Below are 72,089 nucleotides of genomic sequence, written 5' to 3' on the forward strand. Positions count from 1 at the left end.
AAATAGAGCAACTATAACATAGGATTTTGTCTTTATCATTCATTAGAGAATGTAAAGGATGTTATTTTCATCATTGGGCCATTATTAACATACATCAAAAAATCGCACAATCATCACTAGTCACAAGTGCAACTATGAAGATATGAATATGATTTATATCAGATTGGAATGTGGAAAGATTCTAACATAAGCATCAAATACATGAAAGTCAAGATGACTTCAATGTTAGCTTACCCAATTTAATGTAGCAAATAAAACATATGCCTCATGCCCCAAGTCCTCTAGCTATGCATCCCAAAGACTTAGGAATAATGACACTCAACGAAAATCAATAACAATCAGCAAACAAAGAAAAGATCATGACATAGCTCAAGCATTAAGTATTTATGTTTAAAAATTTAAGTGTGTTAACTAATATCGAGTTCCAAGGATAAGGATCGAATACTTGCAAACAAGTAAGATTACATGACAAAACTGGGTAAGACCAAACCAATAAAAGGACATTTTCCAATTTTTTGAATTTTCACAATATATCATTTTTTTGGTTTTTTGAAATATATGATTTTTTTGAATTTTTTTAGGATCAATAAATACATACCAAGATATACAATGCCCTCAGACAAAAACAAGGAACAAACTCTCAAGCAAGATTACATCGTGCAGTCCAAATGTCTAGCAAGATGGATGACAAGAGTGATTAGCAAGCTGGTGGAAGAAATGAAAGACAAGAGAATGAGGGAGAATAAAGGGAAGAAATCTTCAAGGGAAAACTCCTCAGTAGTACTCAAGCTGGGGAAAAATTGTCATGTAAAGCACATTTGGACAAGAAATGAAAGGCCAACATAAGATAATTCACTAAAACATAATGTAAAAGTGGGAAAGATGTAATCCAAAAAAGTAGACATGTCAAGAGGCTTCATAGCATTGTATTTTACTCTTAATATGCAACCTAAAATGATCGCCTAGACTATGGGCCCCTATTATTCAATTTATCAATGGTTTGCAATATTTTATTAAATCAATTCAAATCAATTTCCTTGATCAAATTCGATTATTTCAATATTTTCTAAGGTTGATCATTTTATCCTAAGTCTTCCATCACCATGATCTATTTGTCTTGTTCTCTCATGCATTGATGGCTTCCATCGCCATGATCCATCCTTGCATTTTCATATTTAGCTTAGATCTTGCTTTCATAGATTAGATCTTGCATTGATAGATTGGATCTTGCATTGATAGATTACATCTTGCATCATTTTGAATTTTTATCATTTAGATTATTTTTCATCTCTATTTGCATGCATATTGGATCTTTGAATCTCTCATTTTATGGTGTACTTGCATGGGCACAAACTAGGTCAAATTGAGGGCCTTCGTTACAAACCCTTGCATTCCATGAATAGAGAACTATGAGCGACCATTCGAGACCTCATTCTTGAGCAATCTTGGATATAATGACTCATAGAAGTGTGCTAACATTTTAGGCATATATTTTTGGTGCCCACCATGGGGCAACCCACCTTTACTTGCTAGTTTTAGACATTTTTAGATCTAACCCTTTTGTAGGGATTTGTTTGGAGACAAAAACCCTAAATCTAAAAGATTTGATCATATCTCCCAAATGGCTTGGTGTTTTTGTCTAAATTTTTATTGTAGGTTGGCGACACATCAGAGAAGCTTTAGTCCAATTTTCATATTTTTTCGAGATATTTTCAATTTTTTATAATTGTTTCTTTATTTTTAATAAAAATTTATTTTAGGGCAAAAATTAGCACATTTTTCAATTGAAAGGTCTCCGAATTCTAAATAGGGTTGGTTCTTTATGTTTTGATTTTAAAGATCATATTAGGGCTCAATAATTTGATTTTCAAAAACTGATATGTTTTGACAAAATGGCTCTCTAGGGCACAAATGAAAACATCTTTTCAAAATTCTAACATTTTTGGAAAGCTCTTTGATTTTTCATAGGGGTTTCTTTTCTTCATTTAGGGTTTTGGATCCAAATTCATATCATATAGGTTCAATCTTATTGACTAGGTTAGAAAACATGATTAAATTGCACTTTATTTGTAAAAATTCCAATGCATGATATGAGTTGTCATTTATTATGGAATCAAATAGATCAATATATTTTCATGTGAATTTTCATATTTCTTCATAATTTCATGCACTTGATTGAAGTTTGTGAAGGTAATTTGGAGGTCTAAAGAGCCAAAAATGGAAAAAATTGGAAAACGTGAAATCAAAGTGCACACATTCCAAACCCTCTCATTTGAATTATAAAAAGTGATCATTGTGTTCCTTTTCATTGTGCAATAATTTTCTTTCTTTTGTCAAATTGTTTGGTGTGTCTTTCCAACATTGAAAAAAAGGGCTTAAAATGAATCATTCACATTTGGATTTGAGCTTAAAATAAGAAACCCCTTTTGTCTTTTAATCCCCAAGATTTTCTTATTGATGTTTTCTTCTTGCATCTTGTTAAGGAGTTTGATGCGCTTGAATGTTTAGAACCTTCCCCACTTTGAACAAAAGGGGACACATCCATCAAATTGAGCCTTAAGGATTCTTTCCTTTTATATGCATTCAAAACCACTATGGACTTCAAACCTTGTGCTACCAAACCTCAATCAAGTTTAGATGATTATGAGTTCTCCTCTACCATTAAAAAATATCTAGACTTACCTGTTAGTTTATCTTTTTCAAGGTCTACATCTTCTACTCCAAGACATCAATTGTCTTCATCTTATAGATCCAAAGACCTCTTGAGAGAGAAAGTGAGTAATAATACCTTTGAAAATATGCCAATATTTCATGATGGGCCTATCTTTGATCGAGATGAGAATGACAAAAATGGTCCTGGACATACTTTTGAGAGAAATTTCACTCCTTTGGAATTTTCATATGACATGGTGCTTGAGAACTTAGTTGCAAAAAAGATCATTACTTTACCATACAAATGTTCTACACCTTATGAACCTGAGGTAAAACCTTATTGGTGGAGATATGATCATTATTGTGGCTACCATACATGCAAAGGTCATAAAACTAAATATCATACTACATTTAAACGTGTAATTCAAGATCTTATTGATGACAAAATCATTGATGTTGAAATTCCTAAAGACCTATGTAATAAAGATGCTTCTCTTGAGCAAGATCATGTTGATGAACCTATGTCTAGTGATGGTTTCCTTGATACCTCCATTTCCTCCAATACTTATGCATCTCCCAAAGCTTCAAAGCTATCCAACATTATTCCATCAAATAAAGGTCCTAATACTTTTCATGTAATTCCCTATAGTTATCCTTAAGGGCTACCTCTTAAAGAAACCCAAGCTAATCTACACTTGGCTGATAACCCTTTTCATGCTTCTAAGACTAAACATCCTCAACTTTCATGCGACGCTATGTCTATTATGCCCAATTTAGCTAGTCCTTCATTACCCCTTCAAGATCCTATCATTTAAACCTCATATACTCCCTTGTCCTTAGAAGTAGCTCCATGTCAAGAGGACTCGAAAAAAAGATAAAAATAAATATGTAAAGAAAGATCAAGATCAAGCACCCCTTCATCTCCTTCAAGATGTCATCCCTCCATGTCCTATGTCTTATCCACCTCGTAAGTATGATGAAGAAACTACTTCCACTATTTCCCTTGAGCTTACTAAAAATTGTGAACAAAGTTCTATGCCTATTTTATCCAAAGAAACTTATCAAGATCAAAGACACTCATCCTTGATGAATTCTCATTCATCTATCCATATGAACTAGTCATATAATCCTTATTCATCCACAAATCCCAAGTCTTTTGGAAGCAATTTGGATGATCAATTATAAAACAAACATAACAATCCATTGAAAAATGAATATCACTATGTCCCATCTAATCAACATGTGAATAAAAAGAAAGAAAATTTATTCAAGAGACCACAAAGGTCTACTACCCAAAGAGCTAAATCAAAGCAAATATGGGTTCCAAATCTATCATTGAAGAAATGTGTTCTAAATCATCCAAAGGACAAAAAAAAGCTAAAGCTATATGGATTCTCAAGTCTCTTTTGAAAGACTTGAATATTGAAAATACTTCAAAGTTGGCATTCAAGCTTCCAAAGGCTTCCACTCCATCTTCTTTCAAGAATCTTCCTAAGAAGCTTCCAAAGATTTCCACTCCATCTCCTTCCAAAATTCTCTTACTTCTTCATACATCTAAACCTCAATCTATTTCCTCCATGATTACTCCATTTCGCAACCCTTCAAGTTGTGTGTCGATGTTGATCTTGCCTACTTTCTCACATACCCTTATACAATATTTTCAAGCCTACACTTACTTGCTATCCATATTCCTTCTATCTTTCCAAAGCATAAAATCTTGTCCTCCATATACATTATCTACCATCTCCTTCCATCACCCTATTAGCATCTTTGAGTATACTCATGTATGGTGTTGGCTTATCATGACTCATCTTTCCTATAGGAGAAGTATTTAAATTGAAAAAAGCTTGACTTCTACCAAAAAATTCAAAAAAAAAAAAATTTAAAAAGAGAGAGAGGGAAAAAAAGGGGGAAAAAAATTACCTTGGTGAAAACTAGGTAATTAGGCACCTTGGTAGCAAAAGAAAAGAGAAATAAATTTGTCCTATGGTGAAAACCACTTCTTGTGGCACCTTGGATAAGTACCATGATGAAAACTTGGCAAATAGGTGTCATGTGTAGGCATTCCCTAATCTATCCATCCCATATTTCCTCTTTGATCTTGACAATGTTGAGCTATCCTTGTGTATTGGCTATATTATTTGTCAGCTTCCATATTATGTTTTTTTAGTTCACTCATAAGCTACATATTTACCTTTATTCTTATTACTTTATCCTACCACTATCCTATCCTTTTGACCCCTTGATCTTGATCATACAAGGAGAAACATGGTTCTTAGGCCTCTTGACATGCCTACTTTTATTGGACTACATGCTTTCGTGCTATCTTAGTTATTAGTTTCCACTGCTTATCCCATATGTTATCTCCTTTCATGGCTTTCTTTTCTTGTCCAACACATGCTTTATATGGTTATCTTTCCATAGGTTGGGTACTCTTGAGGAGTCAGTCCTTGAAGACCACTTTCACTTGTTTCATACACTCCTTGCGTATCCATCATATCCACCAGCTTATTGCTCCATCATGTCCTCTACCTTGCTAGACATTGGGATTGCACGATGTGATCTTGCTTGAGAGTTTGGTCTTTCTATTTGTCTGAGGGCATTGTATATCTTGGTACATATTTATTGATCCTTAAAAATACAAAAAAATGATATATTTCAAAATTCCAAAAAAATGATATATTGTGAAATTTCTAAAAATTGAAAAATGTCCTGAAAAAAAATGATCATCCTAGTGATAAGTACTTTGATGTATCTCCAAAAAAATTATATATTCGAAAAAAAAAAAATCCAATTGGTGAAAACCTAGAAACGGTGTTGCTTGAGGCCTTTGCACCCCTATTTCTTAGCGTGCATCCTCGACACTTAGCCTTTCTCCTTCATGCCTTGTCCTTGTTGCCTTGGTTTAGAATTGGTCTTTGTCTACGGGGAATAATTTTGTTAGCTTTGGTCTCTTGGATGGGTTAGTCTTTAGGACACCTTGCAAACAATGTTTTCCAACACCACCCCAATTGTATTTTTCAATACAACCCCTGACATCAAGTGTTTTTCAACACTTATTGGTTTGGTTTTACCCATTTTTGTCATGTAATCTTACCTATTTGCAAGCATTTGATCCTTATCCTCAAAACTTGATATCAATTAACACACTTAAATTTCTAGACATAAACACTTAATGTTTGAACTATGTCATGATCTTTTCTTTGTGTGCTGACTGTTGTTGATTTTTGTTGAGTGTCATTGTTCCTAAGTCTCTCTAGGATGAATAGCTAGAGGACTTGGGGCATGAGGCATATGTTTCATTTGCTACATTAAATTGGGTAAGCTAACATCAAAATCATCTTGACCTTTATGTCTTTGATGCTTATGTTAGAATCTTTCCACATTCCAATCCGATATAAATCACATTCATATCTTCATAGTTGCACTTGTGAAAAGTGATTATTGTGTGATTTTTTTATGTCTATTAATAATGGCCCAATGATGAAAATAAGTTCCTTTATAATCTCTAATGAATGATGAACACAAAATCCTATGTTACAGTTTTTCTATTGCAAGTACAACTTTACATTTTCATGTAGCTTGCATTGTTAGGCTTTATGTTAGTTACCATTTTTAAGCTACATTATGAGTTTGAGAGGGTTTTCCCTTCATCTTTCTTGTGGACTTTTAATCAACTCTGGTCATGTTTTGATCTTCATTTCCTTATTTTCTTTTATGATCTCAGTTGAAATTTCTATCTTAAACAGTTGATTGATTTTGGAGCATTCTCTTTCTTAGGCATATTCTCTTTCTTCTTTCCATTTCTTTCCATATCTTCCATTTTCTTTTACCCCACTTCTTTTCTTCTAATTCACCTTTGGGGCATAATATTTCATGATTTTTGATCTACCTTGGTTTTGTGATTCTTATATCTTTCATATTACATCAAGAACATTATCTTTAGTTTTATTTGATCAATTTTATCAATTTGTTGTTTCTCCTCTATCTCATTTGGATTTCGATCACGAGGGGGAAATACTTATCAAACTTCAATCCTTGATTCAGTTTTATCAATTTTATCCTCAACTTTTTCAAGTCAAAATTTATTTGTATTCTTTGTCCTGATGTGTTCCTGAATTGACCACACATTTGGGTTGTTTTGTGATCCCAAATTGATCTCACACTTCAATTTCTTTCTTTGACTACATGTGTTCTCAAGTCGACCACACATTAGTCAAAGAGGGGAAAATGTATGCACCAAGCAAGAGTACATTATTTAGTCCCAATGTCTAGCAAGGTAGAGGACATGATGGAGCAACAAGCTAGTGGATATAACGGATAAGCAAGGAATGTATGAAGCAAGTGAAAGTGATCTTCAAGGACTAACTCCTCAAGAGTATCTAAGCCAGGGAAAAATTGTCATGTAAAGCACATTGGGACAAAACATGAAACGCTAGCATAGGATAATTCACAAAAGCATAATGTAAAAGTGGGAAAGATGTGTATTTTACTCTCTTTTTTATTAGATCAAGACCAAAGGGGTGAATGGGAAAAGGATAAAGAAAGACTAGAATGAATGGAGCAAAATAGATATGAAGGCTAAACATGAAAGGAATGAAAACAAGATCATCATAAGATAGCTCAAAAGATAGCCAAATGTTTGTGTATAGGTCAATATTATCAAGATCAAAGAGAGAAGAAAGAATGGATGAAAGATGTAGAAGAACTACGCATGATGCTTTATTGTTAGGTTTTCATCATGATACTTATCCAAGGTGCCACAAGGGAGTGGTTTTCACCATAGGACAAATTTATTTCTCTTTATTTTTGCTACCAAGGTGCCTGATTACCAGGTTTTCACCAAGGTATATTTTTCTTTTTTTTCAATTTTTTTCTTTTTCAATTTTTAGAAAGAGCTCAAGTTATTCCAGTTTAAATAGTGCTCCTATAAGAAAGATGAGTCATGATAAGCCAACACCATAGAAAGATATGCTCAAAGATACTAATAGGGTGATGGAAAGGAGATGGTAGATAATTCATATGGAGGATAAGGTTTTATACTTTGGAAAGATAGAAGGAATATGCATAGTAGGTAAGTATAGGCTTGAAAATATTGCATAAGGGTAGGTGAGAAAGTAGGCAAGATGAACATCAACACACAACTTTAAGGGTTGTGAAATGATGGAGTAATCATGGAGGAAATAGTTTGAAGTTTATATGTATGAGGAAGTAAGAGAATTTTGGAAGCTTATGGAATGGAAGCCTTTTGAGGCTTCTTAGGAAGATTTTTGGAAGAAGATGGAGTGGAAGTCTTTGGAAGCTTCATAGGAAGATTTTTGGAAGAAGATGGAGTGGAAGCCTTTGGAAGCTTGAATGCCAACTTTGAAGTATTTTCAATATTCAAGTCTTTCAAAAGAAATTTGGGAATCCATATAGCTTTAGCTTTTTCCTTTCTTTTGGATGCTTTAGAATGCATTTCTTCAATGATGGATTTGGGAACCCATATTTGCTTTGATTTAGCTCTTTGGGTAGTAGATCTTTATGGTCTCTTGAATAAATGTTCTTTCTTTTCATTCACATGTCGATTAGATGGGACATAGTGATATTCATTTTTAAATGGATTCTTATGTTTGTTATTAAATTGATCATCCAAATTGCTTCCAAAAGACTTGGGATTTTTGGATGAATAAGAATTATATGACTGGTTCATATGGATAGATGAATGAGAATTAATCAAGAATGAGTGTCTTTGTTGATCTTTGGGTATGATAGGAGAGCTAGGAAATGAGATAGGAGTCAAAGTAGGATATGGAGGAACATAAGGTCCCAATATAGATGGAAGGTTTGAAGGCTTTATCTTTGATAGATAAGGACCAAGGATAGATTTAGGAGATGCAAAGGGATAGTGAATTTAGCATCTTTAGAGTGAGAAATGTGACCAAGGACATCAATAGGCTCATGAGTATCTTTAATAGAAGCATTTGAAGCTTGAGCATAGTTTTGATGTGAATATGGAGAAGTAGAACAAGAAGGGATTCTTTGATCTTAACAAGTTTCTTTGGATAAAATAGGCATAAAACTTTGTTCTCAATTTTCAGTAAGCTCAAGGAAAATAGTGGAAGTAGTTTCTTCATAACACTTACAAGGTTAATAAGACATATCTTGAAGGAGATGAAGGGGTGCTTGATCTTGATCTTTCTTGACTTTTTTTTAAATCTTTTTGAGAGTCCTCTTGATATGGATCTACTTCTAAGGACAAGGGAGTATGTGAGGTTTGCATGATACGATCTTGAAGGGGTAATGAAGGACTAACTGAAGTGGCCATAGTAGACATAGCATCACATAAAGGTTGAGGATGTTTAGTCTTAGAAGCATGAAAAGGGTTTTCAACCAAGTGTAGATTAGCTTAAGTTTCTTCAAGAAGTAGCTCTTGAGGATAACTATAGGGCACTGCATGAAAAGAATTAGGACCTTTGTTTAATGGAAGAATATTAGATAGCTTTGACATTTTGGGAAATGCATAAGTATTGGAAGAAATGGAGGTATCAAGGAAACCATCACTAGACATAGGTTCATCAACATGATCTTGCTCAAGAGAAGCATCTTTATTACATAGGTCTTTTGAAATTTCAACATCAATGATTTTGTCATCAATAAGATCTTGAATATCATGTTTAAATGCAATGCAATCTTCAATTTTATGACCTTTGCATGTATGGTAGCCACAATAATGATCATCTCTCCACCAAGAAGGTTTTACCTCAGGTTCAGAAGGTGTAGAAAAATTTTATGATAAAGTAACGATCTTTTTTTCAACTAAGGTCTCAAGCACCATGTCATATGAAAATCCTAAAGGAGTAAAAGTTCTCTCAAAAGTATATCTAGGACCATTTTTGTCATTCTCGTCTTGATCAAAGATAGGCCCATCATTAAATAATGGCATATTCTCAAAGGAGTTATTCTCTCTCAAGAGGTCTTTGGATCTATAATATGAAGACAATTGATGTCTTGGAGTAGAAGATGTAGACCTTGAAAAAGAGAAACTAATAGGTAAGTCTAGATATTTTTTAATGGTAGAGAAGAATTCATAATCATCTAAACTTGATTGAGGTTTGGTAGCATAGGGTTTGAAGCCCATAATGGTTTTGAAAGCATATAAAAGGAAAGAATCCTTAAAGCTCAATTTTATGGATGTTTCCCTTTTTGTTCAAAGTGGGGAAAGTTCTAAACATTCAAGCACATCAAACACACCAACAACCTATTCAAGTTTCTATAAGGATGCACAAGCTCAGCTAGGGGATGTCCTCGATATACGCAAGGTACATGAGGCCCAAATATGTAGATGAACGAGAATATTGCGAAACAACTAGGAGGAAATGGTAACCAATCTCCACCTTCACTTCCCAAAGGTATAAAGTTTTTTGGGGCTTACCCAAGATTGACAATATTGCTACTTCCAAGAGACCTGTCTTTAGATTCAATTCATGCTATTTATACTCCACCCGAACACGACAATTGATGTCATCCCCTAGAGTGATCACTTCTCTAGGTAGGCCCCTAAAGAAAATAAAAATCAAGATAGGTTATTTAGGTTCGTCTCAAACTCCTTAACAAGGATGTAGGAAGAAAACATCAATAAGAAAATCTTGGGGATTAAAAGACAAAAGGGATTTCTTATTTTAAGCTCAAATCCAAATGTGAATGATTCATTTTAAGCCTTGTTTTCAATATTGGGAAGACACACCAAACAATTTGACAAAAGAAAAATATATATTTTACAATGAAAAAGAACACAATGATCACTTTTTATAATTCAAATGAGAGGGTTTGGAATGTGTGCACCTTGATTTCACGCTTTCCAATTATTTCCAATTTTTGCTCTTTAGACCTCCAAATCACCTTCACAATCTTCAATCAAGTGCATGAAATCATGAAGAAATAGGAAAATTCACATGAAAATATATTGAACTATTTGATTCCATGAAAAATGACAACTCATATCATGCATTGAAATTTGTACAAATAAAGTGCACTTTAATCATGATTTTTAACCTAGTCAAAAAGATTGAACCTATATGATATGAATTCAAATCCAAATCCATAAATTTAGGAAAGAGACCCCTATCAAAAATTAGAGAGATTTTCAAAAATATCATAATTGTGAAAAGATCTTTTCATTTGTGCCCTAGGGAGCCATTTTGTCAAAACAGACCAATTTTTGCAAATCAAATTATTGAGCCCTAATATAATCTCTAAAATAAAAATACAAAGAATCAACCCTTTTTAGAATTTAAAGACCTTTCCAAAAATGTAATTTTAAAAAAAAAATGTGTTAATTTGAAACCTAAAACAAATTTTCATGAAAAATCAAGAAAAAATTATTAAAAATTGAAAATACTTTGAAAAACCCTAAAAATTGGACTAATGCTTCTTTGATGTGTCACCATGCTAAAAAAAACAATTCATACCAAAAAACTAAGCCATTTTGGAGATATATTTAGATATTTAAGATCTAGGATATTTTTGTCTCCAAACAAATCTGTACAAGGGGGTTAGATCTAAAAATGTCCAAAACCAACAAGTAAAGGTGGGTTGCCCCATAGTGGATGCCAAAAATGTGTGCTCAAAATTTTGACACACTTCTATAAGTCATTATATCCAAAATTTCTCAAGAATGAAGTCTTGAATGGCAACTCATAACTCTCTATTCATAGAGTGCAAGGGTTTGTAATGGGGAACCTTAGTTTGACCTAGTTTGTGCCCATGCAAGTACACCATAAAATGAGAGATTCAAAGGTCAAAATATGAATGCAAATGGAGATGAAAGCTAATATATATGATAATAATGAAAAATAATGTAATATCTAATCTATCAATGCAAGATCTAATCTATTAATTCAAGATCTAATCTATGAAAGCAATATCTAAGCTAATATGAAAATGCATAGATGAGATATGATAATGAAAGCTATGGATGCATGAGAGAAGAAGACAAGAAGATAGAAGTTCTCCACAAAAAGTTTTAGTATTCAAAATCCTTCTTAAAAAATTGCTCTCCAAACCTACAGCATAACAATAGCATAGAGTGTGTGTATGTAAAGAAGATTGGATGATCAAGATTAATAGGAAAAAATATTTAATCAAGGGTGGAGAAAGAATGATCTGTGTGAAATAAAGATCCACCAATGAGAAAAATAGGAAAAGAATTAAATGGAATCCCACTTAGAAATATGTGCAGTTAAGTGTAAAGGAATTTTTAATTTTAATTTATTTTATTTCCTCTTTAAGTGGGGATTTATTTTATTAAAAGGGAGAAAGTTCTTTTAATTAAATAGGAAATATTTAATTAAATTAAAAGAGGGGTTTTTCTCTTAATTAATGAATGTGGATGAATTATTTAATTAAAATAGAGGTTTTCTTTTAATTAAATGAGGACTTGTTATGTTTAATTAAAAGGGAGATTTTCTATTAATTAAATAAGACTTAGGATAAAATGAACAACCCTAGAAAATATTGAAATAATCAAATTTGATCAAGAAAATTGATTTGAATTAATTTAATAAAATATTGCAAACCATTGATTCAAAAAATTGACAAATTGAATAATGGGGACCCATAGTCTAGATGACCATTTTAGGGTGCATACATTTTAAAAAGAGAAATTAGCAGGTAAGTCTAGATATTTTTTAATGGAAAAGGAGAACTCATAATCATCTAAACTTGATTGAGGTTTGGTAGCATAGGGTTTGAAGCCCATAATGGTTTTGAAAGTATATAAAAGGAAAGAATCCTTAATGTTCAATTTGATGGATGTGTCCTCTTTTGTTCAAAGTTGGGAAGGTTCTAAATATTCAAGCACATCAAACACACCAACAAGCTATTCAGGTTTTTATAAGGATGCACAAGCTCAACTAGGGGATGTCTTCGATATACGCAAGGTACATCAGGCCCAAATCCATAAATGAAAGAGAATATTGCCAAACAGCTAGAAGAAAACAGTAATCCAATCTCCACCTTCACTTCCCAAAGGTATAAAGTTATTTGGGGCTTAGCCAAGATTGATAATATTGCTACTTTCAAGAGACCTTTCTTTAGATTCAAGTCACGCTATTTATACTCCACCGGAACACAGGAGTTGAGGTCATCACCTAGAGTGATCACTTCTCTAGGTAGGACCCCTTAAAAAAAAAAAAATCATCCCTTATTTAGGTTCGTCTCAAACTCCTTAACAAGGATGCAAGAAGAAAACGTCAATAAGAAAATCTTGGGGATTAAAAGACAAAGGGGTTTCTTATTTTAAGCTCAAATCCAAATGTGAATGATTCATTTTAAGCCTTTTTTTTTCAATGTTGAGAAGACACACCAAACAATTTGACAAAAGAAAAAAATTATTTTACACTGAAAAAGAACACAATGATCACTTTTTAAAATTTAAATGAGAGGGTTTGGATTGTGTGCACCTTGATTTTATGCTTTCCAAATTTTTCCATTTTTGGCTCTTTAGACCTCCAAGTTACCTTCACAAACTTCAATCAAGTGCATGAAATCATGAAGAAATAGGAAAATTTATATAAAAATATATTGAACTATTTGATTCCATGAAAAATGACAACTCATATCATGCATTGAAATTTGTACAAATAAAGTGCAATTTAATCATGATTTTTAACCTAATCAACAAGATTAGACCTATATGTTATGAATTTGGATCCAAAACTCTAAATGAAAAATAGAGACCCCTGTCAAAAATCAAAGATCTTGGAAAATTTTGAAAATTGGACTAAAGCTTCTCAGATGTCTTGCCAACTTGCAAAAAAAATTCAGACCAAAACACCAAGCTGTTTGGGAGATATGATCAAATCTTTAAGATCTAGGATTTTTTGTTTCCAAAAAAATTTGTACAATGGGGCTAGATCTAAAAATGTCCAAAACTAGAAAGTAACAGTGAGTTGCCCCATAGTGGGTACCAAAAATGTATGCTTAAAATGTGAGCACACTTCTATGAGTCATTATATCCAAGATTTTTCAAGAATGAGGTCTCGAATGGTGGCTCATAATTCTCTATTCATGGAGTGCAAGGGTTTGTTATGAAGGCCCTCAATTTGACCAATTTTGTGCCCATATAAGTACAACATAAAATGAGAGCTTCAAAGATCAAATATGCATGCAAATGGAGATGAAAACTAATCTATATGATAACAATGCAAAACAATGCAAGATCTAATCTATGAAAGCAAGATCTAAGCTAATATGAAAATGCAAAGATGGATCATGATGATGGAAGTTATGAATGCACGAGAGAAGAAGAAAAGAAGATAGAAGTTCTCCACAAAAAGCTTTAGTATTCAAATTCCTTCAAAAATTGCTCTCCAAACCTGCAGCATAACAATAACCTAGAGTGTGTGTATGTAAAATCAGGAGAGGGCTCTCCCTTATAAAGAAGATTGGACGATCAAAATTAAGAGGCAAAAAAATTTAATCAAGGGTGGAGAAAGAATGATCCGTGTGAAATAGAGATCCACCAATGAGAAAATAGAAAAAGAATTTTAAATGGAATCCCACTTAGAAATATGTGCATTTAAGTGTAGAAGAATTTTTAATTTTTATTTATTTTATTTCCTCTTTAAATGGGGATTTATTTAATTAAAAGGAAGCAAGTTCTTTTATTAAATATGAAATATTTAATTAAATTAAAAGAGGGGTTTTTTTCTTAATTAATTAAATGTGGATGAATTATTTAATTAAAAGAGAGGTTTTCTTTTACTTAAATGGGGACTTATTTTATTTAATTAAAAGGGAGATTTTCTTTTAATTAAATAAGACTTAGGATAAAATAATCAACCTTGAAAAATATTGAAATAATTGAATTTGATCAAGGAAATTGGTTTGAATTGATTTAATAAAATATTGCAAACCATTGATTTAAAAAATTGATAAATTGATAAATGGGGCCCCATAGTCTAGGCAACCATTTTAGGGTGCATACAAGTATAAACAATCTTAATGATACATATTTCACCTTTTATATACTATAATGATGTATATCACAAACCTTAGTATACATGGTAGTGTTATGTTGGATAAACCATTCATAACCTTCAAATTCACCAACAACAATACAACAAAGAGAAGAGTTGATTGGGAACCTTTGTAAAGGGTCATGTTTGCCTTCTAAAGTAGAGGTATATCATGGATGGCCCCAATGTCATCCTCATCATCATCAGCATCACCACCACCACCACCAGTACCAAATGTGTCATGGATCAATGCATTCATACGATCATCTTCAAATGTGTTTTTTGGTGCATGATCATCATCTTCCATGGGATCATGATCTTCTCCTTCAATACTCACACCTCCATGTTCCTCTATATTCACACCTTCATGTTCCTCCAACATGTGTTGGTCCATATCACGTACTACCCTAGGGAGCTCAACCTATATAAAAATGATCATAGTCAAACCCCCATTATGTGGTTCATATGTATATTAATTGTGAAAACAATATAACATACAACTTACCAAGGGATAACAATCAAACCCCCCTTCAGTGTGACCATTCTTCATACAATATCTCTTAGTTGTTTTCATTTTGATTCTTCTTGTGTTTAAGTCATTACAACTTTTGCAAGGACAAAACATTTGTCATCACCTTCTCTTTGAAAGTTAGACAACAATCTAATGATTGTCTCCCTATTTTGATCAAATTCCCTTGTACTATCTGACATGATCCTTCTTCACGAGAATAACTTATTCTTGTACCCTTATTGATTTGGTTGTGTATATCTACAAAAATATTGGACACATTGTACTTAATGTTTATATCTGCACATATGGTTTTGAAAGAAAAATTTAGTGTAATTAATGTGTATATCTGCAAAAATATTGGACGTGTACTTAATGTTTATATCTACACATATGGTTTTGAAAGAAAAAATTGATATAATTAATGTGTATATCTATAAAAATATCGGACATGTTGTACTTAATTTTTATATCTACACATAGTTTTGAAAGAAAAATTTTGTGTAATTAATGTGTATATCTACAAAAATATTGGATATGTTGTACTTAATATTTATATCTGCACATATGGTTTTGAAAAAAAAAATTGGTATAATTAATGTTTATATTTGCAAAAATATTGAACATGTACTTAATGTTTATATCTGCATATATGGTTTTGAAAGAAAAATTTGGCATAATTAATGTGTATATCTACAAACATATTGGACATGTTGTACTTAATGTTTACATCTGCACATACAGTTTTGAAAGAAAAATTTGGTGTAATTAATTTATATATCTACAAAAATATTAGACATGTTGTACTTAATGTTTATATTTGCACATATGGTGTTGAAAGAAAAAATTGGTGTAATTAATGTGTATATCAGCAAAAATATTGGACATGTTGTACTTAATGTTTATATCTACAGATATGGTTTTGAAATAAAATATTGGTGTATTTATGCCTCTTCATTTTGATTTTATTTGAGGGAAACCCATCAATGGTAATAGAAAACAAGAGTGCATTTTCTAAGATTTTACAATTGTTCAAAAAAATTAATGTTTTACAAGAAAATGAGCCTTGTGGTTTGTGTCATAACTTCTTCTTGGATTACATTTTTTTTCTTTATTCAAAATTATTTTTAGGTGTTTTTCACTTTTATTATCTTATGATGGATTATCAAATATGATTAAGAATTCTTTATTGTCTTTTTAGCTCTATATTGTCATGATAATTGATAATGAAGTGTAATGATAGATTCCCATCATCATTATTGTTTTTCTTTTCTGATTAAGTGTGAATCAAAACCTTTTTTCTTTCCTTCAACTCTTTATTATTCTATTTAGTATGATCTAAATCTTTTTTCATTTCTTATAGCACTTTACTATTCTAACGATAGATCGCTCAAGGTCAAAAAAAGAAAAAAAGAAAAATAACTATCACACTAGTAGTTTGTCAATTACCCAATATAATGATATCAAATATTTACAATCTATAATATTTATCTTTCCTATTTCCTATTTATTTAAATCAACATTTTTCATTTCTAGATTATTTTGATAGTAAAACACCCAATACAAAAAAAAAAAAAAAAAAAAATTATTGATCATAAATATTTACAGATCAATGTAGAAAGTAGGGACAAAAATAAAGATATTAGTCCTTGGTCAAGAATAATGATTTCACTATTTCACAACATTCATTGCTAATGTATTTAAATTAGATGCAAACTTTTCTTCCACTAGTCATTTTTCAATTGTCCTATCAAATATTGATAGTATATGATATTTATCCCTAAAGTAGATTAAGCAATTTTGTAATCTAATTTTCTCTTATTTCTCCTTTTAACTCTCTACTATTTGATGAAGTTTCATCTATTTGAAAAACTCCATAAGATCTCCCCATTTTTCTTATATACAAATTTGTGTTGTAGCTTGTGTTGTAGCTTCTACAAAGGAATGAGCCTCGTGATTATGGCATTTACACAAGAAGTAGAACTTGCTTCTTCAACTCTTTTCCTCAACTCTTCACTGAAGTTATTCTTCCAGCAGTGTGAATAGTTGCTACAAATTCTTGGGAGCCAAGGGACCCTAAACCTATGCTACATTTTTTGGAGACATGCGAGAAGTTACTACCGGATTCAGTACTTCATAACATTATAGATCATATAGGATTCTCAAATTAATAGCAACAATAGATACTTGGGATCCTCATAGGGAGAGTGCAGCAATACATGCATGGTTACATCCTTGGCTTTCATTGTTGGGCTAGTGTATGGAGCCTTTATATCCAACCATTCATTATAAGTTGGGGAATGCACTTCATGCCTAGCATGAAAGTGATGCATTTGCATATGCAATTTTATCACCTTGAAAAATTGTATTTGATCATGCTAGCTGGGAATAGTTGATTGTTCATTTTATCGTACCTAATCTAATGAAAATTCTATAGGAATTTGTAATCAACCCAACTAATCAACAACTAGACCAATTTAACTAGTTTATGGATTTTTTGTTTCTAAAAATATCTACTATGATATGTTTTTGTAAAATTTCTTGCAAACACTACCCGTTTTTCATGGTCTACATTATTTTTGTACTGTATCTTGAGCTAAGTCACTTAGCACGGGTTGAGTGAGTTTTATTATTTTATTATTTGGATTATGGAATATGTATGAAGTTGGATCAATTTTTCTATTGTGTTAATATGTAATAATCACCTTCAAAAAGATCACTCTATATATATAAAGACTACAAGTTGTGCAATTTGTCATGTATTGCATCTATGCAATTTGTCATGTATTGCATCTACATTTTCTTTGTTATTGCTTATAATAGTGTTTCAAGGTTGGAAACCACTTCAACATCCTTTTCATGGCTTAGAGGTAATGTCATTGTGGCAGAGGCTTCTAAAAGGGAATGAGCCTTGTGATTATGGCATTTACACAGAAACAGAACTTGCTTCTTCAACTCCTTTCACTCAACTCTTCACTGAAGCTATTCTTCCAACGGCAAGAATTACTACTACAAACTCTTGGGAGCCAAGGGACACTAAACCTATGCTACATTTTCTAGAGACATGGGAGAAGTTACTATGGAATTTTGTACTTCATAACATTCTGGATCATATAGGATGCTCAAATTAACAATAGCAATAGATACTTGGGATCCTCGTAGGGAGAGTGTGCCAATACATGCATGGTTACATCCTTGGCTTCCATTGTTGGGCCAACTTATTGAGACTTTATATCTAGCCATTTATTATAAGTTGGGGAATGTACTTCATGCCTAGCATGCAAGTTATACATCTACATATGCAATTTTATCACCTTGAAAAACTGTATTTGATCCTATTATCTGGGAACATCTGATTGTTTATTTTATTGTACCTAATCTAATGATAGTTCTACAGGAATTTGTAATCAACCCATCTAATCAGAAACTAGACCAATTTAACTAAGTCATGGCATGTTTATTTTTAAAAATATCTTCTATGATATTTTTTGTAAAAAAAATTTCAAACTCTACCCATTTTTCATGGTTTGCATTATTTTTGTGCAAGATCTTGAGCTAAGTCACTTAGCATAGGTTGAGTGAGTTTTATTGTTTTATTATTTGGATTCTAGAATATGTATGCAATCGGATCAATTTTTCTATTATGCTAATATGTAAAAAGCACCTTCAAAAGATCTCTATAGATAAAGACTAGGTTATGACTTGTTTCTTTCTAAAAATATTTGTTATGATATATTTTTGTAAAATTTCTTGCGAACTCTGCTCATTTTTCGTGGTCTGCATTATTTTTTTGCAAGATCTTGAGGTAAGTCATTTAGCACTGGTTGAGTGAGTTTTATTGTTTTATTAATTGTACTATGGAATTTGTATGCATCTGGATCAATTTTTCTATTGTGAGCTAATATGTAATAAGCACCTTAAAAAGATCTCTCTAAATATATAAAGAGATACATGTTTAGAATGAAATATAAAGACATACATGTTTAGAAGGAAAAGAAAAGAACATTTTCATAGGTACATCTCCTCACCCTTGAAGAAAATCATAGAGAAAGGGCACATAGATCAAAGGGCATGACACAGCAATGAAATTGTAGAGTTGTAAGGGCACGTCAATGAAATGCAGAGATCACAAGGGCACATCAATGAAATGCACTGATCACAAGGGCACAACAATGTTCACAACTCTCCACCTCTTTCACATGCAACTCTCCACCTCTTTCGCATGCAAATGTTGGAATGTTCAAAAATGGGAAGTGTACTTCTAAGAGGGCGGGGGGGGTGAATCAAAAGCATCCTACTTTTAACCTTTTTCAACCCTTAAAATCAAATAATTGAAATATAAAGTCCATGCATGTAAACATATAAATGAACATAAAATAAACACTTGCACATGAAACACGACACCAAATTTGGTAATCAAGAAACCCTCCAGGAATAAGAAGGTAAAACTGGGGTGGGGATGATACCCAAAAAAATTATTGCAACCATAATTATTTGACCACTTATGATGGTCTTCCCTGTGAAAGGCCTACCCTATTAAAGGCTATACACTGTATCAATAGTGACCTGATTAGAGGATTTACAAACACTTTACATGAAGTGTCACCATGTTAAAGGATTTACAATAGGTTGTTAAACCCACCTAATACATAGAATTTTCATTCACCTTCTCCAAAGGTCTTCCTATCTAGCTGTTAAGCTAACCTATCAATATAGGATTTTCAACTTCTAATACAATAGCAAGAAAGTATTAGATCAATAAAACTTGGTAGTATGCAATCTCTAATTGTTGAATTTAGGCACTTCATTTGCTCTCTCTGATCTTGATCCTCTGAGATATAATATCTAATCGTGTTCCTTTTCCCTTGTGCTATTTTTGATCTATTAGATATGGAATAACTACTATGTTCCTCTAAGTCTTTCCTTCTTCACATTGAATTTCACTATAGTCTCCTGATACACTATTCTCTACCACATATGCAATGGAGTTTTTGACCTCCTTTTAAAAATTATGAAGACTTAGGGTTAGGTATGGATCTACGATCCATATTGAATCTCAAGTTTCTTGCTCATTCTTTGCATTTTTCTCATTGGTTGCATGCCTTCTCCATTTTTCTAATTGGATGCATGTTGATCGCATAGGAAACATAAAAGATTCATCCTTATCCTTTTTCTCTTTTGAAATCTCTCTATGTCAGCTTCAAAAATGGTTTACATCTGAGTATGTGAGGGCACAAACTCATATGTTGATTCTGTGATACTCGGCACATATTGAACTACTCGTGCTCAACACATATTCTAGCCTAGATTGCTCAGCACATATATGATTCTAGCTCACTCAGTATATGAAGCATTCTGACTTGTTCGACATCAACTATGGATCGACACCTATATACTACTTAGCTCTTGAAGTCACTCAACACCTGTTGGAATTTTGACTCAGCACACACTATGGCTCGGCATACATAGCATACTTGGCTTCAATACAAAAAGAGATTAAGTGTGTTGACACTCAAATGTCAAAACTATGTAAGACCTATAATCTCCCCCTTTGACATGAGTGTCAAAAACACTTAACTAGACATTCATTCATCTGTCCTTATGAGTACCTTATTCAAAAAAATTCAAAATTTATTCAAAAAAAAATTCAAAGTACCTTAACTCCCCCTGAGCTATTTGTGTCTTGACATTTTTGCAACCAAAATTTTGTGCTAAATGTGCCTAATACTCTTTGTCATCTCCCTTGTACCTATATATTTGTATCTATTTTACTAGAGCTTTTGGGATTTCTATTTTTTGCATCAAAGCTATTTTCCATATGATTGCCAAAATTTTGTATCTCCCCCCTTTTTTTCCTTATTGCTTATCTCTCCTTTTGGCTTCCTACAAACTTTCCTGTATAGTATTCTCCCCCTTTACCTTATTATTTCCCCCTTTATTATTTCTCCCCCTTTTTGACACTTATGTCAAAGGGTTCTAAGGAGTAATACCATACTTAGCCAAAAAATTACTATTTACCTCCATTATTGTTTTCAGAGTTGCATTCCAATTCTCCAAAGCTATGTTAAGTGACTTATGCTGGATGGCAGTCTCAGGACCAAGGTGTACAAGTCTGTCAAGTATAGAAAGATTTGGATCTTTCTTTAAGACTATTTCAGCATACACTTGTTCCTTGTGGAGGACTTCTAAATGAGGGGTTATGGAGGACTGGATCTACATCAATTTGCCTTTAATATTTGCTTCCTCTACTTTTAGGACAGCTAACCCCCTTTGAGTGTAAAGCGTTTGAGCAAAATGCTTCTCACTTTGAGCTGGATCTCTAGGTAGTTGCATGCTAGAGATTTTCAAGTTTCTTTCCAAGCTCATTATTCTTTGATTAGATTCTTGTGTGAAATTTGAAAAATCACACAACTTCCTATATAATGAAAAAATGTTTTCAAGGACAATTTTGACCTTTTCTATTTTCTTGGCCATTTCTTCATGTTCAAGTGCAATGCCACTTGATATCTTTTCATTCACTTTTCCTTGAAATTTTCTTTCTAACCATTCCATGAGTTTAACATTAGCTTCCTGGTCTTCGTTTGTCACTTGGTCAACTATGTCTGATAGTTGCTCAATTATTGGCTTGGCTTCATTTGGTGACTAAAAGCTAAAGGCATCTATGAAGATTTCCTTGATATCATGAAGTGCTTGCTTATGTTTAAACTCTTTCCTTAGGATTTCCTGCCTCATCCTTCTATCTAATGTAGTTTGCATTTCAATCATTTGTGCCATTGTTATAGTCTTGGAATCATAGGAAGGAATCACAATATCTTCATCTAATTCAAGGTCTTCATAGTGAAGTACCCTAGCCACTCTTGTTGAACTCAAGCCTGGATTTGAAAATTGCAATGGGATGGCTTCAATGCTCAGCTTCTAAATGGTCTTAGTAGGAGTGCTAGTCTTAGGCAATTCTACCAATGTCTGAATTGCAGCCTGCTCCTTTTCTTTTGTTGTATCCTCTTTCTCATCTAATTTCCTCTCCTCTACACTCGGCATCTAATCTATATCATTTATTTCTCTTGGTGGAGGTGGTGGTGGAAGCATCAAAACTTTAGTCTTAGTAGCTATGTATGTGAAAGGTGGATCCTTTGGCTTCACCTTTTCTCTTTGCGGTTCTGCTACTGCTCTTTGTAGTTCATCTACACTCACCAATATATGGCTTGTACACAACTATGCCTGTAGAGTAGATTGGTGAAGGATCTTTAATAGATCCTCTACAGTAAGTGGATTGATGTCCTAAGCTATCTTGTTAGTAACATCCTTTATGATTTTTTTTCTACAGGTATAGTGATTACATGAGGTGGACTGGGAGGTGGCAATTGTGTGCCATGCACACTGTGTTCTTCTTCTTGCTACTGGTTAGCTATTGCCATATTTTCTTCTCCCTTAGTTGATTCCTCCTCTTCTTTCTCCTTATTCTCTTCTTCTCCTTTCTCTTCCTCATCTTTCTTTTCTTCTTCTCCTTTCTTTTCTTCGACTACTTCCTTTGCCTCTACCTCTCCTTTTTGTTCTTCTATTTTCTTTTCCTCCTCTTTCTCTTTGGCACTAATTTTTGCCTTATTGGTTTCTTCTACTTTATCATCAGTAATTTTATAAATAGTTTTCCACAATTGTGTGGATTTATTTACAACATCCTCAATCTTGTTTTGAAGGATGTTGAAGACTCTATACTTTGGTGCAAATTTTCCACCATGTTTCTTATTTTCCTTAGTTATTTGAGCCTTTGTCATATCAAGCTTCATTTGAGCTAGGGTAGATTCTCTAATCTCCCTTTCCATCTTTAGACAATAGTGCCATTTATTCTTAGTTATTTCATACAATTCCTTTGGCATAGTATTGTCAAGCTCTAAAGGTGTGTTCTTAAATTCTGCCACCATAGCATACATAGATTCCTCTATTTTATTTTGCTCTTCCCTACTAAGCTTATTGAAATTAAGAGATTTTAAATCATTTAAATCTACATTTTTGATCTTATCACAAAGTTTGTCAATTTTAGATTTAGGAGGATGGCTTACCACTTTAAATTGGCTAATGTTCTCAGATTATGTTCTCTCCTCATCATTGGTATCTAGCTGTGCCACATACCTTCTTCTCTTCTTGGGATCTTCTACAAGTTGTTCAATGGCTTTCTTCTTTTCCTTTGATGCCTCTTTATCCTTTTGAGTGGTTGCTCTTGTAGTGGCCCTTGTTGCTACTGGCTTAGCTGGAGCTAGCTTGGTTTGAGCTTTTTTGGTGACCTTCTTAGGCTTGGGCTAAGCTATAGGCTAAGTTTTTTCCTTCCTCTTTTTTTTCTTGGTAGTTCTAGGTGCTTCCTCAGCTTCTTCTCCCTCAACACCTTCCTCTTTGTCTTTCCCTAAGCCTTGGGTCAGCTCTATTGGGCCTTGCCCTTGCTCTCCTTCTTCTTCATTGTCTTCTTCCTCTTCTTCTTCTTCTTCACCTACTTCTCCCTCAATGTCTACCCCAAATGTCTTCTTTATCTTCCTCACCATTTTATCTTTCTTCTTGATGATAGAATTTGTTTTCAAATTAGTCTCAACTTTGGACTTGACAACATCGTATGTCCCAAAGTGAGGAGTTGCGTTATCAATTTCTTCTGCAAGCAATGTTGTGATTGTTGTTAAAGCTTCATCCACATCAAGCTCATATCTTAATGGCCTTACCCATCTTACTCTTGGTATTGTTCCTTGGATGTAGGTGAAATCAATTTCAACTAAGAAGCATATGTCATTGATATGTTTCTCAACCAATGAAACTAGTATCCTCATTCTCTGCTTCATAGACTTCTTAAAGTCTTCAAAATAACTTGTCATTTGAGCTTTAAAATTATCTCCCATTTGATCAATGAATTCATTAATCTATGTAATTGATGTTTTTTTGGGGTTCCAATTCACCTTTCCTATAGAAGGGAATTCTTCCATCACATAAAAGAATATACACATGAGAACTGAACCAAATTTTCATTGAGCGACTTTTGATCTCCTTATAGCTCCTAGGTTCTCATTAATTTGCTGCAACATGAGTTTTACCAGATCATAGGTATGATCTTTCTTCACCAATTTGTAGGCTACATCCACTGCTAGGCATGGCACACTATTTAGTCTCCTAGATTGATAGAATTTGTGAGATATAATTCTCACAACAAAATCTAGAAGTGGATCAATTATTGGTCAATTGTCATTTCCCTATTGTTCCACTTTTCTCCAGTGTTTTTCTCAATGACTTCCTTTTTCTCACTTCTCAATGTCTTTGGCCAATCTAGGGTTGTGAATCCTGTAACCCTATGCACAAGCCTCTTTGTAACCCTATGCACAATCCTCTTTGTAATCTTGATAGGTCCTATCTCCATCCATAGACAACCATCATGAATTCAGCTCAGAACAATGTGAATCCATTCAATTTTGAATCCTATAGGGTAGACTAGGGCATTGGTCAAACCCTTTTTCTCAACTATCTCATATTCATTCTTCAAAATCTTGTTCTCACATAGTCTGTCATAAGCTTGGAATATTTCAAAGTCACCTATGGGACCAATTTTGTAGTTGTACCACTTTCTCACATCTTGAACCATAACTACTTTAGGTGGAATGATGGATAATGCACCAGCTGGGTCATTTCTATAAGCTACTTCGAGAATTGGTCTAAATTCAAGTTGCTTAACTTCATTGCTAACTAGTTGAATCTCATGGTCTTCCTTAGCCTTGGGGTTTCTTGAGCTAGAGGCCATTTTATCAAACTAAGGCTTTAAATGTATTAAAAATTGTAACTTTGCATAGCTCAGCACTTGATAAATACCTTTGAATCGATGAGTTCATGTTGAGTTGCTATTGAAATCTGTGCTAATGGCTATTAGATTGTTGTTTAATCACCTCTTCACTCTGCATTTGAATGGCATGAAAATGAAAAAAAATTGATCTTATACCTGTTAAAGACCTAGCATTAAATGCTTCAAGCATACAGCTATAAACTCGGCACTTGAAGGATTCAATATGACTTGGCTCCCATTGTATTTCATTTACTCAGCCTCTACTAGACTATTTCTTCACTCGACTTCAACTATCAACTCAGACACTATTAGAAACTTGGCATCCATTGCAGCATTACTCAGCATCTAAGGATAACTTGGCAGCCTCTTCAAAATTTTGATTTGGCATCTTGCTCATGCAAATTTCTTCTCTACAATACTCCTTTGTTCTTTGGAACTGATGTATGATTTAGCTTTGCATATCAGTCCCATACATCTATATTTTGCTTAGTTGGATGAAGTGTGATGACTTGACCTCTTGGGTGAAGTGATCTCTCCATTTGATGTGTTGCACTCACCTTTCTTCTTCCAAGTCTTGTTCATTTGCCCTCTTATTTGTTCAACATCAACCTTGTCCTTTCCTTTGTTGACTTCTATCTTGGGTGCTTTTGACTTTGTTGGGAAATTCCTGCTGATATGACCAGTCTTCAAGCAACTGAAACATGTAGTTTGTCTTAGCCATCTACTGTGACTCTCTCTAAAATGTGTCCTTATACAATTTTTAGGAATGTTTCCATATTCCTGACAATAGTGACAGCTATACTTGGTATTGTAATCCCAGTTGCAGTGATGACCATGGTTGTTTCCTCTTACATGTTGATTAGGTGTCCACATAGGCTTTGATCTACATTCAAATGCTCTATGTCCATACTTTTTATAGTTGTAGCAGTGACCTTCAAATCTTGGTGTCCTCAAGGTCTTGGTTCTACGTTCATGTGCTTGATGTCCTTGCTTTTTGCACTTGTGAGAAAAGGTTGCATTTGTAGGCTTATCATGCTGATGACTATTCTTGCTCCTATACATATTAGAGGTATATCCCTTTTTACCATAGAAATGACAAGTAGGTTTAGTGTTCTTACCTTTGTTGGTCCTTTCTTCTGCAATCTTGGATGATTCTTTTTGTTTAGTGCTGGTGTAACCAAGTCCTAAAGTATCATTACTAGCCCTTGGTGATTTCAATAGTTTCTCAAAGTACTTGATAGCCTCATTGGGTTTGTTGTAGCTTTCTTCTATTTCCTTCTCTCTTTTCAATTCATTCTATAATTGTTCATTTTGCATCTTCAAGGTGGAGATCTCAATGTCCTTCATGTTTAGCTCATGATGAGCATTCATCATTTGGCTTAAGGTGTCTAGTTGCATGTTTGAGATCCTTTCAAGCTCAATTGTCTTCTCTTCCAATCTATTAGTAAGATTTTTTTGTCATCTTCTATCATGGCCTTGTCTTCAATGGCTCTCTTCTTTTGTTCAGTCACTTCACAAAGCATTATGGCTTGTGATTCTTGTTCAAGCTTGAGTAATTTGATTTCTTCAGCTTGTGCTCTATTTTTCTCCATCAGTTCTGCTATTGTTGCATCAAATTCCTTGGAATCTCCATTGGAAAACACTTTTGTGGTATCAATCTCCTTGTAGTGTATGTAATTTTAAGCTATGGCTATCTCCTTCCTTCTTTTTAAGGATTTTCTCAATTCTTCTCTAGCTTCTTCTACTTTGTGTAGAGCTAGATGCACATCAATTACCTGATTGTCTATGATCTTCCCAAGTATGAAGACTTCCATCTTCAGATCTTTTCTCTAAGCTATTAAGCTTCTCCTTATGAGAACCAAGTGCTCTGACAATGTTAAAAAATGGGAAGTGTACTTTTGAGGGGGGGGGGGGTGAATCAGTAGTATCCTACTTTTAACCTTTTTCAACCCTTTAAATCAAATAACTAAAATATAAACTCCATGCATGTAAACATATAAATGAACATAAAATAAACACATGCACATGACACACAACACCAAATTTTGTAACCCAGAAACCCTCTAGGAATCAAAACGTAAAAATTAGGTGGGGATGATACCCACAAAAATTACTATAGCAATAACTACTTGACCACTTCTAATGGTCTGCCCTATGAAAGGCCTACCTTGTTAAAGGCTATACATTGTATCAATAGTGACCTGATTAGAAGATTTACAAACACTTTACATGAAGTGTCATGCTATTAAAGGATTTACAATAGGTTGTTAAACTCGCCTAATACATAGGATTTTCATTCACCTTCTCCAAAGGTCTTCCTACCTAGCTATTAAGCTAACCTATCAATATAGGATTTTCAACTTCTAATACAATAGCAAGAAAGTATTAGATCAATAAAACCTAGCAATATTCAATATCTAATTGCTGAATTTAGGTACTTGATCTGCTCTCTCTGATCTTCATCCTTTGAGATCTGATATCTAATCGTGTTCCTTGTCCCTTGTGCTATTCTGATCAACTAGATATGGAATTACTGCCCTATTCCTCTAAGTTTTCCTTCTTCACACTGAATTTTGCTATAGTCTCCCCATACATACACTATTCTCTACTACATATGTATTGGAGTTTTTGATCTCCTTTTAAAGATTGTGAAGACTTAGGGTTAGGTATGGATCTACGATCCATATTGAATCTCAAGTTTCCCGCTCATTCTTTGCATTTTTCTCATTGGTTGCATGCCTTTTCCATTTTTTTGATTGGCTACATCTGATCACATAGGAAACATAAAAGATTCATCCTTATCCTTTTTCTCTTTTGAAATCTCTCTATGTCAGCTTCAAAAACAATTTACATCTGAGTTTGTGAGGGCACAAACTCATATGGTGATTCTATGTTACTCGACACATATTGAACTACTGGTGCTCGGCACATATTCTATCCTAGATTGCTTAACACATATATGATTCTAGCTCACTCAACATATGAAGCATTTTGACTTGCTTGGCATCAACTATGACTTGAAACCTATATGCTACTCGACACCTATATATTGCTTGGCTCATAAAGTCACTTGACACCTGTTGGAATTTTGACTCAACACACACTGTGGCTCGACGTACATAGTGTACTCAACTTCAATACAAAAAGAGATTAAATGTGTTGACACTCAAATTTCAAAGCTATGTAAGACCAATAGCAAATGGGGAATGATCTATGTTGTACAAGGGCATGACACGATAATAAAATCATAGAGCTACAAGGGTACAATAACAAAATGCAGAGATCACAATGGCACAAAAATAAAATGCACTTATCACAAGGAAACAAAAATGAAATACACCAGTCACAAGGGCACAACAATGTTCACAACTCTCCACCCTCATTCAAAGCTCTCCACCTCTTTCACACATAGCTCTTCACAGTCAAAACAAATGGGGAATAATTTAGGTCATGTTTTCTTCTTCTTTTTTATGTGCACACGGTCATTGCAATTGTGATGTCAACATTAGTATTGTGAGATGACATCAAGGATAACTAAAAAAACAAAAAAATGAAAATTAGCACAATTACACTGCCATCGCAATTTGACCCTAAATGTTGTAATGAAAGACTTCTCATCTGGTGATGCTCTCACCATGGTCAGCACCAATACAAGTGGAAGAAGTCATCATAGAGGTAACAATTACAATCAAGGGATATCTAAATCACCCAATAGATTAAAGTCAAGAGGTAGGAATGGAGAGTGTTGGTTTTGTAGTAAGCATGGCTACTTGAAGTGAAATTTTCAGGATTACAAGAAGGCACAAGAGAAGGTGAGAAATATTCAAGCAAATACAACCTATGAGAAGGATGACCAAATCATATTCTAGGTGATAACTTATGGAGCCTCTTTTCATACCACTTCTTGTACAAATTATTTTACAAACTATCATGAAAGACAATTTGGAGAAGTATTCCTTGGAGACAATAAGTCTTGTGAGATAATTGGTAAAGGTGAGATTATGCTACAATTGGAAGGAGGAAACCAATGGTTGCTAAAGGATGTTCACCATGTTCCCAAGTTGAGGTGAAATTTGATTTCTATTTGTTTTCTTTTTGCACAAGGATATCATCCATTTTTACATCTAGATTCTTTGAAAGTGACTAAAGGTTCCATGATTATTGACAGGGGTAATAAAGTTCATATTTTATATCTCTTTGAAAGACCTACCAAAGTAGATGTTGCTATGACTATTATGGGCAGTGATGTCACACTTTAGCATCAAAGATTAGGCCACATGAGCAGGAAAGGGCTTGAGGTAATACTCAAAAGGGATCAACTACCAGGTCTCCAAACAGAAAACTTGGAGTTTTGTGAACATTGTCTTTAGGGGAAGAAAAAGTGGGTTAGCTTCTTGAAAGATGGGTATGGCATGAAGGAAAAACCATTGGAACTTGTGCAGTTAGATGTCTTTGGTTCTATCGAGGTAAGTTACTTAGGAGGTGCAAAATACTTCGGTACTTTTCTTGATGATTGTACCAAGAAAGTTTGGATATATATGATGGCCAATAAATCTAAAGTATTTTTCAAGTTTAAATTTTTTTAAGCTCTTGTTGAAAACTAAAGAAATCACAAGATTAAATGCTTAAAAATGGATAATGGAGGAGAGTTTTGTTTGTTGGAATTTAATAATTATTGTGCAAATAATGGTATTTGAAGGGTGAAAGTTGTTCCCTACACCCCTCAAGAAAATGGGGTAGTGGAAAGGCTTAATAGGACCATATTTGAGAAGGCTCGATGCATGCTTTCAAATGTAGGTTTGGGAAAAAAGTTTTGGGCTGAAGCATGTAATACATATGTGTATCTAAACAATCAAAGTCCTTCTTCAAGGTTGAATTTTGGAATTCTAGAAGAGGAATGGAAAAGAAGAGTTTCTTACTCACATCTTTAGGTCATTGGGTGTGAAGCCTATGTAATGTTCCCAAAGAAAAGAGAACTAAGATGGATTTTAAATCACAAAAGGGAATTTTTGTTGGTTATGGAGAGGACCAATTTGGGTTTAGAATTTGGGATCCAATGGATAAGGTTATTCAAAGTAGACATTTTTTTTAATGAGAAAACATTCCCAACTTTGCACATGGAAGAAATATTAGAACAAGAATATGCGCCCATCTTTGCACAAAAGAATTTTGGATTGAATCCACATGCAGTTCCTAACACTATTCCATATGGTCTCATCTCTACCTTAGCTCCTCTTCCCTCCTTATCATAATTAGTTGAATTAGGAAATATTGATAGTGATAGTGATGCAAATCATTCAAAGCACTCACATCTCAATACAAGCCATCAAACCTCATCTCATGATGAGGATTTTGCACAACATAGTCATTCATATGATTGTCACAATACATCACTGGTAGGGCACATACATCCCACATCTACGGGCTATGTAGATGATGTTTCAATACAAGACTATCACCTCTTTGATGACCATGATATCCCATGTCCATGTAGGTCTAAAGAAATGTGCGGGCCTCCAAATAGTACCTTGCCTCCAAGCAATCAAAGCCTCAATGATGACATGGTTAATAAGTCCCAATACTATGGTAAGCAGGGCAACTATATTCAATAGAAATCATGCCCCTTAATAGCATTGAAAAACAACAATTCTCTACCTAATTGCAAATTCAGGTGAACAGGTTACACACAATACAATGTGAAATCCCTTTGACAATTTGGGTACTCATCATGGTGGCCACTCACCTTACAATGGTGCCAACCATAATACTCACAAAGAAGAAAATTATGGTTTCAATACTACTTTTGGGCTCAGAACAATCCACACACTAGATGCTCTATCCATAAAGGACTATCAGTTGCAAGAAATTTTTTTATAGGATCTGCACAAAACATTCCCCTTTCAATCTCTTCTCCATCCAATGCATATGGTCAATGACCGATTCCATAATGAGAGAGTCGATGGAGCTCAAAATCATGATGCCATGCCACAAGAAATTGATATCACTATTAAAAACCAAGCTTCTCTAGCAAAAGATCGCATAAACACACAATACAGTAATTCTAATGTTAGTTGTGATGAGACTAAATGAGGCAATACAATTGCTTTGTGTTCTAAAGCACAGCTTGTCAATAGTATTGTGCATAATAGAGCTTCATCTTGGAGAGGAAGCACCCATGGTGGAGTCTATGAAGAATACTCTTGTCAAGAGAATTGCACAAATATTGAATGACGACTGCACAAATAGAACAATGATCTTGATAACAAAATTGAAGCATAGAATCAGAGCCTCAATTAAGAAGATCTACTAGGGAAAGATGGATGCCTGCTAAATACTCTGACTATGAGTTATTATTCACTGAAGAGGAAAACCCTTCAATATTGGTTTCAAAATTTTCAAAACCATCAACATATAACATTTCTCTCAAAGATTCAAACACTAACCAATGGAAGGTAACCAATGGAAGGTCATGATGCATGAAGAAAAGGATTCTTTAATCAAGAATCAAACTTGGGCTTTGGTTACTCTTCTGCCAAATCAAATACCACTTAAGAACAAGTGGGTATACCAGTTGAAAGAAGAAGTGAAGGGTAGAAAACACTTCAAGGCCAGAGTAGTGGTAAAGGGGTTTGATCAAGAAAAATGGATAGACTTCAATGAGATCTTCTCACTGGTTCTTAAAATGACAACCATCCGAACAGTTTTGGGATTAGCAACAATGTGGGATCTTGAGTTGGAGCAACTTGATGTCAAGGTTACATTCCTACATGGTGATGTAGAAGAAGAATTGTATATCAAGAAGCCTCAAGGATTCATCAAGAAGGGACAAGAGCATCTTTATTGCAAATTAAATTGAAGCTTGTATGGCCTCAAGTAAGCCCCAAGACAATGGTATTTGAAATTTGATTGCTTCATGGCTGAAAAAAAGTTCACAAGATGTGAATTAGATCCATGTGTCTACTTCAAGAAACTTCCTAATAGTGATTCCATCATTCTCCTTCTTTATGTTGATGACATGTTAGTGGCTAGCACAAGTAAGAAAATAGTTAATGAATTGAAGGAGAAATTGGCAAGAAATTTTGCAATGAAAGACTTAGGGAAAGCTAAGAAAATTCTTAGCATGACGATCATAAGAGATAGAGAAAAGAGGGAAAATACACTCTCTCAAAAATAATAGATTAATAAAGTTGTTGGGTGGTTTGGCGTGGTTGATGCAAAATTTTCTCCTCTTCCTCTTGTTGGTCACTTCTACTTAAGCTTTGAATTGTGCCTGAAAACACTAGAGAAAAGGAATTCATAGAGAAAATTCCTTATAATTTGCAGTTGGTAGCATTATGTATGTCATGGTTTCTACATGCCCTGACATTACTCATGCCATGGGAGTTGTGAGAAGATTCATGAGCAATCTCGAGAAGGCTCATCAAGAGGTGGTTAAATGGATACTAAGGTGTCTAATAGGCACTTCAAATTATGTGTTAGATTTTGGAGGTAATAAGGTTCAGATGCAAGGTTACACTGATTTTAATATTACTAAAGATTTGGAAAACGAAGGTCTACCACTGGTTATACCTTCATGTTTGTTGGAGTTTCTATTATTCGGGCTTCATCGTGCAACACTACATTGCTCTTTCTTCAATTGAGGTTGAATATTTTGCTCTTTCCAAAGGTGCAAGGGAAATAGTTTGGCTTTAGTGATTTCTTTGTGACTTGAAAGTTCAGGAAAGTGAATATAATTTGTTTTGTGATAGTTGTAGTGCCATTTTCATGGCTCATAATCATTCATCACAATGTTGCTCTAAGCACATTGATGTGCATGCTCACTTTGTTTGTCATGCAGTTGAAGAAGGAAAGATAAAAGTTGTAAATATTGGTACCAAGATCAATCCAAAAAATATATTCACAACGGTTGTAGCCAAAGAGAAGTTTGAATATTCCAGGACTTCTCATCGACTTGTTAAAAAAAGGTAAAACAACATTTAAGCAAGGTATTGGGTGATCAGTTGCAGTAGTGGTTGTCCTTCAGAAGGGAGTTTGTTTAAATGTGAAGGCCAACAGTCATAATATCTTTTTCTCTCTAATTATATGTCTCTCAGTTTTATGAGACTCTTCATTATGTAATGTAATTGAAGCCTTTATATGTGCTGCTCCTACATCATCTGTAATCATCTTTTCATAATCAATACAATACTCTGCTCAATTTGGATGTAGCTACATTTGCGGTGAACCAGGATAAATCTGGTGTCATATTTTCTCTTGTTTAATTGTTTATTCATCTTTTATTTTCATTTTTGCAATCAATCCTTCCATCGCAATTCACATGCTAAAATAGAAAGGTTGTCCATACAATTTGTTGGTCTGATTTTTTACATATTAATTTTTCTTAGAATCATGGTGAAAAAATCAGATGTGAGTTCTTTTGTTAGGTCCTAGGGTTTTAGATTTTGGTCTTGTATTTTTTATATCTTTTAAAATCTATGTAGAACCCTAGGTCTTTCCTTTTAAAATTTATTTTGGCACAAAAGTCTTAACAGCAACTAAATATTCTTTCTCGCCTACGTCAAGGTCATTGTTGAATCCTTTTGAAAAATCTTATCCTATCGTTGGATCTTGTTAGAATCAACGGATGTTATGTACTCACTATAAAAAGTTGTGAGGTTGTTTCCTATAGCGATGTAACGACCATCGAAGATCTATGTCCTGGTGCTAAAAAGTGAAGTCTGGCGCCGAAAAAACTATATTAATATGAAGGCATTATGGTCACATGCTATCTCTTAGGATTGTCAATGTCAAAAAGGATGCATGAGGAGGAATTCGCAAATGGTGTCACCAGAATTAAAGTTTCTCCAGTGACTCACTAAGTCACTATCTAAAAATCTATATGACCTACCGGTAGCGACATAGCGAGTGCCCAGATTTTAAAGGAAGCGGCAACCTTTTCTAAAACTAATGTGATTGTGGAAATTCCCATGCAGGTTCATAAATATGCATGACCACCTTCTCTAACACCAGTATTAATTGATGAATTTTCAATCAATGTGTTTTTTTTCTCCATCACCAGAGTTTTGACTCCGCCAAAAGTCGCTATCTCGCTAGCTAGGAAGTTGGTGTTTTCACTAGTAACGAGGTAGCAACTAGTCGGAAGGTTGTGATGTAATGGAAATTTTAAAAGAGATGGGCCCCAAACAAGTGATTCGTTAGAAATGAGTTGTAACACGGTGGCATCCTACTTAGCATTTATAGGCCAGAAGTTTTGACTCCGTTGGAGCTCACTATGTCACTATCGAGAAGTTTATGATTTTCACCGGTACTGAGGTAGTGACATGCTTGAAAATAAAAAACACGGCAGAGTCAAGGAAAAATGATGTCATTAGAAATTAAATAATATATATGTGTGCCAGCATGTTAAGCCAGCTCAGCGACAATAGTATCTTGGACCCACTCCCCATGCATAGAACATGTAAATGATTTTAAATCATCAAATCAAGTATAAATTGACAATACTTGCTAACTCACTATGGAAAGATGTGTGAATGTTATGTATAGTGAGGTAGCGAGTGAGAGACTCACCATTATTCTCTTAAGGGTTGTATCAAATGTCTACCATAGGATCAAAGCAAAATTAATGGTTATCGCTAGCTCGCTATAGAAAGGTGCTCGAAAGTTATGTATAGCGAGGTAGCGAGTTGATGACACATGTCCTCAGTCATCCATGGGCCCAATTTGAAATGCCAACATTAGTGAAAAGGTAAAAATGGAGTTATTTTATTGGGTTGACTACCAACGTGTTAAGAGGAAATGTGAGTCAGCCCAATTTTCATTCTATGATCGTAGGAGTTTTCGAAGATCGACAGTGCAAATTTAAAAGGAAGTATGGTGCCACTCTATTTCTCTATTTTGTGCATTTATGATGAATGAAAGCTTCATGTGTGAAAAAATAGAGTATAATAAAGGAGATTTCATCACTTCCAGTCTCACTCAAACAAAGATTTCACATTTTTTGAGCACAAGATCCTGTTGATTGTATTGTGTTAAGCCTAGTAAAGACGTGAAGTGATTCCTCATTTGTTTGAGAGCAATTGTAGAGGTTCAAAGAAGAACAAGTTTGGAAAATCAAGTAAGTACTCATATTACAACCTCTGTAGCATTCCAGTTCCTTTCATTATGATCAAGATGCCTCCTAAGAAAGCATTTTCTGTGCAAGTTAATTATATGGATAGGAATGTTCATGACAATTTGTTAGAATTACTCCTAGAATCCACCACTGAACCTGCACAAGTTAAAAATTTGATTTCCTTAAACCCTAGGCTTAAAATTGTTGATGGCTTATATGACAAGGGGAATTGGGTTAGGGATGCAACAACTACTCAAATTGGTCTTCTCTTGTTTAAAAAGTGGTTTTCAGAAAGGAATTTTTTTTCCTTGCATGCTAATGTCTGGAATTTTGATTTGGGAAAGCTAGTAGTTCCAAGTGTTTTCATGGATTATTATTTTCTTGAAGCCATTGCCAAGAATTATGACCAAGCTATTAGGATGGTGAGAAGAAATGATGGTGTGCCTCTGATCTCAATTAGTTTTGCAAAAATTAGAGAGGTTTTTCACCTAGAACCATTATTAGATTACCATGTGCCAATCAATCTGCCAGAACTAGAAAATGAATACAAGGCAAAGAAGGATGTAATTAGAGGAGGTGCACTGAGGGAACACATTGGTACAATAGGAACTCTACTGGTAATTACTGCAGCCTCTAGAGAACCTTTTAAGAAGAGTCTTTTCACTTGTCGGGCTGTAGAGATATACAGGACCCTGTGCCATGTTTTTGGTGAAGATGAGTAGGATTTCATGCCCATTGGCCTTATGTATATGATGGTTCAAATTGCTTAGTTTGGTGTATATGTTATCTTTGATTTTGCCTCCTTTTTGGCTGAAGAAATTCATACTAGTTTAGTTGGAATTGCAAAAGGGAAGATAGATAAAACTTTTGGACACTATTCTCTATTGATGCATGTGTTCTTATTCAAAGGGGTGACTTATTTTGGTAAAGAGATGGATTTGAATAGAGAAGAGAATGGAGAAGCACTACAAGTCCAGTTATGGAGTGTACATATGACCTGGGATGCTGATAATGCTAGTTTTGTTAGATTTGATAGATATTTTGCTTCCAAGTTGAGATGTCTCATATTGAATGACAATCCTAGGATGCCCAAGGCACTAATGAGTCTCATCAAGCCTATGGATAACCCCCATAATTTAAAATTTTCAAATAATTGCAAAGATATCATCCCTTACTCTATTTTTACTATTTTTAGAATCTATGGTTTTAAAGGGAGTCCTCATGTCTTGCCTTACCAAGTACCTTTGAAGGTAGGAATGGCTGAAGTTTTGTGGAAATTAGGAGAAGTAGAAGAAATGTTTTTGTTGAAAAGGAAACTAGGGTCAATTTTCCCTACCTATTTATGATTACCAAAGGGTTTTGGCTCTTTTTGCATAAAATTTTGGATCAGTATATGATGGTTGTCTCTCATCCCCATTTTTGTGATTTTGAGGGATTTTTTAATCAAACTTTGAGGCATAGAATTAAGATGGGATAGGTTAAACATGATTCATATTTTCTAGAGGACATTATAAGAAATGAATTTTCATTACAAGAATAGGAAACTAAAAAATAAAAATGGAGAGTTTATTCCCAGGTTTTAGAATTTATTCATTGTTTTGATTAGAAATATAGTCCTCTAGATAATGCTAATACAGAGGCAGACAAAATAAATAAGCTCATGAGTAACTTCCCTGAAATAATGGAAGCTATGAATGAGAAGAAAGAATTTTTTATTGATTCTAATCTTGATAAGGCCAGAGAAGTCATGAGGAGGTTGGCTTTCGCTCCTAATATAGGAGCTGGTCAAAATTGTACAAAAGAGACCAGGTTACACTGGGATTCAGAATAAAAGAGCTCCTAGTGATAAGGGTAAGCAAATAATGGGATCCACCAGTATAGCCCAAGAGGAGAGACCTGATAAGCCTATTCCTAAGAGACAGAAGGTATTGAAGGAGGGAAGGCCTTAAGCTGAGGAATATTCACCCACTCAATCCCCTTTGAGGATTGGAGAAGAACAGCTCATAGGTGAGCCAATTGAGCAGATGGGATCACAGGGAGGTATCTTTATTACTCAAGAAGAATTGGATGAAGGTAACCCTCCAAAACCTCCTCTAGCAAGTTTGGACCTAATAATAGCTGACTATAGAGGCAGGGAATTGGACCTTGTGTTAGAACAGGCAAGTCATCAATTTTTGGTTGATGGTAGCTTTGTGAAATCTAGGGCTTTTCAGCAGTTTGCATGGAGGGCAAACAAGAATATTTTTGAGGAAAAATGTAAAAGGTTAAAAACAGAGCATCTAGAAATGGATGAAGATTCCATCCAAAACCAAACTAAAGAAGAAATGATAAAATAATTTCAGAATATAAGCCCTGAGGATGGAAGGCAAATGGTGAAGGCATCTAACATTTTATTGTTACCAAATTGGGATATTGCTGATGCGTTAGTTTTCAGTTCTGTTTCAAATAAACTGACTTTGCAAGATCAAAATAAAAGGGACTTCCAAGGCATTGCGTTTATTGAAGATCAAGCTGCATTGGTTAGTTGGTCATTGAGAAGAGGATCTAGAGCGACATCATCACAACCAGATGAGTCTGGATTGATGGGAAGCATAATTGTGAGAAGAGTTGATGATACCTCACATGTGCAGGTAGCACATTGAAATGTGGATTCATCCCAATTTCTTTTGGCCACTGGTAAGAAGGAGGAACATGCTATGTTTGAACTACAGAGTAAATATGAAACAATTCTTGAGGCCTATAATAAGGAGGTAAAAAGGAGAATTGAGCTTGAGGACAAGTTAAAAAGGAAGCCCACAAGGCTGAGAATTGCATACCCCCCGAGGCCACTTGTTGAACTCTTCAAATCAACTCCAATTATTAAAATACCAGACACCCTAGAAAGGCCTTAGTTCTACACTGCAAAGGAGTTTGAAGAGGAGAAGAATAAATTATATGCACTACATGTGGAACTAAATGATCAGTATGAAGAAAAATTGAGGCAGGGTGTCATGTATTTGGCAGATAGAATTGAATGGCCATCATTTTTTTATTTTCAATCAGGGATTGCAACCATTAGGGATGAATTGAAGAAAAATGAGGGTAGTTTTAGACCCCTTATGTAGAAATGGATAGAAAGGAATAAAGATATCACTACTATGTGTATATCTCTCATTCAACTACCATGTCATCAAATAGAAAAAATCTTTGATTTGCTAAATAAATTGCAAGGTTTTGATGAAAAATAAGATTCTTTTCAAAAAAGATTAATTATTTGTTTTTTCCAATTATATTGTCGAGAAGTTTGATTTATTTCCTTGTGCTTTAAAGACCATTGATAAATTGAAGGAAAAGGAAGAGTGGAAAAGAGAATTAGATGAAATTCTTTTTGAAAGGATGAATAAAATCATTAATGAGACTGGTCCTTTGTTGTAGGCAAGGAAAAATGAGGAGCTAGTAAAAGTTCAGTTATTTTACAATGATGTCAAGAAAAACCTTGTTGATGTAGAGCCAATTGCAAATTCTTTGATAACTATACATAGAGAGGTTCTAAATTTTGATTGGCTAGATGACATGCTTATAATGAGTGCAAAGATAAGTTCATGTCTATAGAGTAGATGTTAGAAGATGATGAGGTAGAAGATGATGCAAGTGTAACTGTTACTTTAACAGTTGATGATGAAGATAGAGAAAATCCCCAAGTTAAAGTAAACTCATAGGTAACTAAAGAGGACACATCACTTTCAAGCCTCATGGTCACTTATTCCAAGGAATCAGATTGATAGAAGAATCAACTCATTGTACTTTGCCGATTCCAAGGGATGTAACAAAAAGGGGCCCACAAAAGGAATGTTTAATGTATAAGTCTTTCTGTTACTCACATTTTGTCATTTTGTGATAGGTGTATGTAAATATCTCTTGTAAAGGACACCTGTCAAATTCTCTTAACCTGAAGCTTGTTGCATCTCACATTATTTAAGTGAGATTCCACGGCTAGAGAATGGCCCAATTTCTAATGTTTTCTAGGTGATATACTTAGCTTGTTTTTAGTCCAATGTTTGAGCAAGTTTTATGATGTATCATCTCTGTTAGTTCTCGAGAATGCATTAATATAGAATGATCTTTGTGTTTCTTCCTAAGGTCACTCTAAGTTACTGCAAATGTATACAATTTTTAAATAAAATGAATACAAATTATGAGTTGTCCCCATATCAGTTCTTTCTAAATTTTGTCTCCTTTCAGTTACTTAGTTATCTTGATATTGTATGAGTAAAGGCTTGTGTAATTGAATGCAATCCATTTAGGTTGTATATTTGTTCACCACTGCTATTAGTTCAATGGATTAAGTAAAAGCTTTGATGAACTAGATAAGGTTGCTATAGTATTAAGAAGGATGTTTTGAATGATGAATTTTGATAAGAATTGCTGATAATATTTTTTGTAAGGCAACAAATTAGATCTAAGGATTTGTAGTAGATTATGAACTGTAATGGATTAGGCACTGGTCAAAATTGATTCAATTGAAAGAGAAGTATGTCATAAATGGGTTTCAAATGCAGAATTATAATCAATTTCACTTTTATTTCCTGAAGATCTTCAAAGTTGGTCAATAGTTGTTTGCATAGATTTTTTTAGCTTTAATTAGCCACTATTGCTGAGAACACATGCAAATCTATAGAAGAATTTTGGCCAAATATATTATATGGGATGTGTTTATAAAATTGTCAAGAATTATGCACGTATTTGAGGATTTGAGATGAGAATCAGAATGAGACTAAAATAATTCTCATACAGTGTTTTCCAGTCTTGAATCATCCCTGGGTATACCCACCCTGCTTTTGCAGAGCCTAAAGAGTAGAAAACCGCCCTTGGTTTTGTTGAAGTTGGGTCTAAATGGTTTGCACATATAATTGTTAATAGGAATTGGCTAATCCTTAGGTTGTGTGAGTGATATCATTTTGGTATTAAGCATTTTGTTGCTTAGTAGTTTTAAAACTCCAACATAATTAATGTGAGATACATGCCTCAATCATAAATTGAGCTTATGCTTCTAATTAGTCCACATATAATAGTATGATAACCAATGCATTCTAATTAAATGTTCATTCCATGCTAACATCAATGCATAAAATAAACCAATATGTGTAGTTACTAACTCATCTGTACATCACATACTTACCAATAAATTAGCTAGAAAAAAGGGTTGTAGTTGCATCCTTACTAATAGCATCTTTACCCTTTACCTAGTTCATAAACACAAAAACCTTGAGTACATCTAAGTTAGAGAGACTAGTGTCAATGCATTCCTCCTACACTACATACCTCATCCTTTTTTCCAAGGCCAATGTCAATTATGATGATAAGACAAGCATGTTATTCTTCATGTTCTCATTACCAAACAGGTTTCAAGTGTAACAACATACATCACATAATGCCATTTATAATATTTTCACTACCCACAAAACCTTTGATTGATCTTATAATTGAATAGATATAATTGAGATGTCATATGGTTTTATTTTTCCTAAGACTAATGGTTATATTATTTGTCACCTATAAGAATTTAACATCAATATTACAACCATACCTTGGGCAAGCCATGTAAGGGAGGAGCACACATTTCTTTAGATACACCAATGCTAATGTTGATCTCAGGATATGTAGCTTTTGTCATCTACCATGTACATGCTACTAGTAAAATCCAACCAACCTTATAAAACCAAGCAACTCCTAACATCTATCACATAGATACTAGTAGTGAAAGCTAACTAATCTCTATAATAAAAAGTAAAGATTTTTAATTTTTTTCAATGGATAATTTTGAAGATATTTCTAATATAGGTGTTGATATTAGCTCCCAAATTATAAGCATGGTGTTGAGAGTGTTATTAATATAGACATTGAAGCCTTTTCTTCTTTAAATGGTTTGAAGTTCTATAGTGCATTCCTTAATCCAACATCATTTCCAATCTCAAATAGTCATAATAAGAGTAAGACCTGAAAGGCCCCAAGTGATGAAGGGTGCCCCTCTTATTATAACAAATACATAGAAAAAAAATAGAGAAATAACAACAATTTGCAAGAATGGGAAATTGACTTTTTATTGTCTCCAATAAAATGGAATTACGATATTCAAAAATATGACATGCAAAGCCACATGTGCATTTTCATTACAATATTTTGTAAGCCAAAGCTGCCATATACATCTTCAAAATTGTCCTATGGAACCCAACAAGCCTTTATTATATAGGTAATTGTTCCATCATCCAAGAAGGCTCTATAAAATTTAACCCTAATCTTTGAGGCCAACCAACTTTGAGATGTAATTATTTTTATTTTATTATATCAAACAACTTTGAAACTCAAAAGAGATTTTGAAGGAATTTCATTTTCATCCAATTCAAGTGGTGCAACTTATGAAGAACATAACTCCACCAATTGCTCTAATTGGCTATTATGACCCCATTTCAAAAATTCCATGAACTTCTCTATAGTGTCTAACTTGTGCAAGCTCCACTCAACCAAGGTTTGACCCCTTTTCAAAGCCTCTATGCCTTCAAAATTGAGTTCAAAATTTTGTAACCTGCCATGTAACAACACCCTTTAAAATTCACCAGTAGGATCACTCCCTAGATCCTCTACCTAAACTCACACTTCAAGACCTAGTAATCACCAATCACTCCCATGTTCACTATGCTCCACATACAATATGTTGACCATACCAACCTATTTTTTGGTTGCAATTAGACCATCCTTCATTGTCTTGTGCCTACTCATATCCAAATTGCATTTAATATATCCACCTCTGGAGCCTAGTTTAGATCAGCACATTTGTCTGGAGATTCCCCTATTCCCTACCTTAAAGAGAACCCAACTACTTGCATTAAGTTACCAAGACACCCACAAACTCTAAAACTTGGTTCACAAACAATATGTCTATCTATTGTCCCTATGACAATTACCAACGTCCTATTTTGAAAGTCACAACTAAACTTCATATCATTGTCTCCCATCCATCCTAGACATAGAACTTCATCTCTAGGCCCTCTGTTTTGTGTCCACTCTCTTCACACATACTAGTTTCCTCAAGTACAACTTTTTCTAATTGGACAAAACAACTTACCTAGTCATTGTCAAGATTTGATAGTCCTATGGACTCGGTTACAAATTGATTAACTAGTCTTTCTTAGACCCCCCAAATTTTATGAACCACCCTTAGGCTTCCAAGATGCCCTTCCATCAAGTACTTAACACATACTAACCAATCCTTGTATGGAAAAGCCCTTTTACAACAATTTTTCATTTTTTCTTCCTAATTGTGAAATTTTATTAGTCCTCTTAATGGCCCAAAGAACAAAAAACCCTTTGCATGTTCACCTGCAACTCACAAGATGAGTTATATACATGATCTTCCATACCCTTGTCTATTATGAAAATAAATTATACATAATTCATGTAGTTTTTTACATTTTTAATGGTCTTTATAAACCCTAGTAAGGGTTTTAACAAGTTTGATTCAAAATAATGGATATATGACTATAAGCCACCAAATAGAATGGTTCCAAATTCAAAATGGGCCTACTACATGTTGATATCTCCTTTAAACAATGGCGTTTCAAAATAGTAACATTTGGTTGCATAAGACATTTAAGGAAATGACTATTTTATGCAATGAACGTAGCTTGTAGGATAAAATACAATTTATATTGATAATAAACTTCTTTCACTAACCACCCTTGCTTGGTATCAGACATTTCTAGCATTTATAAAGTTTTTCTTTTGATCATAGACCAATCAACCACTTACAACTACCATTGGAACTGACTAAAACCATCCCCAAACCAATTTTTGTGGTTATAACTACTGACAGACTTATTGGTTAAGTCATATTATGTTGTCAAGTTGACAACTTGACAACTATGGCCCTTTTCATCCTATTAAACCTTTATAATGGTCTTATTAAGAGCCTACAACATGCTTATTGCTAAAATCCCTTATGCTTCTTACTCATATTGGCAAGATTGTTTACATAGTAGGTTCATTGACCTTATTACATGCAATACCCCCTACTACATGATTGAGTGATCCAATAGGTCTTATCTCATCCCTTCAAACCCTTTAAAGACTACAAACCATTAATCCAATACATGTTGACCCTACTAGGTCTTTTTGCCTCACATTACCAACTTGAAACATATTAACTTTTCTTATTCAAATTATAGCTTTTTGGTACTATTGGCCATAAATACAATGGTTTAAGACCTTTTAGGTCCTTATATTCTTCAAATGTGTAAGGTCATCCATGAGACCCTTTTGTTATCCTTCCAAGTCTAGGTGCTCCTACACCAAACTAACTTACTAAAAATAGTAAGCTTCTAGAAATAACATATCTACACTAATATAGGCCTTATTGAAAATACATATTAGATATTATTTTGGGTGATGAATGATTTCCCTTACACTTAAGATGCTCTAGCATCAAACACCCAGGGTAATTTGAGAAGTGAACTTGCTAGATCTCAAGTGTTCAGAAGAAAACCAAGATTGTTAACCTCCTCCCTTATCAGCCATAATGAATCTTCAAAAAAATTTCCTTTTCATTTGATTGGATATATTTCATATGCTCTATTCTTGTGCTTCTGCCAACACATCTTTCCAAAATATCTTCAATATCTTATGCAGCTAAAGTATTTGCCAAAATATTCCACTGTGCTTCTATGACATCTTCAACATGCCCTTCATGATACTCTATCGGATCTAAAATGTTAAATACTGGTGAAATATTTAGTTCACTAGACAATTATACTTCATAAGCATTTCTTGAATCATGCTTCTTTAGTATCCTACATGATCCAAACCTCTTCATCTTCAACTTATTATAGGTTCCCACTGGAAATTTCTCCTTCCTCAAATGAACCATGAATTCATCCCAAATCTAAAATTCATATGCCTCCTTTTCTCATTTTCCCTAGTCTCGTATTCATTTAGTAACACGATTCCTCACATCCTCATGCAAGTTCTTCAATTGTTCTACTAAATCTTTATCTTTAACCCTACTTGTTTGTTACAAGATAGAGTTGTTGCAACAAAAGATCAACCTATCAATGCCTAATATAAGCATTAGACTTATAGAACACATGATGTGGTTAAGTCCTGTCACAAATCTCGAAGGGGAACATTAGTGGTTAGTCCAACAGTCCCCCTCCTTAGCATTACCCTAGGAGATTTGAACCTGTGATCAAGCTCTGATACCACTTGTTAGAAGCTAAAGTTACCATTACACCAAATGATTGACCTATTAATGTTAGATACAACTACTAGACTTATATAACACATGAGACAGTTAAGCCATCTCATGAATCTTGAAGGGAAACATTGGCGATTAGTCCAACATTGTCTCCCCTTTGTCCAAATTCCATAATTTAGAAGCATAACAAGGATTATTTATTTATACAATCTACAATGATGATTTACCAATGCTCCTATTGACAAAATTATTGTATGCAATTTTTCCTATGATAAAGTCAAATCTCATCCATTTGGTTTATCTCTAACCAAACATTGCAAAAGGTCTCCCACACTAAGATTCATAACTTCTATCTATCCATTAGTGTGTGTATATGAACAATGTTAGTATGCTAATAGAAACCAAATTTAAATAAAGCTTCTACAAACTAAACAAAATTCATAAACTTCAAGATAGACTAAGATGAACTCTCAATTGAGAATATGAGCCATTAATGGACTCTCTCAATAAGAAGTTCTCTTGTTGAGTAGCTTTGTCTAAATAGATAGGATGTATGCTCAGGCTTTATGCTTCAAAAAGGGCTTCAATGGATGATTGTGGATTTTTGGTGTGGATAGATGGCTTTAGTATGGATTTGGCTCTCAAAATAGCATTATAACTTTACTTCATGGATTGTTTTATTTTGCAAAGGGGAAGGATCCAATTTATAGGCAAGAGGCTTGAGGGTTTGAGGGCTAAGATGCAAGGATGGGAAAAAGCTTATGGAGGGCTCAGATTGCATGAGAGGAGAGCACATGGATTGTGCTTCCTTATAGCCAATCAAGGAGTGACACATGTCACATGGTGAGAGGATGGAGGAAAGGGGAAGGATGAGTCAACAAAGGAGGCTCAAGGGATAAAATCTTCATAAAGACCCTCATAATGGCTTGTAAGAGCAATAAAAGGGCTTGTAAGAGTCATTTATGACCTAGTGGACTTCATAAAGTTTTATGGTTGAGATATTTTGAGGGTGATGAGACCAAATTCGACTTGGACTTGATTAGGAAGGTATTAAGCTTTCTTAGGCTTGTGCAAATGATTAGAGGATGGATTAGGATGGTTTAGGATTAGCTTAGGGATAGGCAAGTGGATGGCATTTAATGAGGGTGGGTGAAGGAGGAGATATTTGTTAAGTTTGGCTTGGGTTAGTAAGTCTTAACCCATGTTTAGGGAATGTGACAAGGTTAGGAGGGGATTAGGATTAGGTTTAAAGACATCTTCTAGAAGAGTCTAGATTTTGGAGGAGGATAAAGACTTTCTAGAATAGTCTAGAATTTCCTAGGATGAGGATGAAGACTTTCTAGAAGAGTCTAGAACTTCTTAGGGTGAGGATAAATTAGATTTTTAAGAAATAAATAAAGTTTTATTTATTTCAAGGGTTTGGGTTGAGGAGATATTTATTAAAACTTTTTTAATAAACATGAGGATTAATATTTAATCTTAATTAAATATTTTGAGTTGGGATTAGGGGTAGGAAATGATGGGATTAGCCTTTAATCAAAATTAAAGAAGGATTAGAAGATTTTGGAAGAGGTTATTGGTCATAAGGAAATTGGCCAACTTTTGGGAAAAAAATAAATTTTTTATTTATTTTAGGATTTTTGGTCAATTTATTAATTAAATAATTAATAAATAAGGAAATAATGTTTAAATAAGATTTAAACATTTTTGGGAGGGATTCCTTAATTAAATATTTTTAATTAGGATAAAAGGATTTAATGGCATAAAAATTAATTAAATAATTAATTAATTAATAAATGATGATGTCATCGGGAATTTTTCAGAAAATAAAAATACTTTATTTTCTAAAGGATTTTTAGGTGTCTACATTTTGCCCCTCTTTGATGTGATGCCGCAAGTGGCATGACATCAAAGATAAGAAAATAAGATGCCCAAGGTTAGAACAGAAAAGGAGAGAATGGACTATGAGATGCCCCCTCAAGAAGGCAGCGGGGAGAGAAAGCGAGGCTTGGTGGCTTCTTGAAAAATACAAGAATCTGGGATGAGCAAGGAGACTCAAATTGGATTAAGAGAAGAGGTTTAGTTAGCTCAAACTCTTACTATGGGAGAATGATAAAGGGAGAATCAGAGGCACAAGAGGAAGCAAGCTTAAGATCTCAGGGATTGTAGAGGATGAAGGAGCGGAGCGCTATAAAAAAGAATCCAGGATAGGGAGATGGATGAGGGGATTATAAGGATGATGCAACAGGATTTCAAAGAGTTAGATTGGCGGAAGATGGGTTTCGGAGATCCCTAGGACTAGGATTGTGGATCTCGAAAGATGAGGCTTGGTGGGTTGATTTGGATTGGTGGATCCCTAAGACTAGGATTGTGGATCCCTAAAGCTAAGAGTGATGAGTGATTCAAAGAGATACTGATGCATCAGCTGGGGTAGGAGAGACGGATGCTAGATATGGATGGGGGATAATGGAGATGAAGGAAAACCATTGAAGCTTTTTGAGCGGGGGGATACTTCAAAGAGAAGTACCACCATGTAGTTGAGCACTAGATTTGCTATAGGACTATTGGTTAATTTCCAAGGTTACCAAGAACATCAAGGCCTTTTTACCAACCATCCAAAGGACTGACAAACTAACTCAAAAAAAACACACAAGGATTGCCCCAGCATCACACATGAATCCTAGAGGAAGCAGCGTGGAAACGACACTGGAGAACCCACAAGCAGAAAAGAAAAACAAATGAAAGACCTGATCAAGACCTTACGCTCTAATTGCCCCATTCGCAGCATACCATGATATGGAAGATCATGGCAACCTTGAGGAGGGAACAAGGAGATTGCTTGGAAAAGATACTTCAAGACCCAAAAGGGAAGATCCCAAATCAAAAGAAAGTGAAAATCCAAAAGAGAGCCGTTTGCCAACGAGATGGGTAGGACAAGGCACTAACGGACCAAGATCAGACATGAGGAAAGCTATATCCTGCAAGGACCTATTGGAGAGCACCGAAGCTGGTGGATTTGGATGAGTGATGCATCTGGCAAGCTGAACTAAGAAGGATAACACTTTGGTGACAAGAGATCTAGCTAAAGGATGTATTGGAATAGCTAACCAAGGGTTGTGCGATGTGTGCAAGATGTTGAGCAAGGAAAAACTAACATGAAATCTAGATAGATACAATGGTACTAAGCTAAAGTGGATGTACAAGCTGACAGATCAAGATATTTACAAGCAGGGAAAAGCTCAGGATGATAGGATAGCAGGATGCTTCGATGTTGTGCAAGATGTGAAAGCTAAGGGTAGGGTGATAGCGAAAGATATGGATTTGGCAGGATGCATCCAATGATGATGAGAGATTTTGTGACCAAGGATAGCTAGAGGAGCAGGATGAGATGGTTGGATAGGATGGTAGATAGCTAGGATTATGATGGATATAAAGAGATGACATTGGGTTTGCATGAGGATAGCCTAAAGCTAGATACCAATGACAAGGGAGGATGGACAAGACAAGATCTCCAAGGAATATAGTGCCCCCAATCAGAAGATAACATGTGGAAGGAGGTCTTATGATGGATGTGATAGGATTGAAGCTAGGATGGAAAAAGCTGAAGGGGCTAGGGAGATGGATGATAGCTGAGATGATTGGCTAAAGCTGCATAAGATTAGTGGATGGTGTGAGATGGAAGCTGGAGGATGGAGGATAGGTGGATAGTTTGGAAGATGGAGTTGGATGTCAAGAGATGACCAAAAGCATGAGGGTGATAGGCTAAGCTGGGGATGGCGGGATTACGCATGACGCTTGTTTGCCAAGTTTTCATCATGGTACTTGTCCAAGGTGCTTGAATTGCCAAGTTTTCACCAGTGGATGCTTTATTTTTCTTTTCTTTTTTGACTTTTTGACTTTGGACTTAGCTGGAATGATTTTGGCTTTCTTCAGCTATTTTGGCTTTTTTGGGATTTTTCACTGGCTGTTGGAATGTTCAATTTTGTTTCTAGCTGTTGGTACTCCAGATGTGTGATTTATGCAATAGATCGGATTAGATGGGATTGATGGTAGGAGATGGAGGGATGAAAATGTTGGAAAGGAGCATGAGATGGGGATGCTTGCAAGAGCAACATTGGCACATGTTGGAACGGGTGTGAAAAGAGTATATGGGGGATAGATGGTAGATGCGAGTGTGATGGAGGATTTGTGGAAGCATGCTTGGGGATATAGGCACCCAAGATGGAGTTAGGAGATGGGGGACATGAGTCACTAGATGGGGGATTAGCAATGGTGGATGCCATTATGCATTGGGTTTCAACTTTTTTCTTGGGGATCCACATGGTTTTGGATTTTCTTTTCATAGGCTTTTGCATTGTTTTGCATTCTTTGATTGGATTTTGCCTTTTTGGAGTATATCTTTTAGAATAGACATATGATTGCCTAGGATGTGGATTTTTAGCTTTATGCATTTTGAAGTTGGCATTCACATTGCTGTGGTAAGCTTTGGGAAGATGGTTAGGAGAAGCTTTGTGAGATGGAGAGAATATGAAAGAGCATGTAGGGGGATGATGATGGATGATGTGCCTTGATATGTGCCTTTGTTGATCTTGCATAGAAATGGATGGAATAGGATTTTTATGATGGCTGATAGGAGGATGGAGGATGGTATATTTTGGGACATAGGGACCCAAAATGGATTTAGCGGATGAAGGGGGGATATGGTAGGTTGTTTTGGGTTGCAAAGATGGTGGAGGGGGGATGACATAAGATTTCTTGAAGGAGTGATGGGAGGCTGGCATGGTGGGCTTGGAGATAGGCTTGATTTGGGGGTGTGGTGTACCAACACCTTTAGATGGTGAGCCTTTGGATACATATCCAAGACCATGAAATCCTAGATTTTTTTGTGCAATAATAGGCTCTTTGATTCCTTGCTCTTGTGGTCCTAAACCTTGACCTTGATAATGCCATCGATTGAGCATTTGAACAAGCTGAGGAAACTTTTTTCTTGCAAAAAATGGTAGAAGTGATTTATTAGGTGTATTGCAATGGGGAGATACTATTCTTAATTCTTCTGCTAAGAGAGGGCCACTGTGGATGAATGTAAGTGAACCAAGATGGTAGATTATAGATGGTGGAATAGCTTGGATAGGTGGTAAGATGGAAGCATGGAGCGGGGGAGATGGAAGGATAGGATCTCGATGTAGCTGGTGGGTTGACAAGATATCTTGTAGTGGAGGAGATATGGCTTGAGGTTTTGGAGATGGAGGAGATGGTGACTGCACTATGGATGGAAGACATGGTATGATGATATCTTCATTTATGCTTTGGGGGATGTCAACATTCTTTTGGGCAGGATCTTGATAGGATTGGTTTGGAGTGGATGGTGCGATAGGAGGTGAAGGGATGGATTCTTCAAAGGCAGTGGATGGATAGATGGGAGATTCAGTAGTGGAGATGGGTGAGTAGGAGATGGATGCATAAGGGTCATTACGAGAGATTTGGGAAATGCTTCGAGGTGATGTGGATAGGATTTGGAGGGATTTGATAGGTGGTGGGATTTTGATGCTTGCGGGAAGTGGAAGGATTTTAAGCAATTTGATGGATGGTATGGGGATGATAGCTATGGGAGATGGAGGTGATATTATAGATGGGGAAGCTTCATCACTGACTACTTCACATGGTTGGATTAGATGGCATGGCTTATCGACTGTTGGAGGCAACTTTTCTTGTATTTCCTCTAGGAGATTCCTTGGAGACTCGTGTGTCGAAGGTGGAGGTGGATTGACAGGAATAGCTAGTGTGATGGGGGTGGAAGATTGGAAGCTTGGTTGATGGGGTGATGGAGGGGAAGCTGGAATATCAGATGGCATGACTAGATAGTTTGGAATAACTCTTGAATTTTGGGGGATGCTTGGGGGAATGTTTCTAAGGCTTTCAATATACCCGTCATAGTCAACAAGATTTTCATCATCATTGGAATAGGAGGTGGCGGGAGCAAGGACAATGCGACCAAACACATCATGATAGGATTGGTACTTCATGCTTTGATGATGAGTTTGATGGGGATGGGGTCTTGCGTATGGATGAAAACGAAAGCTCATGGTTGGATTTGGGTTAAGCACAGATTTTGGATTGGCTGATGAAAGATTTCCTAGGGAGAGTCAAAGTTGCATGACAAACCTAAGGAGGATTGGTTGGAGATTTTTGGCTTTCTTGTGGATGGAAGACTTCAAGGGCATGCTATCAAAAAGTGAGAGTTTTTCTTTCCTATGCGCTGGATTGGTGGAGATTGTGTCAACCTAAGAATAGACTAATGATCCTATGGGCATGACACGAGATTGATCACTTGTGGATCCCAACCTTTAGCTCAAGGTGATGAGGGATAACAGGTGACAAAGCTAGATTACCCTAGACAAAGCTCTGTCAAAAGGATAACCTTGGTGAGGCTGGTGGACTGGTCGGATTGATTGGATAGCAAACTCTGGCAGAGTAACAACAACTCTTTAAAGGCTTGGGTGATTTTGGATTGGGTTGCTAGCTGGCTGGGGGGATGACTTGGATGGACTTTGGATTTGGGATTGTTCTAAGGAAAAGAACTAGATAGATTTGGTTGCAACAGGGGAGATGGAAGGATTTTCTGATAAGGCAGTGACTACGCTAAGTATGCCTTGAGTTGGGAGATTTCTGCTTTTCTGGGATTTTGACAAAAATTGGCAAACATTCATTCAAAAGCTATGAACAAACAAGCAGACAAAATTTTTGAGCAAGCACGTCAAACACACCAACATCTTAGGAAGCTTTCTACAAGGATGAAATTTGGTTTAGCTAGGGAGTCCTCAATATACACAAGGTACGTGAGGCCCAAATCCGTAGATGAAACCAAAAAGATGTCACACAGCCGAGAGGAGCGGTAACCCACTTCTCCTCTTTCACTTCTCAAGGGTATAAAGTTCCTTGAGGCTTAGCCCGAGTGACAAAATTTTGATCCCAAGAGAGGTGTCTTTGGATTCACCTCCCGATCTTTATACTCCGCCAGAACGCTGGAGTTGAGGTCGTCCCAAGGGGTGATGAAATCCCCAAGCAGGCCTCCTAAAAAGCTAAGACAAGATTTTGGATCCTAATCTTATGCACCCAAGATGGCCTCGAAAGACGACAAGGGGAGAGAAGACTTGGATGATCTTGGGCTAAAAAAAACGCTTGTTCTTTTCCAATTGATGATTTAGATTTTGTAAGCTATGATTGAAGACACTCGTGATTAGGACATACAATGTTCATTCCAACTTGACAACGTCGTCAACATAATGAAAATCGAGAATTCGTCAGCATAAGAAATGCGAGCGTCATTAAAATGCATCAAAACCATGCAATGTTCATTGATTGTTAGGCATTCAAGATTGTGTTTAGCAACATGCATTCAAAGACAAGTGATTAAACATTCAAGTTTTTTCCTTTGAGCATTCAAGATTAAGATTTTGTGTGTTGTTTTAAGAACTTTGAAGTGCTTTGTTTTAACCTTAGATCATTCAAGATTGTTTTGGACTCAAAAGTGAAAATGACTCTTTGGACTTTGCTTTTCATTCAAAATTTTGTGTTCTAGCTTGCATGTTTTAAGCCCAAAAATGATATTCCTAGATTGTTTTGATGCATGAAAAACCTAAGAAACATTCAAGATTTTGCAACAAGACATTTGTTTGGAACAAATAACAAAAGTTTTAGGACTCTTAGTTTTCATGAGATTTTTAAAAGAACTTTAAAATATTTTCAAATGAGGTTCATTTTATCCTTGATTGATGCTTTGAGTTTGATTTAGATTTTAGTGTGCACTTAGTCTTGATTTTGAACCTTTTGAAATGGAAACTTGAAGTTCTTTTTAAGTTCCCAAAAATGAAGTGTTCCTAACTTTGCATGAATGCATCTAAAACCTTGATGTTGCAAGGATGCAAATGATTAGATTGGTTTAGTTTCACTTGTTAAAAGATTTTTTCTTTTTTGCAAATTTTTAATGTTTTAATGGATTTAAGTATGATTTGGGGGTTCATTTTAAGCACTAAAAAGAAGTGTGTATGATTTTGCTTCTTTAAAAAAAAAAAATGGCCAAGATCTCCCACAAGAAGAAGAAGAAGAAGTAGATGGAATAAGAAGAATATAGACAAGAAGAAGAAGAAGAATTTCAAGTTCTTTGTCCACCTATAAGCTTGAAAAATCTGCAAACACTATGAGATAGATTATGAGTTCCTTTGTCTTCTTCATGCTCATGTGGACCTACAAAACCAATTTATACAATCCTACCAATCACAAAAACAAGAAAAATTAGCCAAAATCAGCAAATGACATACAAAACTTGACTAAAAAAGCTAATGAAGATGACCCATGCGGGGTCCCACCGGGCGTGCCAAAATGTATATGAACAATGTTAGTATGCTAATAGAAACCAAATTTAAATAAAGCTTCTACAAACTAAACAAAATTCATAAACTTCAAGATAGACTAAGATGAACTCTCAATTGAGAATATGAGCCATTAATGGACTCTCTCAATAAGAAGTTCTCTTGTTGAGTAGCTTTGTCTAAATAGATAGGATGTATGCTCAGGCTTTATGCTTCAAAAAGGGCTTCAATGGATGATTGTGGATTTTTGGTGTGGATAGATGGCTTTAGTATGGATTTGGCTCTCAAAATAGCATTATAACTTTACTTCATGGATTGTGTTATTTTGCAAAGGGGAAGGATCCAATTTATAGGCAAGAGGCTTGAGGGTTTGAGGGCTAAGATGCAAGGATGGGAAAAAGCTTATGGAGGGCTCAGATTGCATGAGAGGAGAGCACATGGATTGTGCTTCCTTATAGCCAATCAAGGAGTGACACATGTCACATGGTGAGAGGATGGAGGAAAGGGGAAGGATGAGTCAACAAAGGAGGCTCAAGGGATAAAATCTTCATAAAGACCCTCATAATGGCTTGTAAGAGCAATAAAAGGGCTTGTAAGAGTCATTTATGACCTAGTGGACTTCATAAAGTTTTATGGTTGAGATATTTTGAGGGTGATGAGACCAAATTCGACTTGGACTTGATTAGGAAGGTTTTAAGCTTTCTTAGGCTTGTGCAAATGATTAGAGGATGGATTAGGATGGTTTAGGATTAGCTTAGGGATAGGCAAGTGGATGGCATTTAATGAGGGTGGGTGAAGGAGGAGATATTTGTTAAGTTTGGCTTGGGTTAGTAAGTCTTAACCCATGTTTAGGGAATGTGACAAGGTTAGGAGGGGATTAGGATTAGGTTTAAAGACATCTTCTAGAAGAGTCTAGATTTTGGAGGAGGATAAAGACTTTCTAGAATAGTCTAGAATTTCCTAGGATGAGGATGAAGACTTTCTAGAAGAGTCTAGAACTTCTTAGGGTGAGGATAAATTAGATTTTTAAGAAATAAATAAAGTTTTATTTATTTCAAGGGTTTGGGTTGAGGAGATATTTATTAAAACTTTTTTAATAAACATGAGGATTAATATTTAATCTTAATTAAATATTTTGAGTTGGGATTAGGGGTAGGAAATGATGGGATTAGCCTTTAATCAAAATTAAAGAAGGATTAGAAGATTTTGGAAGAGGTTATTGGTCATAAGGAAATTGGCCAACTTTTGGGAAAAAAATAAATTTTTTATTTATTTTAGGATTTTTGGTCAATTTATTAATTAAATAATTAATAAATAAGGAAATAATGTTTAAATAAGATTTAAACATTTTTGGGAGGGATTCCTTAATTAAATATTTTTAATTAGGATAAAAGGATTTAATGGCATAAAAATTAATTAAATAATTAATTAATTAATAAATGATGATGTCATCGGGAATTTTTCAGAAAATAAAAATACTTTATTTTCTAAAGGATTTTTAGGTGTCTACAGTGTGTAGATGATGTAGTGAGGTAAACTTTGAATTTATTTTTAGCTACTTCTAAAATCTTCTCCAAAATTCCCTAATGAGCTTGGTGTCTCAATCTAAAACTATGTTCTTCAATTGATCGTGTAGTCTCACCACTTCTCTAAAAAATAATTTAGCCACATGAACCACATCATTAGACTTGTTGTTAGGAATGGAATATGTCATCCTTGAAAATATATCAACCACCACAAAATTTGAGTCATGCCTCTCTAAATCATTGGTAAGCTAATAAAAAAAGTCCATATTGATATCCTCCCATGGCTTCTTTGGCATAGGTAATGACTTACATAACCTTGTATTTTGGTTGACTCCTTTTTCCATCTAACATATTTTGCAACTCTCTACAAACTTTTTAACATCTTGTTGCAAATGTAGCTAAAAATAATTATCACTAACCAAAGAAATTTCTTTATTTCAACCAAAATGTCTAGCCAATCCTCCATTATGCTTCTCTTTGATGATATTTTCCCTCATAGAACTCCTTAAAATGCACATTTGACTACCTCTAAATAACATACCATCCTAGATTATGAATTCCAACCATCTAGTTTTATTTAGAGTAATAATTTTTGTACAAGGTTTCCAAGGTTCAATAAAATTAGGATCATTTGAATACATACTCTTGAGTTCCTTGAACCCAAAAAACTCAATTTGCATCAGCAAGATTTGTCTCCTATTAAGAGCATATGAAACCTTGTTAGACTTTTCACTCCTATGTTTCAAAATAAATGTAACTATGCAAAAAATCAACCAATCTCAAATGCCTTTGATTCAACTTTCTTTGACTATTCAAATATTACAAATTTTGATGATTAGTAAATAAAACAAACTCCTTAGGTAAAAGGTAATGCCTCCATTTCTTCAGTACTCGAGTTATAGCATAGAATTCCTAATAATAAACCAAATATTGTATTTTGACATCATTCAACTTTTATCTAAGATAAGAAAAAAGTTTACATTCTTGACTCAAAAAAACTCCAATGGAATTACCATTAGCATCATAGACTACTCAAAACAACTTATTAAAAACTAGGAAGGCTAAAACAAGTTATTCTATCAATTTATGTTTGAACAATTCAAAACTCCTATCTGCTCTTGTGATCCACATAAAATATTTTCTATCACATCTCATTATTTTAGTCAAGGGTCCAAAGATGCTATTGACACTTTGAATAAATTTTCTGTAAACACTATCCAAACCATGAAAAATCTTACCTGAATAGAACTCCTTGGAGTAGGCCATTCAAGGATATCCTTCACCTTCTCTTGGTCCATTTTTATTCACTTGTTCTCTCAAACACCCTATTAATATGCATTTTATGCCCCTCAAATGTCTTGCTAAAGATCAAAATATCATCCAAATTAGAAAATGACAAACTTATTTAAAAACTCTTTCAATACCTCATTCATGAGTCACATGAATGTGCTTAGTACATTGTTTGCCCAAAAGACATGACTAACCACTCATACAAGCCCTCTTTTTTCTTGTAGGTTGTCTTTAATTAATCTCGTTCTCTAATCTAGATTTGGTGATATCCACTCTTCAAATTTATCTTTGTAAAAGACACAGATCCACTCAAGAAATCCATAATAGCATCCACCCTTGGAAAGAGAAATTTATACTTGATAGTGATCTTATTGAAAGCTCAAGAATCTATACACATTTTACATTGTCTATTTTTCTTTGGTGCTAATACTAGTAGTACAACATGTGGACTTAGACTCTCTTGAATTAGTCCCTTTTACAAAAACTCCAACACTTGTTTGTTTAACTCTTTACTTTTGTTGGTGTCAATCTATGTACTACCTTTTTTGACAAAGTGGCTCCTACAATCAATTCCATCTGATGATTGATCTTTCTCATTAATGGCAATCCATGAGCCACATTATCAAATACAATATCTTGAAACTCATAAAAAAAATTTGCAACTTCTATAGGTATATCTTCAACCTCATCTTTATCGACTTTTGGAATTAAATAAAAACACATATGCTCATGACTCATACCTTCTAGGAACTTCCTTCCATCACCAAATGTTTTTTGGCATCACTATAGATATTTTCCTCTATTTACTTCAATGGCTTTAGTTTTTTCAAACTCCATCCTTTGTCAAAGAATAGGTATTTGCATACCCATGATGTATTACATTGCAATCAAACTGCTAGGACCTCCCTAATAACAAATGACAAACATCTATTGGCATAATATCACACAATAACTCATCATGATGATTTCCTATTTTTAATTTTACTATACATTCTTCACCAACTATAGCCTTATGATCCTTTTGCAACCAAGCAATCTGGTAGGGATTCAAATGCTTCTTTCTTTCCAACTTCAACTTATTAACCATTTTCTTGAAAACAAGATTATCAATTCTACCACTATCAATAATAACATTTCATACATTACCGTTACTCTTACACCTTGTAGGGAATAAATTCTTCCTTTTCTTGGGTTCATTCTCATCACTCAAAAAGGCTCTTTTGGTAACCAATACTTGTCCTCTTTTAGCTTCTTCATAATGTGATTACTTGACATCTCCATGTAAATGCAGAAGTTGTGCATTAACCCCAAGTCTTCTATTATTTTTCCCTTGATGTTGAGGAGACTCATAGGCTCTATATCCTTTTTTCTTGCAATGAACATGTTCCACAAAAACCTCCTTTGTTTGGTCCTTACCCTCTTCCTCTTATTCCCTGATTCCTATTATTTTCATCATAGGGTTGATATAAATTATGTTCCCTCTAGTTTTGACTAGTACTTGCTTCATCATTGTTTTTTTAATCTTCATTTCAACCTCCATAAAGTAGTCCACTAGATCTTCCACCACAACCTCTTCCACCTTTCTTTCTTTCAAACTACTAGTTCAACTTTTCTTCCACCCTCAAGTCAAACTAGTATGCCTCTTCAATATTGGTCACTGTAATTAGACTCACCTCATTTTGAATACTTAGCCTTAACCCATTAAGGAAACAATCAAATTTATCCTTATCATCTTTTGTGTGATATTTTCTAATGAGTACTCGATAGAAATCTTGTGTATGTTCCTAAACAAATATTCTCACATGTTTCACCCTTGCATTTTATTTAGTAGATCAATCTCACAATCAATGAGAATGAATTATCTCTTTAATTTCTCTACTATTTTATCCGATCTTGTCATTTTCTTATTTCCTCTTTTATTCTTTTCCAACTAAATCTTTTACCTCCAAATCTTCACATGACTTCAACTTTTCCCTTTTGACCCTCTCAGGACCTTCCATATCTTTATACTCAAAATACTCTTCCAAATCATTGATTCATTCAATCAATTCCTTTGGGTTAATATTTCTAAAAAATGTGGCAACTTCAATGTAGGGTCTCTTTCCAATATTGGAAAAGGCCCTAAAAGTCTATCATCCTCAGGATTTTATTTTGGCTGACTGTCTTCAAATTTCTCCTCACTTTTGCCTCTTATTACAATATGTATTCCTCTATGTGGAAATTTTTTTAATGCCTATACTTGTCTTTGGAGGGTTGTAGAACCCTCTACTATCACACCTCAAACTCTTCTTCCATGATTCTTCCTTCACAAAGGCATTTTTGCACTTGTCACTCAAACCCACAACCACGGTCCTAGTGCAAACTACCTCACATTTGGAAATCTAACTACAAACTCAAGAACTTCTAATCAAATGCCACTTGATGAAGGTTACTCCCCTTATTAACAAAAATACACACAATATAACAATAATTTGTAAGAATAGAAAATTGGTTTCTTATTATCTTGAATAAAATGGAATTACAATATCCTTAAATATGACATGAAAATCCATATGGTTATGTTCCTTTCAATATTTTGTAAGCCATATCTACCACAAACATCTTCATAATTGTCCTATACAACCCTATGGGCCTTTATTATATAGTTAATTTTTCCATCACTCAAGAATATTCTATAAACTTTAACCCTAAACATTGAGGTTGACCAACCCCAAGATATTATTATTATATATATATTATTCCATTAGTTTTGTATGTGTAAAAATATATCCTATTAGGATCACACTTAAACAAGAAAAAGTTAGTTCAAACAAGAGCTTTAAATAAAAATAAAAATTAATGACATAGCTTCCTCACACAATTAGAGAAACTCAACAAGTGCACCCAAATGGAATTGTTAGTTTACTTATGAAGAGGTTTGTGGATGTGCTCTCCCAAACACAAATATTGAATCACACAAACTATGAATGATAAATGTAAGAATGAGATGCTAAGAACTATCACCTAGAAGGAAGATGATTTAAAATTTCAAGAAATGATTATGGAAATAATCATTCTCAATAGCATCCAACACAAGATGGAAATATAGACGAAACTAAGATCTAAATTAATAAATACAAAAATTAAAAAGTAGCATGATATTGAATACAAATCTATCTACCAAGATAATTTTAGTAATGCAAGAAATATCATGCTTAATTATACACAAAAGTGCTCTAAAATAATCCTAGCATAATAACTGTGATGCAAATGGGAGATAAAAAAATGCTTGAGACAAGGGCTATATTTATAGATTTTTGGGGAGGAATGAGGAGGTAGCATCCACATAGGTTCCACAAGCGAGACACATAAGTCATGCAAAGTTCAAGGTTTTCTCGCACATGTGTCAGAAACTTGGGATGTAATGGGTCGAGTGTACTCCTAGTATACATGTAAGTGGGTGCAAGAAAGTGTAAGAGGAAAAGGTCAATAAGACACTTTTTGGAAGTGTAATAGGTGTCATAAGGGGTGTAGGAATCCTTCTTTGGTGAAAACAAGATAAGTTGATGGAAAAGGTCAACTTTAGATTTATTTAAATCTATGTCACATGTTGGAGCAAATAATCAAGACTAATTGGTGTAGAAAGATAAAAATTATTCTAATTAACCCTAGTTAATTAGTGGCTAGGGTTATTAGATAGAAAACAATGCTAGTAGGGTGGAATCTAGGGATCAATTAGAATTAAATTAAATAGGATAAAATTTAATGAGGACTTAGGAAGAACAAAGCATGTGGAGGAAGCTTATTAAATATAATTTATTTAATAAGGGGTTTATGGAGAAATATATATTCAATTTAATTTAATACATTGGGGAATGAATATATTTAATTAAATAAGTAGATGAATATAACAAATATAATTAATTATTTAATAATTAATTATAGTGTTACTGTTACTAAAATTTTGCATGTGTAAAATTGAAGTATAAAAATAGAAAATTACATTCTAGGTACTTTAAATCCAAAGTTCTGTTCTGTGTGAATGCATTCATTTCTCAAAAGAAATTCTTTTATATTAATCATTACAAGTTTATACATCTGATTTTCAACTTTTCAACAATTGATGAAATGAGAAAATAAATATTGAACTATAAATGTTCCTCTCACACAACAAGGTTGTGGCAGTAGCCTTCACTACAAAACATTCCATATTATTTACAAGTGAAGATGTGTAAATGAATGAAATGAAATACACAAGGGTCAAAAGGACCAGTCATTTCCTAGTAATGACTAGCTAGGTTGTTCTCTTTATTTGTCCTCATCAACTATCTTTAAGTCTATTTCTTACAGGGTGTCTTGAGCTCTAGGTCTTTATGGTTTGAGTCTTGTATTGAAAAGAGGAAAATGTTAGATCAAATTGGTCTAATAATTATATTTTTCCTCACCTCACACATTCAAAATATTTCTTTCATTTTGTACTTACAAAGAACATGAAAGTGTTTCAGTAATGAAGTATCAAAAAAGGAAACATCAAAATAACTTTTGTGATTGAACTCTTCACCGATTATCAATATTGATGTAGATTGATATTGAGTGGATGCAAAATGGTCTATCACAAGGGTTTGAGTTCATCTCAACATCAATATATATATATAACCAATAACTCATGAAGAAGATCAAATCAATAATCTGAATAATGCTTACTGGTAGAGTATCAAAGGGACATGTGCCTTCATTTGAAACCTTTTACTTATTTAAATACATACTCAGAACTTATTCGAGTGATTATACTAAAAGTATTTTTTTATTTACATAATGCATTTAAGTATCAAAGGGACATAACATTGTCTTGAAACCTTTTACTTTGCTAATTTTTCTACAAGAAGTCATTCTGAAAAAAATTAACTAAATACCAAAAAATCAAGTGCTAGTGTATCCAATCAAGGTATGTTGATGCAAGTTTGTTTTAAGGATTGATGAATGCAAAGCATATAATCCAAGTAACAGAGCATTAGAATCAATGCAAGGGGTATCTTTTAGATAGCTAGATAGTTGAAAGGAGAAAGTGAATATCATAAGCAGTAGATTATCCAAGGCACTCGAAAAAAATGCAAAGAAACAAGTAACATAGTCAACGACATGTATGATTAATCACGTACATTATAGGCATTATTTACAAAGAAGAATGCATAGAATGGGTCTAAAAAAGTATTGAGAAAAATATACAGAAGCAATGAACATCAGATCATAATAATTATGCATGGCATGATACAAATATGTTAAAGTTCCTAAAGCAGTGTTATATAGGAAAAGATTCATGTCTCGGTTAACAGATTATGTTTCTGAATGTTAAGTTCATATATAATAAAATAATAGAGATTCTTCAAGAACTTGAATTATTTTTATGCATATACCAATATCAACAAAAATGAAAAAAGAAGAGTTTATGTGCTTCGACAGTGACATAATGAAGATGAATAGGGTGTGTGTGTGTGTGTGTGTGTGTGTGTGTGTGTGTGTGTGTGTGTGTGTGTGTGTGTGTGTGTGTGTGTGTGTGTGTGTGTGTGTGTGTGTGTTTGTTTGTTGTTTACAACAAAGAGAAATAATGTGTGATGAAATAGAGGGGTATTTGTTGAAAACATCAAATGGGCCTGTGCATATCCCTCAACAACACCGATATGTAGGATTCACCTTAAACAAGTCTTTATACCCGAGCCTTCGGGACCTCAAGAGGGTTCAAAACATTATTCAAATGATTAAGAGACTCTTATCATGGTTTGAATCAATCCATCCAATCTCCCTCACTACAAGGTCATCTTACCAAGGATAGCTTTCATCCAAAAATTAGTCTTTGTTCAATAACTTCTCAATATGCCTTGCCTCCAAAATCCTTGGACTAACTTATAGGAGTGTGGTGATTTCAAAACTAACCATGCATCACTTGGTGAGTTGTATAGGATCCATTACAAACCAAATCGTTCCTATTGATCTCATGGATTTGGCTTACTAGCCTCATAGCCCTTTTAGGGATCAATTAGACCTCCAACCTTAGTTTTTAGGAATTAACTCTAAAAATATCCAAAGGACCATCCTAAAAAACCTCCATTTACAATACCCTTTTGAATGATTTTCTTATTCCTATACTTTGATATTGTCTATAAATGTCCTAACTATATAGAGAGGGTTTTACAATGGTTTTAAGGGATTAAATGCATGTCTCTACTTTTGGCTTTGGAAACCTTGCTAAATAGTCTCAACCAAGCTTGATCTTGATCATACATCATCTTGGGACATTTATTTGACCTTGTGCATGGTTATTTTGACCATTTGGATCCACTTTTGCAAGTGTTCACCAAGTAACAATGACTTGCACCTAGTTGGGAAACACATAGTCTTGCCCAGGGCTTTGTCTTAAAAATTGAAAACTAAATCTTATGTTCTCCAACCAAAAAAATTGTATAGTATAGTGTCTTACTTCCATTCCTCAAATTTTCATACAGATTCAATACTGAGAAATAAAGCTAGAGCCTATTATTTACAAGTTTCCTGTTATGGCTAGTGACTTGCAATGAACCAAGAAATTTTATTTTGCCTATAAAAACTCAACAAAAACCCACACACCTTTGTACAAAGTTGGAACACAAAGTAAAATAACTATTGAGTACAAAAATAAATGAACTTCAATCCATTACACCATAGATGTTCAAGTTGCAAAGGTTCTACAATAACAATCTAACAGTTTTCTCATTCCACTTTGCAAATCCACAAAATCCAACCATAGAAAATGACCTTGTAGGGACTAATAACTCATGTCCTTTCCATCCCAATTGATTATTTAGTGTTGGAAACTACCTAGCCATGTTTTTCAAATGTTGACAAAAGTTGTCACAATGCTACAAAAATTACAAAGTTGTCAACATGACAACTTCATGCAAGAGTTGTTAGAAACAATAGTCCACCAAGATAACTAGGGGCGGTAGGGTGAATTAGTTATCCAATAATTAAAAAAATTATCAACCTTAAATAATCTTAACCATTCAATCAAAGTAAATAGCAACCATACTAAGATGCACATACACAATTACACCAAATATGTTAACTAGTGAAACCCTTGATCAGAGGGAAAACTCTGGTGGGAATGATGCCCACAAGATGATGTACTAATATAAAAAAATTCAAAATTTAGTACATATGATTCCCTGTTAGGAGACTTTGAATCCCAATTAGGAGTAGGGAAGGCAGAAGGACCCACTATCCAAACAGCTTCTGGGGCAAGACCACTAAACTCACTATCCAACTAATCTTTCAACTATTCCTTGCAGAATAATTATTTGTACTATTCTTTGAATTCTTTCCTCAATCCTATCAACTAGACCAATCACTATCATACTTTGTAGACATGAACCTCGGATCCAAATATTAAACTTTGGATCTCACAATATAACCTTGGCAATGAAGTTCTCTCCAACTTCACTCTACTCTTCTTATCTTTGCATCCACTCTTTGTGCTTGCAATCATTCATACATCACATGTACTTTCTTCATAAAAAAGGAAAATTCCCTTCCTTTATATTGAATCCATAAAAAAAATTCCCTAAGTTTGGTGTTGCACCTTCTTAATTAATTATTATAGGACCTCATTATGAACATGGTACACTTAGTGATAACATTAATTTTTCATCTTGTAACTTGAATAAATTTATGTACGTGTAACATTATGATGAGCAAGCTTAGCCACATCATCTCCAACATGTCTTCTACACATCTTTAACTTCAACTTATCAAAATGACAAATCTACTAAGAGATATAACAAGTTTACTAGAACATGCTTTTGTAAACTCTATCTCAGAATAGTCTTCACCAAAACTTGAATTACTTCTTCCAAAATTAATATCTTATGCTTCTGAGGTTAGATGCATATACAAGACACTTAGTATTATCTCCTTTTAACCTCACTAGTGAAAGTACTCAATGATCTATTTGTACCAACTTAATCTTTATCATTGTTCTTTTGTCAAATACAATAGAAAATGCTATCTTGACACCAATGAAAAACACAATCATGAATGTAACACATCATCATGATAATGATCTAAACATGTTTCTAAAATACTCCCCCATAGAATTATTATTAGCATTCATGTTTCCAACAATCTCCCCCTTTGGCATTGATGGCAACATAGATGAAAAACATCTAGTTCCAAAAATACCAACTGTAAAAGACTATTAATCTTTCTTTTCAAATCCTCTTCATCAATCATTCTCCCCTATTGATATACCTCAATGTTCTCTATATCAGTTGTAATCTCTCCCTTCAATATACTCTATATCAAATTGTTTATCATGTTGTAATCTCTCCCCCGTTGATATCAATGTCAAAGGTTTCAGCAACCATCAATCTCTACAACAACTATCTCTAAATTGCTCAAGTGTAAAAAGACATTTTTCAAAATATCATCCAACAAAAGTCCTAGATGACTCTATCCATCATAGATACTCCCCCATATAGGAAGCACTAGCATTCAGTCTAGATAAACAATAGTGCTTTGTTACATTGGACTGATGCACTCTTACATCATCTACTCTAATGTAGGAAGGGGCATAACCCCTAGCATACCTCACAAATACTCAAAATTCTCTTTGGGAAGAGGCTTGGTGAAAATATTTGCAATCTACTCTCTTTGATGCTTACATACTCCAATCTAATTTCCTTTTCTACAACTTTCTTCCTCAGTATATGATACTTGATAGAAATGTGCTTAGTCTTATAATGCAACACTTGATTCTTAAACATATTCATTGTACTTGTATTATCACAATGTACGATAGCAGGTTCACTAAATTCTATCCTTATATCCTTCAACATCTGCTTCATCCAAACAACTTGATTACAATTGTTTGTTGCTACAACATATTCTACCTCTATTTTACTCTATGAGATACAATCTTGCTTCTTGCTTAACCAAGAAACCAAATCTTCCTCCAAGAAAGAAGGCTCCACCATTGGTGCTCTTTCTTTCATCCATATTGCCTACCCAATCAGCATTAGTATAAGCATATAAAGTGAAATCATTAGATCTATCATACAACAATCTGAACTCTAATGTTCCTTTAAGGTATCTAAATATCTTTTTGACTACTAAATAATGTGCTTCTCTAGGATCAGCTTGAAATCTTGCAACAATTCCAACTACATTTTCTATATCTAGCCTTGTATGAATCAAATATTACAATCCTCTAATCATAGATTTGTACTTTTTCTACTCAATCGTAGGTGTGTCATCCTTTGTAGATAACTTGTGTCGAATTACCATAGGTGTTCCAACTAGTTTACATGTTTCCAAACCAAACCTTTTTAGTAGATCTTTCAAATACTTAGTCTAAGAAATAAAGATTCCTTCTTTGTCCTACACAATCTGTAATCCTAGGAAGTATTTCATTTCTCCTATGATGCTCATTTCAAATTCCTTCTTCATTTCTTCTACAAACCTATCACTTTCATCATCACCTCCTCCAAATATGATATCATAAACAAATATTAACAAAATCATGAATCCATCATCTATTTCTTTCTAGTATAGATTACTATTTTTCATACCTTTACAAAATCCAAGCTTTGTTAACTGCTTCTCCAACATTGCATACCAAGTTCTGGGTGCTTGCTTCAAGCCATACAATACTTTCTTCAATATTCATACTAAGTCCTTATCATCTATTAAAGTAAAACCTTTATATTGTTCTACGTATACCTCTTCTTTAAGCTCTCCATTCAAAAATATTGACTTGACATCCATTTGATACACTTTGAATTTCTTATATGTTGAATAGGCTAAGAATAACCTTACTACTTCTATTCTTGCCATAGGAGCATAGGTTTCTTCATAGTCTATTCCTTCTTGATGTGAGTAACCTTTACATACCAATCGTGCCTTGTTCCTTAAAACTTCACCTTGTTCGTTCATCTTGTTCCTAAATACCTTATTTTTTTCCTATCAAATTCTTGTCTGTTGGTATCGAGACCAATTCTCATGTCTTATTCTTCACCATCTGATCCAATTCTTCTTTCATTGCTTGCTTCTAATATTCATCTTTACATGCTTAATCTACATTCTTTGGATCAACTTGAGATATCAAACATAGTTCTTCATTGATTTTCCTTCTTCTCATCACACCTTTATCTCTACTTTTGATGATCTGCTCGGATGGATGATTCTTTATCATATTCTTACCAGAAGTAGGAGTTGTTATCTCAACTCTTAGCTTTGTTGAAGGTATTGAGCTTTGTTCATGCCTTTGCTCTCCTTCATTCTAAAAATAATTGTTAGTCTTAAAGAATACTTCATTATTCCTTGGTTTAGTAACTACTCATCATCAAAATTGTAATCAACTACTCTTTCTTGTATCCTAAATTTCTCATCAACTCTTACATTTGCACTTTCAAAAATTGTCTTAGTTCTCAAACAATAACATCTATAAGCTTTGCTTTTCAATGAATAACCAAGAAACATACCTTCATCACTTCTAGCTCAAAACTTACCAACATCATCATCTCTTTTGATATAACATTTGCTACCTGAAATTTTAAAATACTTAACTATAGGTGAGTGACCAAACCACAATTCATAAAGGGTCTTGTTTGTGTTCTTCCTGACTTGCACATTGTCCATAGTGTAGATTTTTGTATTTACATCTTCTCTCCAAAACATATTGGATATATCATTCTCAACTAACATGGCTATTATTGCTTTTGTTACTAACCTATTTCTTCTTTTTGCAATGCCATTTTGTTAAGGTTTTCTTAGAGGTGATAACTATCTTTTGATTCCATTAGCTTCATAAAAGATGTTAAACTAATTTGAAGTAAATTCTCCTCTTCTATCTAATCTTAAACATTTAATCTTCATACCTAATTTTTTATCAACTCTATTCTTGAATATCTTGAATTTATCAAATGCGTCAGATTTTTCTTTAAGAAATGCAACCCACATCATTCTAGAAAAGTTATCAACTAAAATCACAAAATACCTTTCACTGTAGAATCCCTTAGTCTTCATAGGACCACTTAGATCTATATGTACAATCTCAAACTTTATTGTAGTAGTGAACTTCTTGCTGGGAAAAGAAGTTGTGGTATGCTTTTCCAATACACACTCCTTGCAAATTGTGTTAGTAGGCTTAATAATCTTAGGCAAATCTCTAACTACAACCATACTCATAGTTTTCACAATGTTGTCAAAGTTTATATGACAAAATATCTTATGCCATCCTACTTTCATCTACTTTAACAACCAAACATGACATTTTAGTTGGATTTAGCTAAAACACATTACCTCTAGATCTAGTTCTTGTTCCAATTACCTTTTTGTCTTTGATTATGCATGTGTTCTTTGTGAACTATAATTGATAACCTTTATCTACTAGTTGTCGAACACTCATAAGATTGTGTTTCAAATCATCAATAAAATATACATCCTCATTATTAGTCTTACCATCAAGAGTTATGGTTCCAATACCTTTAACATGGCATGTTGCGTTGATTCCAACTCTAAGAATGCCTCCATCATGACTTTTGAAGTTAACAAACTTGTTCATAGCACTAGTCATATGATGTGAACAACCACTGTCAATTATCCAATCATATTTCTTTTCAACCTTTGACACCAAAGCCATTTTCTCTGGACTTTCTTCTTTAATAGCTACAAATCCTATTTCATCACCACAAGCACTTACTACTTGTTGATCAGAATCATCTTCTTCATTTGCATAAAAAATACTCTCTATCTCTTCTAGGTTTGAAATTTCCTTTATACTTTTTTCTCTCTTTTAGGACACTTAGATGCATAATGACCAAACTCATTACAAGTCCAACATTTAAAAAATATCTTACCATCCTTTCTCTTCTCACCAAAAGGGCTACTCCTTCTATCTTTCTATCCTCATTGGATCTTTTAATACTATCAAAGTCTCCTCTAACACTTGTGCTCCTTGATAAACTAGGTTAAATATTTAGGGCACTAAAAGTTGTTTCTATTCTGGTTAATTCTCTAGACTATCTAAGCTCATTATCAATTGCTTCAAGTCTCTCAAGTAGTGTCTCCTTTGTGAAATCTTTGGTACAAGAGATTAACAACTATATCATTTGAACTTCTTCCTTAAATGGGTCATTAAGCTCTTCAATATCTTCTAGATCACCTCATCATCTTCCTTGGTTCCTCCTTAAGATTGGATACCTACAGTAATTTCTAATATCCTACCTACATATGTTCTTATAAATTCATCTTCCATCATTTTAGCATCTTGAAATGCACAAATCCAGCTTTGTAACCTCAATTTCTTAGAATGTTCATCACCTTCAAAACTATTTTCCAAAGCTTTCCAAATCTTATGAGAAGTATCAGGTGATTTTACCTAGTTGTACTCAATTTTAGGAAGTGTAGACAATAGTGCTTCTCTAGCTCTCATTTCACACATGAAAAGTTCTCTCTCTTCCTCAATACAAGTTTTCAAAGCACTTTTAGTAATAATTGTCTTTGCTAACTTTATCAAGATCCAATATCCTAGACCCATATACAAAAAATGTGTCTTCATATTTTCCTTCTAGTTGTCATAATTTGTTCCATCAAACTTCAGACTATCCTTTCTAAATATGTTTGCCATGGATCTCCATTAATTGTTAAACTTTATCTTCAAGGACCTGATGCTCTGATACCAATTATTAGAAAAAATAGTCCACCAAGATAACTTAGAGGTGGGGGGTGAATTAGTTATCCAATAATTAAAATAGTTATCAACCTTAAATAATCTTAACTATTCAATTAAAGTAAATAGCAATCATACTAAGATGCACATACACAATTACACCAGATATGTTAACTAGGGAAACCCTTGATCAAAGGGAAAACCCTGATGGAAATGATGCCCACAAGATGATGTACTAATATAAATATTCCTTGTTAGAGGATGGACCCTATTAGGAATCTATTACAACATATAGTACATATGAGTCCCTGTTAGGAATTGTGCCACCCCTGTTAGGAGTTGTGGAAGGTAGAAGGACCCACTGTCCAAATAACTTTTGGGCCAAGACCACTGAACTCACTATCCAACTAATCTTTTAACTATTCCTTGTAGAATAATTTTTTTTATTATTCTTTGTCTTCTTTCCTCTATCTTGTCAATCGGATTAGTCATTGTTAGACCTTGTAGACTAGGTCATGAACCTCGGATCCAAATATCAAACTTTAGATCTCACAATAAAACCTCGACAATGAAGTTCTCTCTAACTTTGCTCTACTCTACTTAACTTTGCATTCTGCTCTTTGTGCTTCTTGAAATCATTCACACATCACATGTAATTTCTTCATAACAAAGAAAATTGTCCTTCCTTTATACCAAATCAATAAAATAATTCCCTAAGACAGCTATTATACCTTCTCAATTAATTATTATATGACCTCATTAAGAACATGTTACACTTAGCGATAACATTAATCTTTCACCTTGTAACTTGAATAACTTTCTATATGTGTAACATTATGATCAGTGAGATTAGCCACATCATCTCCAACATGTCTTCTACACATATTTAATTTTAACTTATCAGAATAACAACTCTGCCCATACTATAACAAGTTTACCAAAATATGCTTCTGTAAACTCTATCTTAGAACAGTCTTCACCAAAACTTGCATAACTTCTTCCTAACTTAATATCTTATGCTTCCAAGGTTAGCTGCATATACTAGATAGTTATTATTATCTCCTTGCAACCTCACTAGTGAAATTACTCAACGATCTATCTATACCAACTTAATCTTTATCATTGTTCTTCTGTTAGATACCACAAAAAACTATTATGTTGACATTAGTGACAAACACAGTCATGAATGTAACACATCATCATGATAATTATCTAAATATGTTTCTATAATACTCCCCCATAGAAGTATCATCAATATTCATGCTTCCAATAAGACCATTCTAGGTTGTCTTGCTATCCTACTCATATTTGTTCATTCTACATGTTGGAGCTGAGTGCCAATGGCTTCCAAGTTTTTGTTCTTGTTGAGTTGTTCAATGTTGGGAAAATTACTATAGCTAGTGTTGGTCGAGTTACTGTAGATGTCAAATTACTGTAGCTATCCAATATTGGTCGAGCTATCTAGAATTGGCTGAGTGTTCCTTCATGTGCCAAGTGAGCCTTATATTTATTGATGCTCTATTGCTTCTTTGACTGAGTTTATCTATTGTTGGTTCTTAGTTTGAGTTGACTTATGTAATTAATTTAGATCATGAATTTAATGTATGGATCTTGTCTTTGGATGTGTGTAGATTGTTTTATGGTTGAAATTTCTATTATGTAATTATCTAGAATCTTCTATTAGTCATTTTAGAAAGTATAAATAAGGGTGTTTAGGTTTAGGTTAGGCATTACTTGGAGAGTGGAGAGAAGATGTTCCTAGCATAGCAAATTTGAAGTTGGGTCATGGGTTTTGAATTTGTTTTTTTTGTTGGTCATAACCCGAAAAGCCTTGCAGCTAGACATGTATGTAATAATTTGATGAATTAATAAAGCATTTTGAATTTCCTTCTCTCCTTGGTGTTGTTCTCTATGTTGTTTTCTTCCATTGTGTTATTCAGCAAGGTGATTGGATAGTTAGGTCTGCCTTTGGCCCTAGCTCTTTAATCCTTCCTTGCCTTAGGTGGTATTAGAGCTTGAGGTTGATCCTTGTGAAGATTGGATTGTGTAGAACCCTAAGTTGGATTTGGTTGTAGGGTAGAAAATATGCATATTTGACTTATAACTTACAAAGGGTTAGGATCTTGCAGGAACTTATTGGTAAAAATTGTTTGTGGCAAAGGAAAAGTTGGCACTGCTATTATGGACATGTTGAGACAAATTGCCGCTAGATTAGATGTTGTAGATACATCCTAGAGGAGAGGATCCCATCTTGATGATGTTATTGATGATAAAGCAATAGCACCAAACCCTAATCCAGAACCTGAGGAAGATCAAGATGAGGAAAGATTATTGAGAGTATTCTTTAGGGCACATTTAAAGACTTGGTGGAAGTTATTCCTTATGATGGAAAATTGGACACCAATCTTGTGTTAGATTGGATCTCTACTATGGAGAATTTTTTTGAGTTTGAAGGTGTTGGAGTTGATGAAATCCAACTCCAAAGATGCCCAAGCTCACCTACATGCAAAAACTTGTCAAAGAGAAGCCAAGGAAGGAAGAGCGTGGAGCTAGGGAAAAACCCTAAACAGACATGAGAGAGAAGAAGATATTGCAACACAAGAAATTATTTATTTACAATATGCAAGAAGTGATGAAAATACAATGAGTGAGAGACCATTTATAAAGGCCTCAAGGAATCTCCTAGAACACGCTAGAAGATGCTAGGAGATAAGTGTGACAACTAAGCATACATCCACATTAGGTGAAAAGTCCTCGAACAAGTTGAGAGGATAAGTATGACTTAGGAGAGAACAAACTCTCGTATTGTCAACAACTCATAACAAACTCCTAGACTACAACTAATAAATAAAATTCATTTACCTAAGTAAGCTTAAGTAAATAGAATAAATAATTAATAAATTAATAATTTACTCTAACAGAAGGCACTCCTGATAACAGAAAGAGAAGATTGTAGTCACTAGGTTGAAAGGTCATGCCTCACTATGGTGGGAGCATTTGAAAACTAATAGACAGTGAAGAGGAAAAGAGAATATTAGGACCTAGCTAAAAATGGTGAAGAAGGTGAAGAAGAAGTTCCTTCTTGCTAATTATCAAGTTAGCTTGTTGAGAAAGATGCAAAATTTGAGACAAAAGGACATGATTGTGAAACACTATACTAAGGAATTCTATAGATTGGACATCAGATCTAGATATGTAGGTGATGAGGTTGAGAAAGTTGCAAGGTATCTAAATGGATTGAGATGTAGAATTCAAGATGGGATAAGTTTTGTGAAATTGGTAAGTGTGGAAGAAGCATATTAATATTCCTTGAAATATTAGGAGATCTTGACAAAGAAGCATAACAAAGGCAAAGAGGTAGAGGTGATAGATTCCAGAGAGGCAGAGGTAGATCTTATGGAGAAGGTAGTAGATCTGACAATTTTGTGAAAAATAAGGGAAAATTTAAGTGAAAAATGATGAAAAAGGCAAGAGAAAATTGAAAGGTTGTAATTATTATTGAGGAGGTACTAGTTCTTATTGAGGAAGAGGTAATTTTTATTCTAGAGGTGGTTTTCGTGGTAAATTTTTTTAGATGTGGTAAAGAAGGGCATAGATCTTTTGAGTGTAGACATTCTGGTGGTATGAACAAGATAATAAAAATGTTGTGATTCAAGAAGATCTTGAGGGTCACCAAGTGGACCCAAGGTTGGAGAAAATATGATGGTAAGGAGAAATTTGTGTAATAAAGGAATTGATTAGGAACCTATCCTAAGGAGAAGTCTTTTCAAGACCAGATGTAAGATGGCTAGAAAATATTACAAAATGATTATTGACAGTGGAAGTTCAGAAAATTTAGCATCATAGGATATGGTTACAAAGTTACAATTATAGAGGTTGAGACACCCTAAACCCTATCATGTTTCATGGATCAAGGATGAACAT

Source organism: Cupressus sempervirens, chromosome 1, assembly GCF_028749045.1.
Source record: "Cupressus sempervirens isolate cs-2001-9-10 chromosome 1, ASM2874904v1, whole genome shotgun sequence".
Classification (NCBI taxonomy): Eukaryota; Viridiplantae; Streptophyta; class Pinopsida; order Cupressales; family Cupressaceae; genus Cupressus; species Cupressus sempervirens.